The sequence below is a fragment of the Dasypus novemcinctus genome, chromosome 6 (assembly GCF_030445035.2).
Source record: "Dasypus novemcinctus isolate mDasNov1 chromosome 6, mDasNov1.1.hap2, whole genome shotgun sequence".
NCBI lineage: Eukaryota > Metazoa > Chordata > Mammalia > Cingulata > Dasypodidae > Dasypus > Dasypus novemcinctus.
Window position 1 is genome coordinate 54,638,545 of NC_080678.1, and position 72,089 is coordinate 54,710,633.

Sequence of the window (72,089 nt, forward strand, 5' to 3'; positions counted from 1 at the left end):
AGCATACATACACTCATGTATATGGTATATGTGCATAAACATGGTTATTTGTGTTGTTTGTGTGTCTGTGAGCTACAATGCAATGCAATAGGATATTTACAGGGTCTATTAGGAGATGGTAAGAAGGAAATGCATTGTATATATTGCATAGTCCATACAGTGTTATAGATAATTTTGAAGAAAAAGGAGAAGCACCTTGAGGCATGCTTCCATGCTATGGAGAAAGATGACCCATTGAAGGGAGAAGAAACAGCTGGAGAATTAGGAAGGAAAACAGTTTAGAAAATCTTCAATAAAGCCAAGCAAGAAGTATATTCCAAGAAAAGAACAGTCAGCAAAAACAAATATATATAAGAAATAAAGAGAGAGAAAGAAAAGCCAAGGAGTGGAAAACCACAAAAGAAATCATTAGATGTCATTGGTAAGAATATTGTACTGAAGCAAGAAAGAAAAGTTAGAGGAAGAAGTCAGAGCAGATGATTCAGAGTTGAGGAAGTAGAATCAGACAAATACAGAATTCTGTCTCTTTGCAAAACTTTAGCCTTGAAATGCAGACGAGATCTTATGAAAGAAAAAGTATGAAAAAATCTCTTTATTTGGTTCCACGCTTCATTAGTTAGGGTCCTCCAGAGAAACAGAACAAACAGGATATATGCATGTGTTCCTATGTATATGTGTGTATACATATATATTTAAAAGATTTATTGTAAGGACTTGCTTCACACAAACATGAAAGCTGGCAAGTCTGAACTCTGTAGCACAGGCTGCAGGCTGGAAACTCCAATACAGGTGATAGTGAAGTCCTTAGTTTGAATTCCCCAGGGGAACTGGCTGGCTGGAAATTCCAGCAAGAGCTAGTGTTGATGCTGAGGCAGAAATTCTTCTGACCTCTGAAAACCTCAATTCTGACTTTCAAGACTCCAACTAATTGAATTGAATACTCATATTGCTAAAGGCAATCTCCATTGTAGATTTAGATGCAATCGACTGATTGTAGAGGCAAATCCCATCTATAAAACACCTTCACATTAGCAAACAGGCAAGTGCTTGACAAAACAACATTATCTATCCTAGTTGACTCATGAAATCAACCATCACACTAGTTATACGGGAACAGAATTTGAGAGAAGTTCAATGATTTGAGTATAGAGAGGCCAGGACTCAGGAATGATTTTGAGAAGGAAAAATGGTTTATTGACAGCCGGCCGGACTCCGGAACTTTCTGTTTCAATCCTGAGCCCCGAACAAGATTTTTTAGTCCCTTTTATATAGAGAGGAAAGGTCAAATCGTCCTTTTGTTTCAGTTCTCAATAGGCTTGAATTAGCATATATTTCCACATCTTAGATAAGCTTTTAGCATGGACCTCAGGCATTTGATAAGCTTTTAGCATATTTGGTTTACATTTTCCCTGAATACTTAAAGTTTATAGACCTTGCATTGTTAAACTGTCTCCTGCTCACCAAGGGCAGGTCTGCAGCCTTTTATCATCCCACACCCACAAGTCACAGATAGTTTAGGTTATCTCTGAAGAGACAAAGAGCCTCCCACCCATAGCCCACATCAGTTAGAGTTCTGAACTGCAGGCTGGTGCTCACATCATGAAGCAACTATCATAGTGAAGACAAATACAGCCACATCTTCAACCAACCTAGCATTTTACATAAAGTAACTTAAAAACCTGCACAACAACCCTGTCTGAGAGTTCTTTAATTATCCACATTCTATACATGAGGAAATTGGGGCACAAAGGTTAAGTAACTTGCCCAAAGTCACGCAGCTACTAAATTACTACAGCTAAGATTCCCACCTAGGTGATCTAACTTGTGAACACCTCTTCTCTTCATCAGTCTGCAGTGAGGGATGCAGGAAAAAAGTGTCTTAGACCTGCCTCCCTGCTTGGCCAGCTCCTGCCTAGACTGGCCCAGGCCTTGGTTCCCTGGCTTTCTCCACTGCACAGGCAGAGGCTGTGAATCCAGGGACAGCCACATCAGAGCAGTTGGGCCACGGGGTTGCTGTGTTTGAGGTTCAGTGGCTTAGGAGGGAACAAGTGTTGCAGGGCATGCATCTTTCTCACTACTGTGATGATCATTATAGAAGTGTAAAGGACACCATGAGAACTAAATTCAGGAACTGGCTCCAACACCCAATATTTTATAATATGGAAAATCTCACTTAACTTACTCATTATTATTATTTTGTTGTTCTGATTGTTATTGTTAGGTTTCAAATATGTGAAGAACTGTTCATCCTCTTCTCTCTCTCACTCCCACCCTCCCAAAGCATGACAGACTGATAAGAAGTGATTTTGAGAAACAAATACTGTCCATGTGGACAATCTACCCCAAATCCCAAACTCTCTTTTACAGTGAGGCAGCATGACACATTTTTGAAAAAGTCTCTGAAGGTAAGCTGTGAAAACCCTCATTATCGAAGCTTATAAGGGCAGTTCCAAGGTTCCTGGAGCTGCTCTAAATGACTAATAGCTGCACTTTCCGTATATTCCGCACCTCTTGGTCCTGCAGGGGCAGGCTGCTCATATTGACAAACTGCCCCCAATATAGCACCGACCCCTCAGAGCTCACTTCCTGTGTTTGTGGATTTCACTCGCACACCATCAATGCATGAAATCTTTAGCTACCAGCATGGTCCTGTGCTAACAGATGAGGAGGTGACCTCAAGCACAGAAGCCAGGGGAGCACATCCAGGGGGGTGTGAGGAATAAGGGGAGCAGCTGGGCAGCCTGCCTGACTTCCAACAACCACCTGTAGGGCCTAAACATATTTCTAAGGAGACTCAATGGCAGATTGTGGAGACCAGGATTTTACATGGGCTTCTTCACCTTGGAACAAGAGAGTTTGGATCATAAGGAATAAGCTGAGCTACAAACCAGCCTTATTTACACTTTTCTATCTTAACTTCCAACTTTCCACAAAATAAGCTACATTCAAATGTTGAAATGAGAACAATGAGGCAGCAGCCAGATGTACTGTTTGCTGTGTGACGCATGTGTGCTCTGTAATAGAGATATTTACAGTCAAGAGTAATCCATGAAAACATCTTGGAACCATCTTTAACAGAAGAGGAATTAGAGATCTGGGGCCAAATTTCACTACATTATTTGCTCTCCTTTCTTTAAAAGAGAGATATGCATTTTGAATGATGTCTTAATTATGAAAGTTGAAAATACAAAAATCCTTGATGGCAGACCCACTGAATTCAGTGATCGTTTGCATTACCCAAGGATGCTGCCTTCATGAAAAGAGGCTTACCACTCTAATGCACACATTTGACTTATCTGTTTTGCAAAGCAAGGTGCTTTTCTCATTCTCTTAACCTCCCGGGAACATGATCCTTCCACCAGACAAAACAATCAGATGTCTGCCCAGTGTTTGTCTCTTCTTAAAACATTCCAGATCAAGTCTACCAGTTGCCCCTTAGGCAGAAATCAGTTGAAAAGTGTTCAGAGCAATAGGAAAAACAAATACTTACTGTTTTTCCCTCTGTGCAATCTTTAGACCAAAACAGACAACCCAGGCCTACAACCACCCACAAGACGCCAACCCCCATGGACAGTTGCTCTAGGCTCTGAAGGACACCCCACACCATCTCCCTCTTCCTTCTTTACTTTTTATCAGTGAAAATGTTGGCGAAACAAGAGCCAGTGCTTGTTTTCTTCATGTTTTGCTGAAGCACAAATAACATTTATTTCATATAAATATATGACTCTATGAAAAAATAGAAAAAAATTACTATAATCTTGGTCACTGTCCAGCAGGAACATATTTCACAGTTTATAAAGTCAGAGGCCAGATCCTCTGTTAAAATCTATTCTCTCAGTCTGATTCTAGGACACTTTCAAACCTAGGACATTCCTTGTTCTACAAACAAAGCATTTTAGAGATGATTTAAAGATGCCGGTGATGATTATCTAACTCTTATCTAGGAATAAAAGCTATTGAAATGAGCTAGAATTCGACACCTAGAATACAACTGCATTGATATACAAACATGGTATAAATTACTTGCCAGGTAGCAAAAAGAGATCAGATTTTATCTACAACAGTTTCCATCAGTTAAGAAATTCATGTTCTTTTTTGATGCATAAAAAGAGAAACAGCTTAGTGTTCTTCTCCTGATGCAAGAGTGAAAAAATGCACAGCATCCCGGGTCTGAGAGGGCACCACCCCTGCCAGGCACGCAGCTACTTGGCGTAAGCAGACTGCAGCGTCCCCAGCATTTTGTCCCAGTGTGTGAAGGAAGGTGCGAAGTTGCAGTTAAAGCGGGAGGGATGCAGGTCGTGGTGCGCTCCGCCCCCATACCACCCGACAGGCACCAGTCTGTGCGTGGACCAGGGGAAGTCGTAGCCCGAGTGGTCCTCCACGGACAGCCAGATGTTGATCACGTGGAACACCAGGACGGTGAGCGGGTGGCACCCGAGCAGCACCACGTTCACCATGTCGAACAAGCCCAGGGAAAACGGCTCCCACACGCTCATGTCCTGCGTGGCCAGCGCGAAAGAGGACACGTTCTGGTGGTGCACCTTGTGGAAGGTGCGGTACAGCCAGGGCACCTAGTGGCGCAGCAGGTGCCACACGAAGAGCTCAGCGTCTAAGAGCAGCAGGCAGACCAGGACGTGGCGCGTCAGCTCCAGCACCGCGGGGGCGTCGGCGGGCAGGCTGGGGGGCTGCGGGCCCAGTGCAGCAGCGTCGCGGGCAGCACGAACACCGCGTGCTGGTAGAGCGTCTGACCCAGGCAAGGCAGCAGCTGCCGTGCCCACGGCGAGAAGTCGGGGTGGACCTTGTAGCGCCGCAGCGCGGGCACCCAGGGGCACAGGGCGTCCAGCAGCACGAATGGCAGACAGAAGCCCACGTAGGTGATGATGGAGTGGACATCACCATCCCAGGGTCCACAGAATGGAGGAATAAAATATGAATTAGAGTGACCTTACTGACGTTCTACTATAAAACTATTGTGACTAGTAATTAAAGAAATTGTAGCTTTGAGGTGGAGAAATTGGCCACAGTAGAGGCTAATGGCAGGGAGAGGGAAGAAGAGATGCGATGTGGGGGCATTTTTGTGACTTTCAGCTGTCCTAAATGACATTGCAGGGTCTGATGCTGGACTTTATATATCCTGTCATAACCCACTGAATGTATTGGGGGAGAGTGTGAACTACAAGGTAAACTATTATCTATGTGGTGCAGCAGTGCTCCAGGATGTGTTCACCGAGTGCGATGAGTGTGCCACAATGATGGAGGAGGTTGTTGTGTGGGAGGAGTGGGGTGGGGGTGTGGGAACCTCTTACATTTTTATTGTCACATTTTTTGTGATCTATGTATCTTAAAAAATAAAAATAAAAAAATAAATGCCCATTAAAAAATATGACCAGGAAGAAGGGCAACTGCAGGAAGGTGTCTTGGCTTCTCAAGTGCTCCCAGAGGGGCTGCAGGAACAGCTGGCGCAAGCCGCGGACGACATGGACATCGGAGCTGTTCCAGTGGCTCATGGTGGGTCCCGGCCAGGCTGTGCCTGCCCACAGGACCCCCTGGCTTTTCTTGGGACATGCAGCCTGGCCCCGAGTGCTGGCAGCTGCATTTTCACTTCCTGTCCTGGCTGTGCAGAGCTGGGATGAGCAGGTAACTCCCCAAAGAAGCTTGGCTATAAACACGTACACCTGAAGGTGCCTGAATGGGCTTTTACGTATGCACGCTAACTTTCATATGCAGGCAATTTGCATTTTCTGTCCTTTTCAACTGACATACAATTCCATATAATACACAGCCTCTTCAGTGTAGAGTTGCCCTCAGTTTTGTTGTTGTTTCTTTTAAGATTTTTTCCCTGAATCGGTCCCCCACTCTCTGCTCTCTGTGTCCGTTCACTGTGTGTTCTGTGTCCCCTTGCATCTCAGCAGCACCTGGAATCTGTGTCTCATTTTGTTGTGTCATCTTGCTGCATCAGCTCTACGTGTGTTCAGCGCCATTCTTGGGCAGGCAGACATTTTCCGTGCTGGGCGGCTCACCTTGCAGGGTGCACTCCTTGCGCGTGGGGCTCCCTTACGCAGGAGACACCCCTGCATGGCAGGGCACTCCTTGTGTGCATCAGCACTGAGCGTGGGACAGCTCCGCACAGGTCAGGAGCCCTGGGTTTGAACCCTGCACTATCCATGTGGTAGGTGGAAGCTCTATTAGTTGAGCCAAACCACTTCCCTTGCCCTCAGTTTTGAGCGCTCAATTCACCTGTGTCATCACCACCCCAAGCAAGAGAGACTATTTCCACCACCACCAGAAAGTGCCCCTTTGGCAACCAATGAAGAATTACTTGTACTTTTTCTTAAACGAGTGCGTGTAACTGCACGTGTGTTTTCATAAAGACGCAAACATGACTGCGTTTTGGGGGAAAAAAAACAAAAAACTTTTAAAAGCGACGTACCTTCTGTATTTCGGATCTTTTCTGCTCTACGCAGCCTTAACTGTAGCTCCAAGCGAAGACCAGCGGCGAAACTCGCCTTCCGCAGAAGGATCCGGGTCCCCCGGCCGCCCATGGGGCAATCAGCGCAGGAAATGGGACAGGACCAGGGGCCGGCCGGTCTCAGCGTCTCCGAGACGGCCTTTCCCGCCCTGGTCGCCGCAAACTCGAGAACCCCGGCGCTCAGACTCGAAGGGTGGGTCCCGCAGCCCGAGCCGGAGAGTCGACCCTCCGTTGCGCCCCCCGGGCGCACACGAGCAGCTGCGGGAATCCCGGGGCACAGAGACCCTGGAAAGCGGCCCCGGCTGCAGAGCTTCCTTTTAAAGTAAAAAAAGTAGTAATAAATAAAATAAAAATGTTTAATTCGGTTTAACACACAGAGTCGGTGCTGGTCTGGGTAAAAAGCCACTGCATTTCAGGCTGGGGTGTAAGCAATGAAATCAGCAAACCGCCCACTTTGTTCCTCCAGAGAATGATGCGGGCGGTCCTGACGCTTCCCAGGAGGCTGGTGAAGGAGCAGATGATGTCGCGCTACCCTGACCTTCCCGTGGCAGGCTTCGCGGCGCCACCCTGCCCCGTGCCCTCCAGCCCCTTCCTCAAAACCTCGACCCAGAGAACCCGCTGTGGGGCCGCCCTCATCCTCTCTCTTTTACGCCCCCGAACTGGGCGACACTGAGAACACGGAGGTTGATACTGGAGACCCCGGGATCAGCATAAACAAGCCCCGCGTTTGACCGCGTGGCTGACAGGGGACGCACAGGGCGCTTAGAGAATAGAGGCTTGGGACAAAACTTTGGAGCCAGCGACCACTCCCAGTCTCAGCTTTGCCTCTTCTGTCTCTGCGTGTGGCCAGCGCTTCACTCCTTCCAAGCTCTGGTTTTCTTATCCCTCTAAATGGGAGTAGTAGTAGAAGCCATTTCATGAGGCTGTCGTGAGCATTAAATGGGAAAAAATATTATAGCAAAGCCAGCAGGTAATGTCTGCCTATTAGGTGCCAGGCGCTAGCTAAGAGCTGTACCTGAAGCGATTTTATTTACTCCTCTGGAGAGCTGGGTTCCCCACCCTGCCAAGAAGTACGTGTTATTCTTATCACTGAGTTTACAAAAGTGAAATTATAGTGCCTGGCACTTGGTAAACACACAAAATAAGATACATATATAAATTTGTACTCCTCAGTTTTTCAAAAAATAACTGAGGAAGTTTGTAATTAAAATCAATATTATGTAAAAAGAAATATAGAGTCATACTGTATGAGGAAAGAATAATTAAACAATGAACATATAGGCCAATATATAGGCCTGGAAACATATGATAGCATAATTCATAACATAATTTTTAATATGTAGGATACATAAATATATACAAATTCACACACAGACATATAGGCCAAGTTATAAATCAGAACTTCTCAGTTGGTATGCGGGCACCACTGGTAGAGTACACAGATAGTCCTTAGATGCCAATTCCCCACAGTCCTGAGACAGTAGTCTCTGGACCTACAGTAGCCCCCCCCCTTTTTTTTTTTTTGTCAACCCCAGGAACCAGGAATATTATCATATTCTGCTTGTGCCTGATGAGAAAATGCTCAGAAGTAGCTGTGAACTTCTTGACAGTCAATTCAAAAAAGGAATGAGGAAGGATTTTTCTAATGCTGTTATCTAGATGGTAATAAAAAAGACAGGTGCAATTCAGGCCTCTGGCCTCCCTACTCTTTCTTTTCTTCCAGTTAGACAACCTGTCCTTTCTAGGGTCCTCCAAGATACTGTTTCCACTTCACTTGTAAAAGTGGTAACCCAGGAATTTCTTTTTCTTGTAAAGATGGACCTGACCTTGAGCTGTGTGTGGCTCAGTCTTGGAGTGAAGAATGACTATAGGAGCTCATTTTTCAGAATTACAAAGGAATTCAACTCATAAATTATTCTAATTTTCCCACAAAGGAAATTAGGTCAACCCTCAAATTGCATTTCAGCACAGGCTGTCCTTTTTTTATGATTGTAATTATCATGGTTGGATGCTTTTCATTTCTTAGAGTGTTTTTTTTTTAATTCCAAATATATTTTATTTATTTATTTATTTTAATTTCTCTCCCCTTCTCCCCACCCCCTCAACTCCCCTCCCTGGTTGTCTGCTCTCTGTGTCCATTTGCTATGTATTCTTCTGTGTCGGCTTGTATTCTTGTCAGCGGCACCTGGAATCTGTATCTCTTTCTGATGCATCATCTTGCTGCTTTAGGTCTCCATGTGTGCAGTGCCACTCCTGGGGAGGCAGCACTTTTTTCATGCCGGGTGGCTCTCCTTACAGGGCGCACTCCTTGTGCGTGAGGCTCTCCTACGTGGAAGACACCCCTGTGTGGCAGGGCACTCCTTGTACACATCAGCACAGCACAGGCCAGCTCATTACACAGGTCAGGAGGCCCTGGGTTTGAACCATGGACCTCCCATGTGGGAGACAGATGCTGTATCCATTGGGCCAAATCTAGTTCCCATCTTACAGATATTTTATGTTGGTGGCTGGCAGGTTTCCTTAATATGGGCTTAGATATTAGATTTCCTGCCAGGACTGTTTCTGTGAGCCCCACCACCAACCAAACCATTCTTTTCCTTCTTTGGGCTTCCATCCTCTATCACTAAGCCTGTTAGAATAATCTCCAGGGGCTAATTGCATAAAGCCCTCTGTGCAGCAAGACGTAGAAGGCATGGCTTCAACCTGCTTTGTTCAGGTTCCCACCTCCTACCATGCAGGGCACTGAAGAACTGAAACCAGCTTCTCTGCCTTCCCTGCACAAGCAGACCACCAGGAGAGAAGTTTGTGTCCCATATACAAATGCTATCATTGCAGAGAAATGGATTTGTTAAAATCTGTCAATCATCGTCTCTACAACATGGAGGTTGCTGAAAAAGTAGGTAAAATATGTAGGGCAACCAAAATAAAGTCAATTTCTATTTAGTATTGACTCAATTGATGTCAGTTTTTTGAATTGGCAAACATTTTTTATTTGCACAAAATATATTTGATAACTTACTAGATGTTTAGGCCACTGGATGTTTATCTCTTATGACTTTCTGATACTGTACCAAGCATTATGCCTTGCCCATGATTCTTTAATAGATATTTGTAGACTCAATTGTAATTGTGATAAAGATCATGTTAAAAGATGCTGGCAGAAGTGAAAGTGGCTCAAGTGAATGGGCTTCCGTCTACCATATGAAGACGAAGACTTAGCTCAGGAAAGGCAAGATTCACAGTCAAAGAGAGAATAGAACACGGTCAGTTCCATGGTATCTCTACAGAAATTTGGGGTTGGAAACTGCATTTAGCTGGTACTTTACCAAATAAATTTTATCAAACTTTATTCCTATGAAAAACAGTAGGGGATGCTGATGAAGAACACAGGGTGTTAGCTCCCCTAAGGGACTCCTTATTGCCCCTATTGACCCAGATACTATGAACATTCAGTTTGAACACTTTCATATTTTTGACCCATCTATGCTAGGCTTCTGTTGAACTTGTTGCAACCATTATCACCCCCTTTAAAACAATTATAGCATATAGAAATCATTCCCAATTAAAAGGCATACCATTGCCTGTCAAGCAGAGATAAACACACATCTCACCTTCAAAGACAATGTTGCAAAGTTCACCACCTTAGGAAAAGGCTTGAAAAACTCTGAAAGCACACTGTAAAAGTGCAAACATTATTTTAGCACTACTAAAACCATCTGGCAGAGAAAGAGTTTTGCTTGCTTAATTTGGAATGGAACATGGAATCTATATCTTAGCACATTACAATGCATACTCTGAATGAATGTCTGACAAGTTTTTTAAAAAAAATCAGAATTTTATTACCTGATGCTTCCTTTCAGGAGTCACAACAGACCAGGGTTATTTACTTTCATTTTTCTAAATCTCTCCATATATTAAAAAATAAATTTCCAAGAGTTAAAAATACAGTATATTTTAAAAGTTTATATTGAATTAAATTAACACCTTTAATCTCCACAGACACAAAATAATCTTATTTGGAGATCATTTCAACAACCTAAATTTTAGACCTTTTTATTTTGAAGTCTGGGTTAATGCCTTCTTCATTTGCCACCCACCTACCCATGCCTGTGGTTTTGACCATTTGTTCACCTTCTAGGCAAAATTTTGTTTTCATATGTCACATTTGGGAGAGAGCTATCCTTTGGGAATTTCTTCAGGCATTACTCATTAGACAAGAATTAGTCACCATCCTAGACGGACATAACAACTGACCCAGCTGATCTTATCAGTCTCAAACTACCAACTGGCTCCCAAAGCAGCCAAGTTCCTTCCCTGAGGAGAGCTTCCCTAAGAAATGAAGTCACAGGTGCTGGGGAAATTGTGCAAGCCGAGCCAAGCCTGCCCTCTTGTGGCAACAGAAAAAATGACTTTTCCTTCTCAAATGTGACATTTGGTGGCTCTTCTTTTCCCCATGTCTTAGAGAAGAACTCCAAGTTGACAGAATAACTAGTCCTTTCCTTGCTCTGAAGATCTGTGGGGGAACACTGAGTTTTGTTCAACGGAATACACATCAAAGCCAGTTGAAAACAGAGTCAGATCCCTACCAACCTGTCCCAGGTCTTACAGGCAAACTGCAACTGTGTCATGGGTAAGCAGCCTCTAGAAAAGCCAAATGTGCCACATGGCCCTACTAGTAAGAACCCATGTGCAACATCCCCACCTTTAGACTGGTCCACACACTGAAGGAATCCCCAGAGAAAAGTTTGGAAAAGTGGCAAAGAGCAAAACAGTTAAGTGGACAGCAGTCCCTACTCATTCTTCAGCTTATGGTCTGGTGTGTGAGAGCTTTACTGACCACAAAAGGTACCCACTCACTGTCTCTTCCTCCTCAGCCCTAAGAATCCTGCATGTGCCTGGCCAAGCCAGTTTGTCTTCATTCAAGCAGAAAGAAGAGCTCACTGGGGACATATGGCCAGTGGGAGAGGGGGGCACCCTCCCGCAGACGCACACCCTTTGCTTCTAGTACATTTTTACTCCTTCCTCTGAGTCTAACAAAAATCGCTGATACCCCGTCACTCCTTACACTTTCCCAGCTGTTACTTCAGCACCTAATGTTCCTTAGCTACATGAAGAAGTCCACTCATTCTTCATTCATTTGGTCTATCTACATATACCTAGTGAGACTCACTATATTCCAGGCCCTGGGCTAGATTCTGGGTAGGCAGAGACAGGTAAGGTGTAGCCTCTTTCCTCAAACTCACACCCTAGGGGGAGAGATCTTACTGGGGCGCCAAGTCTATGTTCCAGGGGCCCATTCAAGAGATCTACCTCTCCTGACTTTGGTTGCTGTGGCAGTTTAGTATTGTTTATGAATTCCAAAAATAGATATTGGATGGTGTTTGTAAACTCTCTGTTCCTCTGGCCATATTAGATTGTATTAGATTCAGAGGTTTCACTTTTACCTTATTAAATCAAGATTAGGGCTTCTATTTGATCACATCATTAGGGCATGTAGGGTTGAGTCCCCACACCCTTGGTGGGGTCAAAACAGACTCTCACATGGAAGGAAATACATGGAGAAGAACACAGAAGCAGATACGCAGGAAGAGAGAGTGCTCTGTAGACATGGCCCTGGGAAGAGAGATGAGCTTGATAGCCTACAGCTGAGCCTGGAAAGAAATGAGTCCCAGGGAGAGTGATCGGTCTTCTGCCAGCCTACAGCGGAGATTGGAAGAAGCTGGGACCATGGAGCCTTAAGAGAAAAGAGGAAGGCTCCACTCTAGCAGACATTGTCCACCACGTTACATTTACAGATGGCAACAGACTTTGGGGGAGAAAGTACCTCTTAATGGTACCTTGAGTCAGACTCTTTAGGGCCTGGTAACTGTAAGTGTCTATGCCAAATAAATACCCTTCCTAAAAGCCAACAGATTAATGGTATTTTGCATCAGCACCTCTTTAGCTGACTACCACAGTTGCCTCATCTCTACAGAGAAGAAGATGGACAAACACTACTCAAATCCATACTCCTAACTACAGGCCTCAAGCTACCTGCACAGGGTTTGAGGGCTGCCAAGTCTCCACCCACAGCATCACTAATGTGGTGCCCGCAGGATAACTTATGAATCTTGTGTTTCCAAACATCTCTAACCCTCGTTATTCTTGAGACTGTGGTCTCCTCCCCAAAAGAGAGGAACAGATGTTCATGAGCAGTAGCAGCAAGATTTACAATGAGTAAGGATTGGGAAAAGATGAGAAGGAAGATTTAAGTAGAGCCAAAAAAACAAACCACATACACACATTTCTTCAGGCCTGAGGCTCACTGAGTTTTATTGAAACCTTTAAATAAGACTCTTAAATGTTACAAAATAGTAGTATTCTGCTTGCATATAATAATGAATACTAAATTCTGATATGGTAGCTCAGGTAACTCTATTACAAAGACATCTGTCCACCTGAGAGTACTGTAAGGAAACATTGCATGAAAAGTATGTGAATATTGGCTTCCTGGCATAGGGATGCAAATCAGGACAAGAAATATGAACACACAACTACAAAAAGAAAATAAGTCCCTGAATCTTGGTGTGAAAACAGTCATGGTCACATTTCTTTTGTGTAAAATTAAACTTGGACGCTCTTCTCATGGGCAGCCACAGGGTTTCTACACCATGACATCATTACTGAGATAGAGCAGCTGGTTAAAAGAAAACCAGCTGATAATCAGTGATAAAGTCTCTCTATGGGATTCAGTGCAATTAGTTTTTAAAGATTTCAGCAAATTATTTTGCTTGGCCTGTGCCATTTAACCATTTACTAACTCACAGCTATAGCGGGTAAGTTTGATAAATAAAATTCATCATGGGATCTTTGTGACTGGCAGAGCTGGGATTTCACTGGATTTAACTCTGTACCTACTGAATAAGCATGAAAAAAGTATCACTTAGGTGCATAAATATAAATCCTCAGATGGGAAAGGAAGGAGATGAAAGCTAGACACTTTTACACTGAGATTTTCTCAAGTTATTTATTAATGAGCATCAGTTTAAAAAGTCAAACACATGTTAATTTGCTTTGGATGGAAGTAAAAAGCTAATACAATACATTTTAAATTGGAAGGATAAACAGAATGATTATAAGTATCTTTTCACAAAGACTTAAAGAACAACACTATAGTTGCAACATTAATTCCTTAATCAGCTGATGATTTCAATTAAACAAAAACCAAAAATAGCTAGTGAGTTTCTAATCCTCATTGGAGAAAATTAGGCATCTTCAAAGTCTCACAATTACCTTGAATATAAAAACAAAAAGACCTGGGAAAGAACTCTACATCTTTTAATTCTGGCTTTCATATTCCCTCATGAGATGAATAATTTCATTATACAACCTCCAAGGGGCATCCAAGCCCCAGACAAAGTTGAGATGCTCCCTTTCAGGAATAGTCTTGTGGTACACCAAGCGGGTGATCTGGGTCAGTAAGACATTGACATCATTGATGTCTGCAAACACGTCATGTCCCCCATTCCAGACTGCAGTCGGCACCAGCATGTCTTTCACATTTTAAGTGGTAGGGTAACTCTACAACTTAAAAAAAGAAACAGAGAGACTTATTATTTTTTAAAATTTTCAAATCACAAAGCACAGTCTCCATTAAACATGTAGTCAGTTTGATGGAAGAAGAAAAGAGTAACTTTTAAAAATCACTATCAGATTACCTTTTCAATTACCATTACCAGAACAATCAAAAAACCCAAACCCACAGTGAAGGATAAAGACTGCTAGTTATTGAGTTGCTACCATATGCCACATGGGGCACCATGACAGGGGCCAGGTCCCCTGTGAGACGCACAGCTCTCCCCATTTACCAGATGCAGGTAGAGGAACCAAGGGCTTGTGAAGGTGCTTTGGAGTTATAGCCTCCCATGGTCTCCCTCGGGGATGGAAGGCAGGCTGTAAAAATTCTCTAAACATCAGGTTCCTCATCTCTACATCTGAGATCATCACACCGATTGTACAGGAGGCAGGGGAAATGCACCACACATTCAGCACTCAAAAATGGTAATTTTACCTGTGTGTGGAAAAGGAGGCCTAGACAATGTAATGAGGCCAAGGCCCCAGAGCCAGCAGGTCACAACCCTAGGATGGTCTGACTGCTAAGTCCGTGTCTGGAGTATGATGAAATGACACGTCACAGTGGAGATTCGTATTTACTGCCCACGACAGAGCAAGGAGGAAAGGCCCATCCCACAACACCCACCACAGGGCTTGTGTTGTTTTGGAATCGAATGAGGAAACACAAACGCATTCCTGTCTAACTCTCCCAAATACTTCCCATAGTAATGACCCCCACCAGAACCCAGCAACCCAGGCTGGCTTCCTCGATGAGGTTTCAGGGCCCATTTTATTCTGAAGACTTTGAAGAGTTTACCTGGTTGTAGTGGAAATAATTGTTGGCACTGCTTCCCCAGTCAAAGGCTTGAAATTTGTGGGATTTAATAGTCTAAAAGGAAGACAGTTTGGGAAAAAGTTATCTGATGCTGAAGGTTGAGATAACGTCAGAGGTTGCTGGACTTAGTCACAGCCTCGAAAATCAATTTTATACAGATAACCACATTTACTCTTTATTTCCAAACTGTAATTTAAAATTAAATAACTTTTTTTTCCTTTCCTTTAAAATTAAATAACTTTTTTTCCTTTCCTTTACTAAATGACTCAATTTCTCATAGTATAATTGGAGAGTAGCTATAACAGGACACAGAAAGCAGGTGCAAACATGTGCTTTGAATTATACTCGATCAATAGTTGCTTCCATTGGATGAACTTTTGATGATGTTTTTTGCTTAAATTCTAGTCAAACTTTTTCAGAGAATAACAGTTTTATTTGGGAAAAAAAATATTTAGATACAAAACCATCATGTGGTCTATATACCCATCCTACTTGTCTAGTAATGCTATTTTCCTTATTTATCAATAATGTAACACTTTTTCTATTTTGAGTACCCAGAGCCGGTGTAATCACCAAATTGTACTGCAGGTCAGTACAACTTCCACCTTGTTGGGGAGACTAAAGCCATGGGTTGATATCTTATTAAACATATGTATATGGACAAGAGTCCGACATAAAACTTTTAACAAAAAGGCACTTATTTTTAAAATTTGGAATAATGCAAAGCCATAGTTCCCCCAAACTCTCAAGTTAAAAATATGTCAAGAATTAAACCCATGACTGGCATTCCTAATGAATTGGAAACTATGTGTAATCTTCGGCCACATGATGCACCACATTAACTGGAACAAAGAGAGCCAACCATGCTTTTGATGTATGTGAAGTTTCAGTCCTTATCAATTGCATAAAATTCTACTGTTTGATATAATAAAAGGTAGTGCCATTAGATACCACAGAGGATTGCAAAAGGGGAAATTTTAGCATCTGCTTTTCTCATTTCAAATGACAGATATTAAACATATGTGGCACATTTAATGATCAGAACAAAATATGGATTTACAGCACCTCTTAGGACAACTATTCCCTCTGCAATTATCAGTGAAAATATTTCAATGTGAGTTGCTCTGCAGCTGTACTCAGACATGAATTTTTTTACCACTTGGTCAAATCCATATTTCAGCATTTATATAAAGTTGTGTATGAATGTAAAAGAAAAACTTGCCTAAAACTCAGGCTAAATTTCTTAGCTTGAAATTTGTAGTGAGAGTCACTTTCATACGTCAAAACTATCCACTTGAAAAGGCACCTCAGAAGGAGGGAAATATGGAAAAGTTTGTTTATAGGAACAAAAACATGGAAATGAGCTAAAGTTCTTTAACAGATATTTGGTTAATTGCATTATGTTACAACAATATGCCTAAACAGCATGCCATGTCATAATAATAAATATAAATGTAAGACAGAAACAGAAAACTGTTTCTACAGAATGTTTATAAATAATATTAAGAGGGAAATAGTCAGAAATTGAAACACAATAGGTACTATGGTTACACTTATGTAATAACATGTGGCTGAAGGGCAGGAGGAAATAATCGTAATATTAGGTTACACAGTTTTAACGTGACATTTAGAAAGTTATTTTTAAGTCTCAATTGCTAATAAAAATGTAAATAGTATATTTATAGTACAATATATATCAAAGTCTTAAAAATAGTCTTAAAAAAAGTCCAACAGTCTGACCACTAAGTCTCCTTCTTCAAGTGTATCCTAAGAAAAACAATCTGCCTGATGTATAAAGACATATCTATAATACAATATAACACAATATATTCCCAGGATGGTTTGATATTGCAAAGAGACTATAATGAAGAAGAGATGGTGGGGGAGTAAGTAAGAGGAGCAGGAGGAGGTGAGGGAGGAGGGAGGAGGAAGAGGAAGAGTAGAAAAAAATTCATGCAATGGAAAACTTTATCTGCATTAGGAATATTTTAAAAATTTAGTTTAGACCTGGACATACTCACCCCCCAGTGTCCACTCTTGTTTTCCTGCTTTCAGTACTAGAACCACTCAGGTGTTCACTGAACACCTGGCCACCCAGGTAGAAAGCACACCTCACACCCCCCTCACAACCAGGCATGGCCATCTGGCTCACTTCTGAGCTACCTCCTAAATGTCAAGCCCCTTGCCCTTCCTTGCTCCCCACTTACTGTGGGCTGGAACAGACATGGAGATGACCCAGCTTCACCCAGGCAGTGGAGGACAGCACCAGGGGTGGCAGAGCTACAGGGTGGAGTACACTGGTCCCTGCATGACTTTGCAGCACACACCCACACCCCTCCACCACCACCCCATACCACTGATCTCGGTATTACGAGAAAGAAATTGCTTCAGTGGCTGTATTTCTGTGTCTCTGATACAGCAACTCAGCCTGTATCTAACAAATACAATGCTATTTCATTCAAGAAAAAGGAATGTTAGAGAAAGTATGTATCCTCTAATCCTACTTTAGTAATGAAAAGGAATGTTACAGAAAGTGCATGTCCTAGGATCCTACTTTAGTAATGGGAATGATTATACCAATCAATTATAAGATTATACCAAAATACTACTAGTGCCTACCCCTGGGTGGTACACACACAGGTAGTTTTTCTTCATTGAACTCACATTTTTTCTAAAATATTATAATGCCCATACATTATATTAAATGTCCTTTTTATAATGTTTTAAGAAATATTTCTCAGCAAGTCTTTTTTTTAAGCATTAGGTTGCAAACAACGGAGTATATCAGAGTCATCTGGGGGTACTTATTAAAAATGCAGCTCCCAGGGACACACACCCTAGGAAATCTGAGTTTCAACAGATCTTGAGGAGGGCCCAAGGGTCTGCATTTTCACCTGCACCCGGAGTATTTCTGACCAACAATAAAGATGTACTAGAACCAGCCTTCATATAGGAATGAGCACCTGGGCTTCGGGCAGGGCTCCAAGAGGGCCAGAGAGAGAAACGAGAGTCTCAGCTCTGGGGCTCTTTGGAATTTGTCAGACTCTAATGGGAATAATATATGTAAACTAAATTTAACAGCCAAGTAAAGATGTAGGTTCCACAAATGAATAACTGAATGTTAATTAATCAAGCAAAAAGCAAACTTCTAAATATACTGTGAATAAAATGGCCTTTGAAGTCACCTCCCAACTCATACCACAGGAACCTCCAAAATCCACACCTGACTTGGGGCTCTCAGTCGCCAACACCCAGGCCCCGCCCACCTTCAGCAGCCACTCCCAGCAGGCACTGGGGCTGCCTCCTGGAGCAGCCTGACCAAGGGGTCTCAGACAGACAGGGTGGCAGCCTCTGGACAACAGCCCAGAGGAGGCAGGATCAAGGAAAGGGTCCTGTGAAGTCACTCTGCCAAGCAGCTATTTCCCTGACAAAGAGATGACACAGAAGGCACAAGGGGCAAGGGCAAGGCTGCCTTCTGCAGGTGTGGAGAAGAGCCTGTGACCACCCCTATCGAGAGGAAAATTCCACAGCCCTCTAACCACATATATCTCGCTTCTGTAACAAGCTTGCTCAACTGTAAAACCTTATCTCAGAGCCTCCTCCTGTAGAAAATCTTGTCAGCCCCTGCCAAAAGACCAACCTGACCCAGACCCTTGTAAATAACAAGAACTCTCCAACCACTTGTCACCCCTGATAGAATCCCCAGCACTTAATTAACCGCAAATACTTGCTTCTGTACACGCTTGCTTGCTGAGCTATTGCCCCCTTCAAACCTAAAGGCCCGTATAAACAAACTTACCCCACAGCCTGGGGCTGCTCTCTCCTCTGGGTAGGATGAGACAGTCACCGTGTGCCTAATAAAGCTCTCAATTGGAACTTTATTCAGAGTCTGAGTCTGGTCATTATCACTGGTCTATAACACAGGGAGTTCGGGCTTTGGAAATGGATATGAAAGAAATTCCACAGTAAGTAAAGCTTAAAGTCACAAAGTCACAAGAGGGCCAGAGAGTAGTGCTGGGGAACTCAGCCTGCAACCCTGACTCCAGTCAGCTGCCACATAAAAGGGGCCAGAACAAGAGCAGGGCTCCTGAAAGCTAAGGGGTGGTCATGGGTACTTTGCCAAGGACCTGAGAATTGGGCACTTGCAAAAGCCACTGAGCTAGAGCACAGCCCAGCCTGCACCTTCAGTCAGCTGAGTCACCCTCCACACATCCTTAGGAGTGCACTAACTGCTGAGGTGATAGAATTTCACCCTTTCTGGCAAAAAGTCCTTTAGGGAAGAGAGGGGAAAGGTTCAGAAAAGGTAGAGGAAAAAAGATTAAAAAAAAGAGAAATAAAATATCACAACTGCACATACACAAAAAGGTAGGAGAATTTGGGTGGTAGGTCTAGAAGGAAAACAAGTGACTGTAAACAGACATGTGACTAGGAGAAAAGCAGGAGCCTGAATGAATGTGTGAATGTGAGGATTTTTGAAGGGTCCAGGACACCGTAAAAGGTGAAAGTGCTGTGCAGCATGTACTGCACTACTTTCCATTGCAGGTGCCCCTGGGCTAAACCTCAGCAATCTGTCACTGAGTCACTGACATCTGAATTGTGGCCGACCTTCATAACAAGGTGCTGAAGCCTCACACTGCCCTTTCTGGTTCCTGAGTCCCAGGGAGACTCTAAGAACAAGACACCCAGGGGAGGATATTTCTAAGGCCAATGAGTTCCCTAAAGTGCTATCACATGGCAAAGGTTCCCCAATCTGATGAAGCAGAAGAAGCTGTTAGTTCATTTCTTAAAATACAGATTTTCACTGCTAGGCAAACAAAGGGAGTGACAACTGATAGGTTAATAATAATAGGCTTAAGTTGTCTATCTGCTGATCTTCCAGGCATATTATGCTTACAAGATAAATACTGAAATAGAAGCTTCTATCTCCAAAGCTGCTCTAAAATCATGCTTTGTGAAGCAACAAGGAAATTAAATAAATCTGGGACTCAATGAATAGCAGAAGACTGAAGAGAAGGGAAGAGAAAGGAAAAGAAATGAGTAAACACAATTACTGTTTGGTGAACCCATGGCATGGTGTAGTATGCTCCAGAGAGGACAGCAAAAGCCAGACTAACTCAGTGAGGAATCCAGGACTCTGGGGAAGGAAATCAGCTCATACTTGTAAGCAGACTGTCCTTCTACTTGGAAAACATTTGCAGAGAGGTACTGCATGGAATGCGCAGAACTTTCTAGCAATGATGCTACACAAACCCCAACTTTGCTCCTGGAATACCTACCTGACTCCAGTGTAACATGTTTTGCCCAGAAGTTCCAGCAGGACAGTGTGTTGTATATACAACCACTCTAGACTGCAAAATAAATACACTGAAATATGAATGAAAACAGCATTAAGGAGATATCAATAATACATATCTATTATCCTTTAAAACATGAAAAACTATACAGAGTTGTAACCTCAAAGATATGAGAGATTATGGGTGGGAAAAATTTCTCGACTATAAATAAGTCCTATAAAATATGTACAACTCACACACAGAGATTATATAGGAAGGAAATGAAAAGCAACAACATGATAATCACGCAGCCTAATGGGTTGTGATTATAGGGAGTTTTTTTTTTCTTCTTAATGCTTCTTTGAATTTCCAAATTTTATATGCAAATTTCATATTATTTTTATGAACAGAAAAAAGAAAAATAAATAACATTTCTTAAAATCCCTGCAGCCTTCACTCCAGAATTTTAAAACCTGTTTTCAAAAACACAACATTACAAAATACAAAGATATTTAGGAACACCAGTATATTGCTGGCCAAAGGATTACATATTATGAAACAAATACACATGCACATATTCACACATGTGCATACATATGGAAACAGTCCTTCAAATTTAAACACACAGTAATTTTTTAAAAGAAACAAATCGCTAGAATATCAGAAATTGTGGCAAAACTTCTCATTCAATATTTCCATATAGATACAATATAGGAAGGTGATAACTGCCTGCCTTATGACCACAGCAAAGAGCATTCTAGGTACCTACTGAAAAAACTCACCCATCCCTGAGATGAAAAGCCCTTTGGAGCTCTAATGAGGTTGTTCCTACCTCACCTACATCATCTAATCCAAAACCATTCACAGACAAAACAAAGATACTGAAAGCTTAAAGTACTCTTATTATAAACATACATACCATATTTAAATTTTTCTCACTAAATCCACACAGAACTAAAAGGAGATTTCCACAAAGCTACTTCAGAATGAAGGATACAAATATGAGTACTCAACCACTTCAAAAAGGCACTCTGGGGAAGAAATTCTTTGACTCCAAATAAATCATATAACAGACCCAAGAATATATTCAGTATCTCTTTCTGGTACAAAGGTTTCCATGACCCACCTTAGAAGCAGAGACTAGAGGCAAGGATATCCGTGGATGAACTCAGGAGTAAAATGACAACCAGTGGAGATTCAAATAGGATACTGATGCCATAAATTTACTAAGGTAAGATCTGATAATCTACCCCAATGTTATAGACATGTGCCTAATTTCTCAAAATGAAGGAAAGGAGGCAGAAAATCTCATTTTACAGCTGCCTTGTATAGTGAGAAAGCCTCCTAATGCTCACCCATCCTACAGCCATCCCCAGATAGTTTTCACCTGACTGTGATGGACTGATCCTGACTTCTGAGAAAGACTTGAGGCTGTGATTGATTAGCAATTTCTGCTGAGGGTAGAGCCACCTAGTCCAATCAGGGGTCATCAGCCAAATCGGGCACCATACATGTTTTTGAAAATAAAGTTTAATTGGAACACAGACACATATATCTATGTATTGGCCCTCGCTGCTTTCACACTACAACAGTGGAATTGAGTCAGGGCAACAACATACATATGGTCCATGAAGCTGAAAATATTTACTATATTTACTATCTGTCCTGTTACAAAAAAAAAAAAATTGTCAACACCTGGTCTACCTCCTTCCTGACCAATTGTCACTGGACCTGTGCTCAAGTAGATCCAGGGTAATTATTATGCCCACAAGGTAAACCTTCCCACACTTGTACAACAGGAAACAAATCTTCCTTATATTGAACCCAAACCCATTTACAATTTACACTCTCCCTCATTCCTACCCTCTAGAGGGTCAAGCAGGAATGAAAAACTCAAATGCCTAAAAGGCAGCCGCATGTAAATATAAATTAGTAAAACTGTGAAAGGAAAATGCCACCTGCCTCAGTGTTTATGACTAGAGACTGTTCACAACTGCAGAGAACTGGGAAGCTTATGCTCAGTCTACAGGGTACAACTGCAGCAGGCTCTCTCCTGTCTGGGGATAGGACTATGGGCCCAGTGGTGCACAGCTTCTTCCTCTCCTCCCCCCAGATAATCAGCAATCAAGATGTTAATGCTAAATACTCCACTTTTTAAATGGTGCAATTTAAATTTAATAAATGTTCCAACCATATTCAACCCTTCTTCAGGAAAATTTAACCCATGAACATACAAGCTTGTGATTTCTATGAAATCTGTCTTCTACAAGACATCCCATCAATATCTAAAGACCAACACCATGTCTCCTTTCATTTTCCTTTTTTACAGGCTTATGACTCTAGCATTAACTGGGGAGATCGAGGAAGCAAATTTGGCATGCAGAGGTCAAGTGACATGAAAAGGCATTTTTATAAATTCTTGCTTTGAGACTACGTAATGGTCACATGTGACAAAAGCATGTTTGTTAAAACTAATAGAAAGAAAGAAGAACAACAAGCATGAGAAGTGGATTTGACCTAACAGATAGGGTGTCCGCCTACCACATGGGAGGTCCAAGGTTCAACTCAGGGCCTCCTTGACCAGTGTGGAGCTGGCCCATGCAGTGCTGATGCATGCAAGGAGAGCCATGCCATGCAGGGGTGTACCACATGTAGGGGAGCCCCACGTGCAAGGAAGGCACCCCGTAAGGAGAGCTGCCCAGTGTGAAAAAAGTGCAGCCTGCCCAGGAATGGTGCCACACACATGGAGAGCTGATGAAGCCAGATGGCGCAACATAACGAGATACAGATTCTGCATGCTCTTGACAAGAATATAAGCGGACACAGAAGAATACACAGCAAATGGACACAGAGAGCAAACAACTTGGGGGGGCAGGAAGGGGAGAGAAATAAATAATAATAATAATAAAAGAACAATCAAGCAATCAAATTAATAGGATGACCCATCAATGACCTGAATCACAATAACTCATTTTCTTTGACTGACATGGGATGTGAGGTTGACTTTGTACTTCAGAACTGCTACCCAGCACTAATGTGACAAACTCCACAAAATTACCCTGAAGGACAGAATATACAGACAATGCAAAAATCACCTTACATATATACAGATCCACACATACCAACTTTGATTTCTTTATAATTTGTGTTTTGAGAAAGAATCAGAAGGAAAATTTAACATTCACAGAAGCAACATGCACTTGTCAGAACAGATAATTCAAAGGTTTTATGAATATTTGACCACTCACTTTGTCAATTTTCTGCAATACTACAAAACACAATCATCTGAAAGAGATGATTCCAAATCCAGGCTCTTTCACCTAGAGGGTGATTTGTGAAGGACACACATCCCAAGGCCCCACTGCAGATTTAAGAAAACACTTTCTCCAATGCAGAGAGAGAAAGAAGGGGGAGAACAAATTTGTATTTTTACACACTACTTATTCACAATCTCCAGGAACTGAGGTATTCGGGAATTTTTATTGTTATGAAGACCCCCAGAATGGGGAAATGAGTTGCTCATAACCTGCTGATCAGGCATGAAACTAATAGAGCCACTCTGAAAGGTATATGTATTTAAGAAAAACCATTGTATTAGTCAGCCAAAGAGGTGCTAACTCAAAACACCAGAAATCTGCTGGCCTTGAGAAAGAGTATATATTTGGGGTAGGAGCTTACAGATACCAGGCCATAAAGCATAAGTTACTTCCTTCATGAAAGTCTATGTTTACATGTTGGAACAAGATGGTTGCTGAAGACTGCCAGGGTTTAGTCTCCCTGGGTTCCTCTCTTCCCAGGTCTTGCTTCTCTCTGGGTTCAGGGTTCTTCTCTTCCTGGGGCTTGCATCTCTTTTCTGTGTGCTTTCCTCCTGGGGCTCCAGCTTAAGACTTAAGCATCAAACTCCAACATCAAAAAACTTCTAGCAACAAAAAGCTTCAACTCTGCCCTTTGTCATGCCCCTTTCATCTGTGAGTCCCCACCCACAAGGTGCGGGGACTCAACACCCTACTGACTTCACCCAATCAGAGCCACAATCATAATTTAATCATTCCCAGGTACAAAACAGTTTACAAACATAATCCAATTTTTTTTTTGGAATTCAGAACTACTTCAAATGGCAACAACCCTGAAGAGAAAAAACCCTTCTGTTTTATTGACAACAAATTGAAGAGGAGGAAGGCCTACATTTCCCACGATTGGGCAATTCTTCAAATCTGAAAAGAAGGGGTGATCAGTGTACCTTGAGGAGAAGATCTGGAAGTTTTCCTAACATGACTATAGAGCTAGTGCTGAATTGGAGTAAAGTCACAGGAGCCAGGGCAAAGAACATTTTAATCCTTTTGGCCAGCCAAGGGATCTGTGAAAATAGGAGTTCCACATTTAGAATCTGTTGTTAAAGGCAAGGGCTGTCCTTTTGTGTCATGCTCTAGAGAAAGGCTGAGAACCATCCAGCAAGTGCTGCAATCAGGAAGCAAAACACTTGAATGGGGTCCATTTGAATTTCTACATGCAAAAACCATAAGATTAAACACGTAAAACAAAATTTTTCAAGTGCTTCTTCCAAATCTCAACCTAGAAATGCACTGAAAGAAACCCAGATTGCCTGCAGCAGAAGACGTTCCCTGTTCCTTTAACAATTTGAACCTTCCCATGTAAAGATTATCCCTAACAGCTCCACCTGACCATCTTCCTCCCCCACTCCCCCTTTCTTCCATCCCTAAGGACTAGCAGGCTCTCCAGTTACATAACCACTTAAAAAAGAGCTATGCACATTTAGAATCTGTAGCTTTAAAATATTTTTCTTTCCTTTCAGGCTGCTTCCTGCCTTAAACTAGATCCTAGAATGTCACCTGACAAAGAAGTAGGACAAAGGACACAAGTAGATAGGTCAAAGAAGAGAGTCTAGCCCCATTCCTAAGATATGCAAATATATTCAAGTTGCTTTTTTGGTTTTAGCCTCCCAAATTAGCAAAGAGTGTTTGGTGGTGGTGAGAGTGAGGAAATTTAACTGTACATACCAAGACACTGAAAAGCATTAGTACTTGCAGTATAGTAATTCCTCTAGAGCTTATTCTAAGGAGATCATGCAACATGACCACAAAGGTGTTATACACAGTAAACACTCAAATATGCAACAGAATTAAACAAATTATGGGGCAGGTTCTTAACCTCTTAACAAAGTTAAAAATTTTGGATTCTGATGCTTTCATATTAGAATTTGTTGATAGAATCATGGGTAATTTTTATTTTCTTTAAATCAACACATTAATTTATAATCACCACAAATAAAAATGCATGTAAATTTTAAAAAACAGAAGCTGCTGTAGCTCCATCATTTGGGCTCCCATCTACTACATGGGAGGTGTTGGGTTCTCATCCTAGGGCTTCCTTGTAAAGGCAAGCTAGCCCACACCCAGCAGAGAGCTGATGGCCCGTGTGCCATGGACAGCTGGCACAGCAAGAAGACACAACAAAGAGAGACAAGTATATACAGAAAAAACATGCAGCAAATGGACACGGAGGAGAGACAGCAAAAGAAAGGAAAAAGCCATAAGCAGTGGGGAATAAATAAATAAATCTTTAAAAAAAATAAAGTCTAACTACCCTGAGAACATCATGATAAAAAAAAAAATTACTTGGGAAAAAATTTTTTTTAACATTTTTAAATAATGTCAGTGTAACCTAGCAATCTTGCAGCTAGTTTTGTTCCATTTAACTTTAAAAGTCAATGTATTATTTTGTATATATTTTTTAAGTCTCTCAACTTATAAAACTTCTGGTTTTCCATCTTCTAACATTCCTATATATTGCTTAACTAGTAAAATCTATAATAGGCTCATCCAATTTCAACAGAGCAATACACCATATTTATCCATTTTTATGAAAATCTGAATTTCTAGAGAATACCAAATATCACCAAAATTCCTTGCCCTATTTGTTATTTCTGCTTGGCATAAAAAGTAAATAAAAAATAAAAAAACTTGCATGTGAACTAACATTATTTCTTTATAGTTCATTTTTTAAAAATATATATATATTTCACTATTAAGAACAAATGCAGGAAAGCGGACGTGGCTCAAATAATAGACTATCTGCCTACCACATAGGAAGTGCAGGGTTCAAACTCAGGGCCCCCTGGCCTGTGTGGTGAGCTGGCCCACACACAGTATTGCCACACACAAGGTGCACCATGCCACCCATGGATGCCCCCACATAGGGGTGTCCAAGCACAAGTGCGCACCACAAGAAGAGCCATCCCATTTGAAAAAACTGCAGTCTGCCCAGGAGTTTAGCCACACACAGAGATGACACAGCAAGATGACATGACTAAAAGAGAGTCACAGATTCCCAGTGCACCGAGAATGCAATAGGACATAGAACAGAAAGAGAAGGAACACAAGAGAGCAGACAGTGGGGGGAGGGAGGAAAATGGGGAAGGGGAGAGAAATAAATAAAAATAAAACTAAAAAAAAAAAAGCAAACTCTGCAACAACAAAAAAAAGATATTGTAAAAACTTTCCACTTTTATTACATACCTATTGAGGTGCCTTGAGAGTAAGCCATATAATACAATTGTTTTTGGCCAGTTTTATTCAGAATGTAGTTAACTGAAGCTGGTAAGTCATAATTTGACATCTCATCATAACTGTAATCCAAAAAGGAACTGATTCACTGAAATATTACACACAAATAATACTGGCATATACATAAAGAATAATCACAAACTGAACATATCTCAGTAAACCAGCGCTGAGCAGAGGAAGCAGAACATTACCAGAAGCACAGAAGTTCCCTTGAGCCCCCTTCCTGTCATGCTTCCAAAAGGTAACTCCTATCCTAATTTTTCACACCAAATATAGTTTTATCATTCTTGGAAATTTTATATGAAAGGAATTATACAGGATGTATTCTTCTGTATCTGATTTCACCCACGTCATATAGTTATGGGTTGTTAGTTCTCATTCCAGTGTGAGAATACACCACATTTTAATTTTCCAGTCCACTGCTGATGGGCATTTGGGTAGTTTCCAGTTTTTCACTATTGTGAACAGTGCTACAAGAAACATTCCTGTTGTGTCTGTAGGTAAAGGCTCTCATGCTTGTGTTTCAAGTCCTCAGCAAGCACGGTTTGACAGATGGGAAGCAAGCCTGGAGGAGACCATAGAGCTTCCTTCTCTAATGCCTGGTCCTGGGCACAGGACTCTGATGCCCTGCATGTGAGTAGAGCACACATGAGTGAGTGTCACTCACGATGGAAAAGCCAGCTGTTCATGAGCACTTAGAATGGGCCAGACTCTGGGCCAGATCCTTCTCATGTATCTCCTTTAACCTCCCAATTACCTTGTTGAGAAATAAAAAGCTTAATCTTGCAGAAAAGATATCTAATGAGCCACTCCTGCCCCAGCTTCTGTAAATCAGCCCGTGAGAACATGGTCTTGCAGGAGAATATCACAGAATGACTCCTGCCCCCCACTTCTGTAATCTAACAAACACTCCAGCCCCGCTTCTGTAAATCAGCCGATGACCTTGCACCTGCATTCTGCTTCTGTAACCACGCTTGCAAAATATCGCCTGGCAACACATTACCAATGAGCAAGAGTCATGCTGATCCCACATGAAATCCTATATAAACCTATGAAAACTGAAAAACGGGTCTCAGAATTTGGATACTGACTCTCCTCTGAGCCTGCACATAATAAATCTGTTCCTTACATCTCTGAGTATCATTTCGGGTTTCCCTATTGTTCAGAACTCCTGGCTTTGCTCCAAAAACCTTATCAGATAGTGGTGTATTATCCCGATTTTACAGATAAGGAAACTAAAGCACAGAGGACCTAGGTTAAATTGTCCAATGTCATACTGCTATTAATTGCTAGAGCCAGAAGTAAGAGAAAGAAGAGAATTTCAGAGGTGAGAATTTCCAGAAAGAAGAAAAATGAATATTTCAAATACATGTTTATGGAGGAAGGCGAAGGGGAAGGAGAAGGAATAAAATTTGCCCAGCAGCATCCTAACCAGTAAGAATGACAAAATAACTTAAGAATTCCTAATTCCTAATCAAATCTAATGCCTATGATATAATTATTTATCTATAATGCCCTCTAATGCTATTTGTTCAATTAAGGAGGTATAAAATCTTTCACAAGACATCAGTTTCTCCTCTCCTAAGAGTGCAGAGTCACACACTCTATCTGCCATCACTGCTGAAATCCCCACATGTCTGAACTAAGGGCACTAAGGAAAGAGGCCCGTGTCATAATCAACTCAAATATATGTGAAAGCCCAAAATTCATCCTGAGAAACTGAAAGAGTCTGGTGTTTCCGAGACCAGGTGTTTCCCCGGCTGTTCCCCATCCACACATCAAAACCAGCATCCGCCGAGAATGAAGCCCAGGCTGCTGTTGGCGAGGTTAGAGACCCAGATGCTGGAGTCTGCAAGGAGGCTATGCTGCAGAAACACAACTGGCCTGGGATCTGAAGGACACTCACACTTAAGAGTTAGCAGTCCTGAATGATATTGCAGCGACAGATGCTAGACATTAGATAACCTGCCATAACCAATGAATGTACTTGGGGAAAGTGTAAATTACAATGCAAACTATAATCTATGCGGTGCAGTCCTGCTTCAAAATGTATCCACCAAATGCAATGAATCTGCCACAATGATGAAAGAGGCTGTTGATGTGGGGGGATTGGGTGGGTGGAGCATGGGGTATGTGGGAACCTCTTTTATTTTTTAATGTAACATTTTTGAGATCTATGTATCTACAAAAACATGCAATAAAAATAATCACTCAAAATAAAAAAAAAGATTTAGTATCGCCCAACTTCAAAACAAACATTATATATCACTAAACAGAACATTCATAAAAGATTCCACAAATAAAGAAATAGAAACAAATTAAAATGTTGAGATAGTAACGTACTTCTATATAACATTAGTAAGAATGTTTTTAAACAGTGCTGGAAGGGTGGCAGTGAAACTAGACTATTTTTACATGCCTAGAAACAAGACACACTTGTTTGTTAATTTTTTAATATATTTTTAAGAAGTTATAAATGATGTCTATAATTTGATCCAGTCATTGGATTTCTCACAATGTATCCTAGCAGAATAAACCAAAAGAAAGAAAGCACAAGTTCATATATCTTAATTCATTTGAATATTCATATACATATAGGTATATGTGAATTTATTTTCTTCTCCCCTGTCCCTGGGACACTGTGACATAGTGGAAGTAACAGACTTGAGAGCTGAGAAACCCTGTTTCATCTGGAACCAAAGGGCCCTCGGCATGAGGGAGATGCAGTGCATACAAACATATAAGACTCCTGGTTAGGCTTGCCATGCACAGGGGCTGCTAGTTGCTAGGAAGGCTACGAAAATCTCCCAGTCTCTACCCTCAAAAATTGCTGTAGGGAGAAGTTTAGGGGAAGGAGAAGTACACAAACAAGTCAACCCCGAAGCAGAAAAACAGAAGCATCTCAAGAGGCATTCGTTTGATCAGAGGAAGGGGTTTCCTCTTCACTTGAGCAATCAGGGAGAGCTGGAATTCAAGAGGAGCCTGGAAGGATGGAAAGAATTACTATTTTTAAAAAGACAGAGTCTTTCTGCCACCTTTCCAATCCACCACAATGGTGCACATGAACATCCTGGGTGATGTTCAGTGAGAGAACTGCCAGATTATTATCATGCTGTGCTTCCAAATCATCAGTTGGTTTCTAACTCTGATGATGAAGCATGGCTACATTGGCAAATTTGAAATCATTTATGATCAGAAGGCTGGGGAAATTGTTGTGAAACTCACAGGCAGGTTAAACAAGTGCAGAGTGATTAGCCCCAGATTTGATGGGCAACTCAAAGATCTGACAGTTTGGTTTCATTGTACTATGACATCAACTGGTATCTTGGACCAAAAAGGAACCAAGTTGAAAATGTACAGGAAAGAAAATCCTGGGATTTTTTTTTCTAATGGTGTAATACATACACACAAATAAAATGTCTCAGCTGGGGAAAAAAATGATAGGACTGAGGATGGTAGGCATCGTTCCAGTGGTGTGGGACCAGTTGCAGTCCAGGGGGGATTTTAGCAAAAAAGAAATAATTCATTTGGATTTGAGAGTTACAGGGAGTCTTTTTTTTTTCTATTTATTAATATAACAGACCCAACTTCAATTACACTATTTATAATTTTGCTCTGGCACCAATTAGAACCTATACAACTAATAATGTTTCTTAGATAATGAGTAAACATTGTTGACAATCAATGATTCTCAAGCACTCCTCAAAAGCTCTTGAGAGATAGATTCTTACCCCTACAGAGTGGGTCACCATAGACATCACAGCCTGTCACGGTAACCACGGTCATCATGAACATGGTGAGCCTCAAAGTTCCACTACTACATAGAAAGGATGAATGGTACAGCCAACAGCTAGAGGGAAAGAATGTAAGCAAAGGTGGGTATCTTCATTCATTAGGGCCCTGAAGATGGTTGAATGGCCAAATCACATAATTATAGCTGGGCTTTGAGAAGCTTAACAGGCACAAAGAAAACAAACAATCAAACAGGGAGTCTGTCAGAGAGGAGAGCAGAGCTGCTAAGAGGACACAGAGCTGAGCCACGGACCAGCCCTCTGCTCATGAGAATTCTCTAATGATCTCCAAGTGAGTTACAGATAATCAGAGAGGCCCACTGAGGCACGACTGAAAGACCATCACTACAGCTGTCAAATCAAGTTCCATGCTGAATGAGGTACAGGTAAATGAATAATGCTTTAATACAAAATCTAATTCTCTTGTAAATTGTATAGATATACAATATTATATTTGTGCATGTTAAAAGCATTGTTTTTCTAAATTACAAGCAGACTGAATTTCTATATTCCTGTTTGGAAATCTCTTTGTATTTCTTAATGTATGGGGAGCCTCACAAATGGAAATGGTTCAAGTCTCTTGGTTTCTGAACTTCTTTCTGGTGCTCTGTGAACAAAAGCCTAACTTGGGTGCTGGGCAGGGAAAGCAAAGGGTGGGGTGAACTGAAGCATATAACAAGGGCAGCCTGGAGAGGAACTTGACAGCTACTTAAAGATGGGAGTCAAGAAATATTCTGTAGTTTCCAGTCCAGGTCATTAGAGGGACGGCAGTGCTATTAATACCAAGGCAAGTCAGGAGTGGCCTGGATGAGGAGATGAGTCCCAAGAGTCCCACGAGTTCCAGATGCCACTCTAGGACTGAAGGACCTTCAGGATTCTTTTTGTCTCTTTGGTCTTAAAAGAGCCAAAGTAACACCACCACTTCCAAACAGGAGTGGAGGACAATTCAGATGGGAGCTGAGGGACAATTAAAACCCTCAATCTCGTGTGCTCCATGGAGTCAGGGAATTGCAAACCCTCAGAGAAGTACCTATTCAGGTCTAAAGAAAATCACTCATTCCCTTAGATTACTCACCCCTTTCTCACAGATTCCCTTTAAAACTTCTCTCTGAGTTGAGCTCATAGCAGGAGTTATATACATGTCACTGATCACCCAACTAGAGAGGCCTCTTCAGAACAGAGTAGGAAGATGGGGACAAAATGCTATGAACAGATTTAGCTCAGGCTACTCTCAGTTTATGCTCCCCATTCTGGAGACCAATGTATCAACCTCCCTCCCCCCAAAACATGCACACATACACACCCAGAAAGGAAGAGAGAGGGGCATGTGGAGGAAGGAAGGGAAGGGAAGGAAAGGAGGAAGGGAGGAAGGAAGGAGAGGGGAGAAAACCCATGAGACCTGAGAGTGAAGATGACTAAAGGGGAACTTGGAGATTGTCCTGGCCAAGTAACTGTTTTTACAGTTGAAGAATGAGGTTCACAGAGGTGGAAGCATATAAACAGTTGGGTGCAGACCAATATCTAGAACTGAGGTCTCCTAACTTTTCTTTCCGCCATCTGGGAGCAAATCAAGAATTTTCTTTCTTAGTTTTCCATGGCAAGGCACCTGCACATGTGGCAGGAGCTATAAACACATCTGTAGGGCAGGTGGCATCATTTGCTTTAATTACATATGGAGTGAAAAGCCTGGAGGAGGATAGAAAAAGAGGAGCCACATTCCCTTAGCATGTTTTACTGAGGTCCTGGCCTCTCAACTATAACTCACATTACTGATTATAATCATCAATTAATGACTATAATAAAATATAATTAAAATTATCAATATATATTTTTCTATTGTGGGATTGGAAATCAATATACACCATGTACTAGGGTTAAAAATAAAAGGGGAAGGAAGGAAACACAGATAATATGCTCACTCTGGCATAAAATATACGCTTGTGTGTGGGATTAGTTCTATCACCCCACCAAGGGCATGGTTAAATGATTTATTAAAGCACATCTCTTTTTGCTTTAGAGCAAATAGAACTCTGTCCTTGGTTATCTCTGCACAAGCTATCTCTTTGCGCTTGAAGTTTGAAAACGGCCACCTCTTGACCTTTCTGCCACTAGACAGGATGTGAGTCTAGAGACAAGGTTTCTTGTTCCAAGACAAAACATCCTTGGGAAATTTATCTTTAACCACAGCCCTTGGCTAAATCAAAAAATACATGATATACAAGCAAGAGAAATAAACCAGACAGAGACTTCCTGCACATGAGTTTTGGTGTGTGAGTCTTTCATTCCCAAGGCAAGTGGTGCCCAATGTGGGGCAGCTGATTTTCCCCCAGCTGAGAGGCATTTTTCGGGATGGCCCCTGGGAACAGCCCAGTGGAACTACAGTCCCAACATTCATCGCTGCCAGCAATCACAGCCGCCCTTGTTGTAAGCTGCTCCCTGGGTTCAGTCACAAGAACATGTCTGCATAGTGAGATTGGTCCAAACCATGCTTCCTGCAAGGACATCAGCTGCCCTGAGAGAGGTAAGCTGATCTCAGACACTAGTATAACATGGGAAATACATTATCAAAGCAACTAGGAGGTCTATCTCCACACTTCACAAGAACTATTGAAAGCAGGTAATTGTAGAGTGAAAGAACAACAAATTTCTACATTGCTTCAAACAGTACAGACCTTTTGTTCATATTTCCCTGAAAAGGGAGCCTTAGGTTTTGAATTATGGGAACTCTAGACCTAGAATTATGAGTCAAATTGTAAACTTTCTGTTTCTGTTAGTGTGTTATCACTGCTTTTGTATTTGTCTCTTTGTTCAATGTCAGTATATTTTAATACCTCTGTGTGGTAATATAAATAAATAAAATTTCCTAAAAGAGCTCTATTCAAATGGTCTAAAAATAAATAAAAGCTTGTATTAATAGATAAGTATAAATGCTAATAAGAGCTCTACAATTATAAAAATTGTAAGTCCTGATTAATGGAATTACTATAAGTTTCTTCATAAGAAATAGTTCTTACTTCAATTGAAATGAATAGTTTTATTCTTCACAGGATAAAGTGAAGGATGTAAAATTTAAAAGAATATTAAAACAGGTAAAAAGATTGTGGGAATGCTAACTGAAATTGGATGATTGTTCAAAAAGGTGTGTTTTGTCCTAAAATAAAAAGGCTAGTTTTCATACAATAAAAATGGAAATACTCACAACAAAACATGAATGCATACGGCAAGCTGTAAAAAGTATTGTGGTAGCATTCAGTGAAAAAATGTGTTCTGTGAAGTTAAAATTTATCTTAAGATAAAGTAATTATAGTCCATGTGGTTATGAATAATTATAAGAAGTTTGTGGAAGCATTGTTTGAATCAATGTGTTTAAATACCTAATTCCAAAAATCCATTATTAAACAGAAACTGAATTGATAATAACAAAAAGTAAATTCATAACAAGAAAACAACCTCTCCTGCCAACTCACATCTAAAAAACTATATCTAATATTGCATGCTACTAGGTATTTGAAATAAATTTGTATTTGCATGTAACCAAATTGAATCATTTTTTTAACATTTGTTTAGTGTGCATGGTAATTGCATGTTGTAAGAAGTTTGCTTAGAGACAGTTTCCAAAATCATTTTGGTAACTTACATATGTAGGGTGTATAGAACCTTAGTTTTATTATTAAGGAAATAGAAAATAATTTTGTCCTAAGATAAATGACTAGTTATTAAAAAAGAGTAAAATTTAGGACAAAACCTGAATGAACACAGAAAGTACAGAAGGTGTGCAGAAAAGGAATTTTTGTGGATGAAGTTAAGTAAGATTTGATAGGTCTATCTATTAAATTTTAAATGCTTTAGTATCAAATAATCTACTAATACAGAGTTAAAATTTGTTCTTTCTCAAATTTTCTTAAGACATTACCCTGTTTGAGCAAAAGTTTACAAAGACTGTTTCTTCTGATTAATCAGTGTACAAAGAGTCTCTTTTACCAAAATAGCTTCTTGTACTTGGACCATATCATGTCCTTGGCTTTTTAAAAAAAAACAAGTTTTATCATGTTTAAGGGAACATAATGTTCAAACATGCTCTCTCAAAATCAGATCCTGAAAAATGTCTTATATTTTAGGCTTTTGCAGATGATTTGTTCTTTTACCTTAAAAAAAATGAAGTAATAAAATAGTTAAGTTCATTTAATATAAGTTAAATGAGCAATATTTAAAAGTATTATAAAATTAAAAGGATTCTTTAACCCTCTGTTAAAATTGTATGAGTAAAAACTTCATATGAATACTTAAAGTGTATATAAAATTTCTGAAAATTTAATAACGTTACAACATAATATTAAAAATATATAATGCTGTTAATCATAATTTTAATTATTAAAAATTATATATATTATCAAAACAACCTCTCTCCTTAAAAGCAAAACATGTACACTTTAACTCATACTCACCTGATTTACATTAAAAGCTGGCATAAGGCAGATACTTTAACTCATACTTGTCCAATTCACATTAAAAACTGCCACAGGGTGATATATAACAGTAAGCTCTCATAAATTAAAGTAGCACCACTGCTGTGTGCAGCAACTCTAAATATTCTTAATTTATTACAAAAATTAATAGCCAATTATGCCACTACCACTTTATTTTAAAATTTCTTGAAGCTTTCCCTGATATCTCCTTAGGCAAGTCAAACCAGCTGCATTCATATGTGAACAAGCCAACAGTAAATTTTACAGCACTTTCCCAAAGCTGTGTGCATAACCCAATCATCTATCCTAGACTAATAACAAAAACTTAACTGTATAAAAAACCTGTAGTTTTAACACTATTTCTTCATATATATTTTTAAAGATTTTATTTATTTTTCTCCCCTTCTCCCCACCGCCCCAGTTGTCTATTCTCTGTGTCTATTTGCTGTGTGTTCTTTGTCTGCTTCTGTTGCTGTCAGTGACACGGGAATCCGTGCTTCTTTTTGTTGCATCATCTTGTTGTGTCAGCTTTCCATGTGTGTGACGCCATTCCTTGGCAGGCTGAACTTTCTTTCACACTGGGTGGCTCTCCTTATGGGGCACACTCCTTGCGCGTGGGGTTCCCCTGAGTGGGATCACCCTGCATGGCAGAGCACTCCTTGCGCAAATCAGCACTGCACATGGGCCAGCTCCACACAGGTCAAGGAGGCCTGGGGTTTGAACCACAGACCCCCCATGTAGTAGGCGGATGCCCTAACCACTAGGCCAAGGCCGCGTCCCTATTTCTTCATATTAATAATATTATGTTAACAAATAATTTTTCTTAAAAATCATCTCACTCCACCTTAAAATTATGCTTACAAAATAAAAAAGGGGGAATAGGGTGTTAGGTCTAACCAGTCCGAAGGATGTCATACAAATAGCCTTATATACTTTAACTTCTTTTAAATTGCAATGAGGATGGTTATACAGCAGCAGAACAACATTTTCAAATACCAATTGTAAAAATTTATCCTAAAGTGTTATACAAAGCCCTGGATGGACAAGAGGCTAATGGTAATTGGCATGCTCCAGTAAATTTATCCAACATGGGGAGGACAGTACTCATGTGTTCTCTCCCTAGGAGGCCCTCTTTGGCTTCTAGCAAAGCATGTAAAACCATACCATGGCTGATGGAATCTACAGCACACCCCAAGACCAAGCCTGGAAGTGCTCAACCTGCAATCAACCAACATCGCCCTGAGGACTACCCAAGGGGCTGAACTGGTTACATGGGGAGTCTTAAATAATTGGGCAACCAAGCACAAGCTCTAATGGCATGAGTTGGGTGCCCTAAGATGCCTAAAAATTGTTTTGTACCTTATTTCACAGTAGTCACTACTGCTTCTGCTAAGGTGGGAACGTGGAAAATGTACATATTGCTCATGCTTATGTCTGTTAACCCCTGCAGTGCCAATCACAGCTTTTGGGTCCATATAACAGATCCACCGGTATTTGCCCTCACCTCCTGGAAGGATCCTGAGGCCCCATTATCCTCAAAGGATTCAACATGAATAGGAGGATACTGGGTCCTCCAGGAGGGCCACTAATACATGAAATTGACTGGAGGCATTCTAACATTTGTGTCACTCCTTTAAAATGGAATGGCACCCAACATAATTGGAACCAAATAAATAAACACCTTCAGAGTGCCTTCTCCACTCATATATCAGATGAAGTGGTAGCTTTCCATTTCCAATTAAGGGGGCAATGATGAAACTTAAAAAATCAAACTCAACAAATCACACTAAAAATCTTAGCCGAACAGTTACAGTGGCAGAACCATTTAACGTGGTTTTCCAATCTAAATTTTAAATGGTGGGCCACAATAGGAAGATTAATTTGTCTCTGCCTTGTTATAGTTATAGGATACCAATGCTTCTTCCAACTATGGGAACATACCAAACAATGCTATGAATACCTGGCCACCGTAGATATAGCTACTCAAGTAGAACAACCTGCTCAAAAAGAAAGGGGGGAGATGTGGGGATTAGTTCCAACACCGTGGCAAGGGCATGGTTAAAAGATTTATGAAAGCTCATCTGTTCTTGCTTCAGAGAAAAATAGCTCTGTCCTTGCTTATCTCTGCAAAAGCTAAATCTTTGCGCTTGAAGATTGAAAATGACCTCCTCTTGCCCTTTCTGCCGCTAGACAGGATGTGAGTCTAGAGACAAGGTTTCTTGTTCCAAGACAAAACATCCTTGGGCAATTTAATTTTAAACACAGCCCTTGGCTGAATCTAAAAATACATGATACATAAGCAAGAGAAATAAACCAGACAGGGCCCTCCCTGCATATGAATTTTTGTGTGCAAGTATTTCATTCCTGCGGCACTTGTGTGTTTTAGCGAGAAGAAAACCTACAAGTTCGCAGTGCAACTCACCACTCATTTGATAACATGTTTGTAAAAGCAATCTTAGAATATGTACATATAAAAAGTTAGAAATTAAATTTCAAGAGGCCCATTGGTTGTCTTGTGAACCTAAGAATTATAGAAACTCTAATACAGCTAGGATTTATTGGGGGGAGGGAGGAAACAGTTAAAGACGTAGAGAATGATACAAAGCTCACATTTACACAGAGGACTTTTAAACTTGATTTGAGTAGTAATTTGGGAAGGAATTGAGGCAAAAGAAGGCCCTTAGATGGCCTTCTGATAATATAAAAAAAAAAATTTTAATTTTTTTTTAAAGATCTATTTTTGTTTCTCTCCCCTTCCCTTCCCCATCTGTCTACTCCCTGCATCCACCCGCTGTGTGCTCTTCCCCTGTCTGCTGTGGCACTAGAATCTGTGTCTTTTTGTTTTTGTTTTTTTATTTTATTTTTTTATCTTTTAATTTTTTTAATTCATTTTGTAAAATTATTACATTAAAAAAATATGAGGTCCCATTCAACTCCCCACCACCACCACTCCCCCCCCCCCAGCAACACTCTCTCCCATCATCATGACATATCCATTGCATTTGGTAAGCATATCTCTGGGCATCGCTGTACCTCATGGTCAATGGTCCACATCATAGCCCATACTCTCCCACGTTCCATCCAGTGGGCCCTGGGAGGATCTACAATGTCCGATAATTGTCCCTGAAGCACCACCCAGGACAACTCCTGTTGCTGCATCCCTTCCCCCAGCCTTTGTTATCTCCTTCCTCCAGCCGTTGCTGTCCTTCCCGCCAGTCCCGCCCACGTTGCCAATATATAATCTGCCTTCTTCCCTGGCTACTGCCTACCTCATAGCCGCCTGCACAACTCCGCCTATCCACTACCGCCCCGTAGTTAACCCGCCCCAGCTCCTGCCCCTCCCTCTACCCAACCCTATATAACCAAGTGTATTTCCGCAATAAAGCAGACTTGTTCCTGCGCTCAGGCTGTCTCCGTGGTTTTTACCGCGCGTCCCCCACGCCTGGAGAACCTAGGCCTACGCGCTGGCCTAGGGGCTTCCCGCCGAGCCGTGGAAGGCTGCCCGGACCTCGTGGGCCGCTAATCACTGCCAGTGACCCCACACTTGGGGGCTCGTCTGGGATCCTTTCCTTCCACCGCCTTACGGCCCCTGTTGTCTGCTGTTGCTGTTGTCTACTGGCGACCATTTCAGCTCTCCAGGTAGGGACCCCGTCGCCATCTTTTCTTCTCCCACTATGGGCACCTCCCTCTCTTCACACCATACCCCTCAGGTTCGGCTTTTAGCCGCCCTGCTTGATACCAATGGGGTTCGCGTTTCCCTGAAACAGCTCCAAAAATATTGGGACTTACTACTCCCCTTCAATCCGTGGCTCGCCACCTGCCAGCTCTGGAGCCCGGACACGTACTCACGGCTAATAGATCGAGTTACCTCTGCCATAGAGCATGAAAGGCGGTCTTTTCCGCCCGGCCTGCTGCCTACTCTTGTGGCCGTTCGTGCCTGCCTCCTTGGTGCACCATCCGAAGTCATCCGGGACAAATCGATCAAACAACCCAATGATTATGAGCCCGATGATCTTAGAGACACAAATTCTCTGTCTGACCAGCTCGCCGCAGCTCTCGAGCGCGAGCCTCCCCGCTCGCGCTCCCCGCCGCCTACAGAAACCGTTTCTGTGGCTCCTCAGAATAGCGGACCTCCTCCTCCTTCCTCCACCCCTGCCCAAGATGGCGTGCTTCCTGCTTCTTCCTCACCCGGATTAGAGCCCGCCGGCGGGAACAAAGGCACTTCCTCTCGCCTTTACCCGCCCCTTCCTGTCTCGTCATCCCCCGGGCCGGCCCCCGGAAATGATGTAGCTTCGCCGCCATCTTGGCCGGCCCCCGGAAATGATGTCGCTTCGCCGCCATCTTGGCCGGCCCCCGGAAATGATGTCGCTTCGCCGCCATCTTGGCCGGCCCCCGGAAATGATGTAGCTTCGCCGCCATCTTGGCCGGCCCCCGGAAATGATGTAGCTTCGCCGCCATCTTGGCCGGCCCCCGGAAATGATGTAGCTTCGTCGCCATCTTGGCCAGCCCCCGGAAATGATGTAACTCCGCCGCCATCTTGGCCGGCCCCCAGAAGTGACGTAACTTCGCCGCCATCTTGGCCAGCTCCCGGAAATGACGTGGCTTCACCGCCATCTTGTCCGACGCTCAAAAGGGTCCCGCCACCAGCTTGTTGCCGCCTTGACGCTGCTAAGCTGCCACTCCCTCACTTGTTTCCCGCTACCGCTCATCCCTCGCCACCACCATATAACGGCGACTCCGGAAGAGCGCACCCTTCCGCCCCTCAGCTTTACCCGCTCAACCCGCTGCCTACGCCACAGCGCCCTCAGACCTGGCTTCCCTTTACGGCCGAAGAGATCAAGACACTGCGAAAGGCCGTGAAGGAAGATGGTATAGGTAGCCCATATGTCCAACAATTGTTAGAAGAACTGGGAGTTCAACTTGCGCTCCCCTATGACTGGATTTCCTTAGCCCGCGCCATCCTTCAGCCCGGTCAGTTTCTTGAATGGCGTGCCTATTATCAGCATGCTGTTGAGCAGCAAGTAGCAGAGAACGCCCGCATCGGTGTCAGAGATCCACCGGACGCCTACACCGGAATCAACGGCTTTGCTAATCCTCAGTCTTATGTCAATATAGATCCAGGGTTTTGGCAACGAGCAAAGAACCTTGTCCAGCGGTCATTTTCGCTAGTCTCCTCCAAGCAATCTACCAAATTTGCGCAAATGCTTCAAGACCCACAAGAGACCTTTCCTGCGTTTGTCGCACGCGTTCTAGAAGCCTGTCAGCGGAAAATCACCAATGAAGACGCCCAATTTATGTTAGCAAAAGAGCTTATTCTCGACGGATGCCTCGCACCCTTCCGGACTGTCATCCTCCCTCTTCGCGACAAGCAGATACACAAGTGGGTCTTAGCCTGCCGAGATATTGACCCTCAAACTAAAGCGCTTACTACTGCCTTCGCCTCCGCCATGGCTGTGTCCTCTGCCTCTGCTTCTGCCTGCTTTCGATACGGTCAACCTGGTCATTTCATCCGCGAGTGCCCTCAACAAGCGGCTCCCCGCCCTGCCGAGGCACTCCGCCGACCGAGAGGCCCCCCCACACCATGCCCGCGCTGTGGAAAAGGGTACCATTGGGCTCGCGATTGCCGTTCCTCGCAACAGCCTTTAAACTTCCAACGGGGCAGGCCTCAGCCCCTCTCCCAAGAGGCCTTCAAGAGAGCTCCAAAGCCCTAATGTGGACAATGCCTATCACACGTCACCAGAAACCTTCCCTCGAGCTCAAAATCAACGGGCAGTGGCTTGAAGGGCTCTTAGACTCTGGTGCTGAAATCTCTTGTATTCCCTTTGAAATCGCTGCCTTCAACCACTGGCCCCTCGAAACCGGCCCTCAAGTCATTGGCGCCACGGGAGCTGCTACCTCCTGGAAGACATCACAGCCTTTGCATTGGAACGATCGAGAAGGTCACGAAGGCCAAATTCGTCCACTCGTCCTTTCTTCAGTTCAAACCATCCTGTGGGGACGAGATGTCCTCAGCCAGCTAAAAGCTCGAATCACCACAGAAGCCTTCTCAGCCGCGCTGCCCCCCCCTTCTAGGGGCCACTGCTCCTGTCTCAAGACCTGACCCTATCCCTCTGGAATGGGACACAGAGGAGCCCATCTGGGTCGAGCAGTGGCCCTTGCCCGTGCACAAGTTACAGGCTCTCTCTGCCCTCGTCGAGGAACAACTACAAGCGGGGCACATTGAGCCATCCACCAGTCCCTACAACTCACCAATCTTTGTCATTAACAAGAAAAACACTAGCAAATTCCGCCTTCTCCACAACCTTCGAGAAATCAACAAGCACATCAAGCCGATGGGGTCACCCCAGCCAGGCTGCCCCCATCCTACTGCAGTCCCCCAGCATTTTCATGCGGCGACCATCGACATCAAGGACTGTTTTTTCTCCATTCCTCTTCACCCGCGGGACTGCCCACAATTTGCATTTACAGTCCCACGCACCAACAACCAGGGCGCAGCACGCCGATTCCAGTGGAGAGTGCTACCACAAGGTATGCGGAATAGCCCCACCATGTGCCAGCTTTATGTCAACTGTGCCCTCGAGCCGCTGCGCTCTCATTTCCAGCCTGAAGAAACATACATCATCCATTATATGGACGATCTTCTCTTAGCAGCGAGTTCTAGCACCCTTCTCAATGACCTGCTTTCTGCAGTGATGACCAACCTCTCGAGTCTCGGGCTTACCGTACAGTCAGACAAAATAAACCTCAAACCTCCTTTTCAATTCTTGGGCTTTCATTTCCATCACTTCATACAACCGTCAAGCCCTCAGCTGCACATCTCTCCCACTATGACACTGACTGAACTTCAGCAACTTTGTGGGCAAATCAATTGGCTTCGATCAGCTCTTCCCATCACGACAGCACAAATGCAGCCTCTCTTCGAGCTTCTGCAAACCAAAGATAGCCCACCTGCTGCAGTCCGGCAAAAGATCACCATCACCCGCGCTGCGCAAGAAGCCGTCCAACAAGTCAGTGATGTGCTTCAGCAATGCCGCCTCGAGCGATTCTCTCCAGATCTTCCAATCTTTGCCCTGGTTCTACCGACGCCGGTCACCCCGACAGGTCTCCTGTGGCAAGATGGTCCTCTTCTTTTTCTGCACACGTCAAAGAGCAAACTCCCAAAAATCTGCCCTTTCCTAAGGGCCTGGATTGCGTTGGCCACTGACTTAGTCTTCCTTTCCATACAAACGTATGGTATCCCACCGCACACTATTATTTGGCCTCTTGATGCCAAAGAAGTTTCTTCCCTTATTATGAACAATACCCAGATGCAGAGCTTAGTAGAGCTCTTTCGCGGCTCCTTTGATAATCACTACCCTCATCACCGTTTGCTGCAAGGGGTGTCTCAGTTAGCATTCTCTAACCCGTTCCGCCCGTTGCCTGCGCGGAACCCCATTCCATCAGCCATCACTGCCTTCACAGACCCCTCAAAAACAGCGTTTGCAGCCGTTATCTACACTCCTGGAAAACCTGAGCCCCAGCACTTAGTATTCGCCAATGACTTTTCTGTTCAAGTAGGCGAGCTCCTAGCAGTCGCAGCGGTCCTCAATCTCCACCCAAGCCAGCCTCTCAATATCTTTACAGACAGCCTATACACACTACAAGTTTGTCGCAGCCTGCCACTTGCCACCTTTTTGCCAGGCGATTCAAACATTGACTGAGCGCTTGCCTTCATGCAGCGCTTACTTGAAACGAGACAGCAGCCCTGGTTCATCACACATTTGTGAAGTCATTCCAACCTTCCGGGGCCCCTTGCCCACGGCAACAACCTTGCCGATGCGGCAGTGTCACGCTTTAGAATATTTCCTTTAGCCTGCAAAGATTATGTTGTGGATGAAAATCTGCTTGGAGACCCCATCAACCACGCTAAGTTGCTGCACTCGCGGTTTCATTACTCAGCGCGGACAATTCGCAAGCTCTATCCAGAATTACCCGCTGAAACCTGCAAGCACCTAGTGCGCTCATGCCGCGTGTGCGCCCCTCTCCTCCCTCTGGGGCCCCTGCAACCCCGAGGTGTCAACCCTCGCGGCCTCCGACCTAACTCGCGGTGGCAACTAGATGTCACTCATGTCAGCGCCTTCGGCCGCTTCAAGTATCTTCACGTAGCCATTGACACCTTTTCCCATCTGTGCTACGCGGTGCCCCTCACAGAGGAGAGTGCCAAACATTGCATCAAGGCTCTTCGCCAAGCCATTCTGTTCATGGGAGTCCCGTGGGACCTCAAAACAGATAACGGGCCAGCATACCGCAGTGCTTCCTTTGCCAACTTTGTGCAAATGTATCACATCACACATCACTTCGGCATTCCGTATAACCCACAAGGACAAGGAATTGTCGAACGCACTCATCAACAGCTCAAGCTACTCATTCAAAAAGAGAAAGCCTCTTCCCCCCACAAAGCTCCAGCAGATGTTGTAACAGCTTGTCTCATCCATCACAATCTCCTAACTTTTGATAGTCAAGGACTCTCTCCCACACATAAGCATTGGGGACCTATGTGGCCGCCTTCCCAAACTCCTGTGGTCTACTGGAAAGACCCAGCTTCCAATCGCTGGCAAGAAGAACCTGCCCCTCTGCTAGCACAAGGAAGAGGGTTCGCCTGTATTTTCCCAGAAACAGAACGACAGCCTCTTTGGGTCCCAGGAAGGTACATCCGGCCTGCAACACAGCAGCTTGACCTAGATGATATCCCGCGCCCACTAGCGCCAGACCCCGAAGACATCCCACGTCCTTTGATACCAGAACACAATGCTAATGGCAATGATTGAGACATCGGCCAAGCCCCCTCCTAAAAATGTTTCTATTCCAATAAGTGCTCTCTCTAAGTTTCTTTCTGCTGATTGCCCCTCCTCTATGGGGGCTCTTTTTTCCTTTTTGTCATTCCAGATCTTTCCAAAGACCCAACTCTGCACAAGAGAAGCCTCTGCTACCTCCGCAACCCGCCGTTGACAAGTGCCTGACCTTCACCAAAACGTGCCTTATAACCTATCAATAAAGGGAACTCACCGTGCAAATGCTCCTCAAGCTCCCCTCCCACCCACTCTTACTTTGCTTTTTTCTTGCAATTTTCATTTTTCTAACAATCTTTTCAGCTGTCTGTCTCGCAGCCACAGCCCCAACAGACTGGAACCTTCGTCAACGTCTTCTCCTCGCTATTGCCTGGTTGCTTCTAATTGCTATCCTCATCTCTCTTGTAGTCCTTCTCCCATGACCACTATGCGCCCCCAAGTACATTCATCTGAGCCTACTACCCCAACACCGTCGCCCATGGGGACCACACCAGCTCTCTCTCGCCGCGAACGACGTCGACAACGCTTCTTTGCCCGCCACCTAAGCCGACTTTCTCTTGAAGATGATGACCCCATCGAACGCCAAATTCTTCAACTCCTCAGACAAGCCCGCTCTATCCAGACCCCCGCCTCCTGCCCCTCCACCCTCCCCCGTCTCATTCATCTCCTTATCCTCATGCTGTCTCTAGCCTCCTCTGCTACCGCCAACCTGAATCACCAGCCCTTCAATTGGACCCTCAGCCTCTGGCAGTTTGAAAAACTTCTCGCCTTCAACGTGACTGCTGGAGCCCCCTCCTTCACGCTGCACGTTTGCCGGCTAGCTGGATACGATCACACAGATACTAAAATCTCAAGCTCTGTTATAAATACATTTAACATGGGATACATCAGTAATAAGTTGCCACCCCGACCCAAGTGCTCAGGCACCCCTAGCAGTGGCCTTACTGGCCCCTACGGGAAAACTCTTTCCGGTTACTATATATGCCCCCCTTCAGTGAGAGGCTGTCATGATCCGACACATTACTACTGCCCATCCTGGGGCTGTGAAACCATAGCCTATGGCCTGTCTACAACCCCAAAAGACAAAGACCCATATCTCACCCTCAAGTATGGAAATCGATGGGACCGCGTCACACTTTCTGTCAAAGACCCTAATTCAGATCAGTGGTTCACAGGCCGCACTTGGGGGATCCGTCTGTATATGACCGAGTATGACCCTGGTGCCTTTTTTATTATAATGAAAAGACCTGTCTCTGCCCCACTCTCTGCTATTGGTCCCAACCACATCCTTAACCCTCCTCCCCCACCCACTGTTCACCTTCTTCCGTCCTCATCTACTCCCCTCAAAATCTCTTCCACCTCGACCGCCTTCGTTCCTTCTACTAGGCCCACTTCCCCCCCTGCTTCAGATTTACAACCACATCCTCTCATCTCCTCTAGTCCCTACTTCAAACTCCTAAACGCCTCCTATTTCTCTCTCAACGCCTCCCACCCCAACCTCACTCGCTCTTGCTGGTTGTGTCTTTCCCCCAGCCTCCCCCTCTATGATCCACTTGCTATTCCTTCACCACTCTTTACTTCCTCCACCGACGATTCCCCCTCTTCCTGCAATTGGAATCAATCTACTCATGTCCCACTCACTTTTACGCACATCTCTTCCAAAGGTTTATGCATTCACCCCCGTTCTTCTCGCACTCCCAGCCTTACAGCCTGTGCCAACTATACCTCCCCAAATATCTCTACCAAATACTTAATTCCTCTAAACACTACCCTATGGCTTTGCTCTTCCACCGGACTTACTCCATGCTTATCTGTTGCTACACTTAACAAGACCAAAGAAACATGTGCTCTTATCCTCCTCACACCTCGAGTCATTTATCACACTCCTCTACATTTCTTTGAAGCCTTTGATCACACGCAAGAAGCTATTTACCTCCACAAACGCGAACCTATTACTGCTGTACTCACTGTCACTTCCCTCCTAGCTGCAGCTGGAGCTGCCACTGGTGTTGCAGCTCTAGCCACACAAGCATCTGCCCTCCAAAACCTCAGACAAGCAGTAGACTCTGATATCATCTACCTCCGTGATGCAGTCAAATACCTTAAAGACTCTCTTAATTCTCTCTCTGAAGTTGTCCTGCAAAACCGCCAAGGCCTTGACCTCCTCCTCCTTAAAGAAGGTGGCCTATGTGCTGCTCTAGGAGAAGAATGCTGCGTTTATGCTAACTATACCGGCTTAGTAGACTCTAGCTTAAAAGAACTTGAAAAAGGTCTCAACCAACGCCGACTTGAACGAGCCCAAACTGCTGGTTCCTGGGGCTTCCTGCAGCCCCTCCTCCCCTATCTCCTCCCGTTACTAACCCCAGTTCTGCTCATTGTCCTGGGCCTCACCGTCGGTCCCTGGGCCATTCAATGAATCACCCGCCTTGCCAAAGATCATGCTGACAGTGTATTCTCCTCATTTGTCCAAATTCATTACCAACGTCTCGTTGCTTCTGATTCCATTCCTCAATCTCGACCATGTCCTCGCCCCCCTTCCCACCGTACTTCCTGCCTGTAAGCTGCTTACTGTAGAACTCCCTGACCGTAGCCGCCGGCACGGGTTTGTTTCCCTCGGCGTAAAGGGCTTGGGTGCACCCCCCGCCCCCCTTTATTGCTATACGTCAGAGAAATTTTGCAGTTAAGTTAGCCACAGTGCTATCCACCCCAAAAAAGCAACATCAGGTTAGATATTTCATTTAGCACTAGCACGTACCGACTCTAAGGGCTATACATGCATCCTGATCAAATGCTATGTCATTTGCCCTTAGCCAGTCAATTCTGCCCCCTCACCCCTCGTCCTCCCCAGAGATACTCTGTTTTCATCTACTCTCCCTTAAAAAACAGAAGGAGCAATTTTTGCTGCATCCCTTCCCCCAGCCTTTGTTATCTCCTTCCTCCAGCCGTTGCTGTCCTTCCCGCCAGTCCCGCCCACGTTGCCAATATATAATCTGCCTTCTTCCCTGGCTACTGCCTACCTCATAGCCGCCTGCACAACTCCGCCTATCCACTACCGCCCCGTAGTTAACCCACCCCAGCTCCTGCCCCTCCCTCTACCCAACCCTATATAACCAAGTGTATTTCCCCAATAAAGCAGACTTGTTCCTGCGCTCAGGCTGTCTCCGTGGTTTTTACCACGCGTCCCCCATGCCTGGAGAACCTAGGCCTACGCGCTGGCCTAGGGGCTTCCCGCTGAGCCGTGGAAGGCTGCCCGGACCTCGTGGGCCGCTAATCACTGCCAGCGAGCCCACAAACTCCAAGTCCCAAAAACGCCTCCGCATCTCATCTCTTCCTCCCATTCCCCACACCCATCAGCCACCATGGCCACATTTCCCACACCAATGCCACATTTTCTCTGTGGACCTTGGATCGGTTGTGTCCATTCCTCATCTATGTCAAGTGGGGGCTTAGATTCCACATGGATACTGGATGCACTCCTCCTGCTTTCAGTTGTAGGCACTCTAGGTTCCATGGTGTGGTGGTTGACACTCTTCAACTCCATGTTAGCTGAGTGGGGTAAGTCCAATAAATCAGAGTATAGGAGTTGAAGTCTGTTGAGGCTCAGGGCCTGGCTATCATATTGTCAGTCCAGAGATTCAAATCCCCTAGATATATCTTAAACCCCAGCACCAACTACAATTCCAGTAAAGTAGCATGAAAGCCTTGTGAAAAGAGATCCCATCTGAGTCCAACTCCATCACACAGAAACACCAGCTCCAAAGAAGGGCCAACTGACATGGCAGTGAACCCCATCTGCCGTGACCATAGAACCTGTGGGTCTCTTTAGCCCTCAAAAGAACTAATACCTGGGGTTGTATCTACTTTATCTGTCTCTGAGACTCTGCTCAGGTGTGCATAAGGGCAATCCTTCTGACATCCTCCACACTCTTTTTTAGAGACTCATAGCCATATAAACTCATTTGTCCTTTCCATTTCCCCCTTAATTTAGGTCAAACAGCATTTTTAACTCCTGTTATTATATGTAGACAGGGATATTCTGCTGGTCCACGTTGAACCTTGAATTCAAGGTCATTTTCTAGTTGCATCATCAGATGGTACTTGGCAGTGATCCCTCAGTGCCAGGGAGGCTCATCCCCGGGTGTCATGTCCCACGCTCAGGGGAAGGCATTGCATTTACATGCTGAGTTTGGGGCTTTGAGACTGGTCACATTTGAGTAACATGAAGGCTGTCAGGAGGAAACTCCTAGGCACAGTGCTGCTCTAGGCCTTGTTCTTATTTCAGGCATATAGGCTCACAAGCATAGTCATTAGTGTCAGGGGCTCACTGTTGGACCCTCATTCCTTCCTGGTCCTTATCGTTGCACCTGGGGGACTGCCGCTGCTCCCCTAGGGACCACAACAGAACACCCCCAGCCAGGAACCCAGTACCCCCCCAGCTGTTGTTTTTAATTGTTTCCACTATGAGTATAACCAAACATTACCATGCACCCTGGACATATGCCCTGTATAACTCCCTGTCAACCATATATCACCTGTCAATAACATCCTATAACAGTATTCCTCCATGCCATTGTTGAACCACTCTGTGATCCAAAACTTCCTGAAAAGTGAAGCCCAATATAATGTCAGGATCCCTTACTAGTAAAATGGAATATAGCGATGGGTTTAAAAGGTTAGATATAGAATACATAATGATTTGGAAAAATTCTACATCCTATCTTTTTCTTTACTTTTTTCCTAATTATTGAGTTTCTCTTCACAAGAGCCCTAGATCACAGTAATTCATATATACAATATGCAGTACTCCCACACATCCACCATAAAACCTTTTCCCTTCCACAGCAATATTCTTATAACTTATTCATATCATATTTACTTAAACTGATGTACAGACTCTGAGACAATAGCTTTCAAACAAGGTGACATCTGTGCTTACACTGTGGTCCAGACTTTAGGATATACAGTTTTCTAAATTTTTAGTTATCCTATGTTTTACATTATGGTTTACATTATTAGTCTGTCATCCCCTATATGTTTATGCTGTAATATTACATGTTTTATATCCATCCTTGTGTACTCTCGCGAAACTCCTCTCTTACCCCCACATTTACCTTGGTTCCATCCATTCAACATCCATTTTCCCCTCCCCTTGGGGCCCACAGTGACAGTCAACCTCCATTTCCCGAGGAGCCACGTCCAGAGATACTTGCAACAGTGTTCAGGGCCTGACTTGCTCAACTGCCCTAATGCCCTGGGAGCCACCCTTTCTCTCGAGAGATACAGTTCCCTCTATTTGATGGCATTAGTCCTCCCCAGGATGTGGGTCCACCCCCACTCTCACTACTTGGGTCTCTACCCAATGGTACAACCCACCCTGGCAAAACTGTGTCTCTTTGTTGCTTCATCCCACTGGGTCAGCTCCCCGTGCGTGCGGCACCATTCCAGGGCAGGTTGCACTTTCTTTCAAGCTGGGTGGTTCTCCTTACGGGGCGCACCCCCTGCACTTGGGGTCCCCCACGTGGGGGCAACCCTACATGGCCCGGCATGCCCTGCGCGCATCAGCACTGCACGTGGGCCAGCTCCACACAGGTGAAAGAGGCCCAGGGTTTGAACCGCAGACCTCCCATGTGGTAGACGGATGCCCCATCCACTGGGCCAAGTCTGCTTCCCCAAATAAAATTTTAAAGGAAGAGATACTTACCTTACTCTCAACCTTAATTTCTCAGGGAAAGTTTGTAGAAACAGAAAGTATTCAAGAATAAGCTACTTCTTGGTAGATGAATGAAAAGGATAAAAACCCAACAGTTTCAAGTAAACTGACTAGAAATTCCTGAATCTGCATTGGAAATGGCAGTTTTGCTTGAGTTATAAAATGAGAAACACACACACACAGACACACAAAAACTTTCATACATTACTAGCGAGAAGAAATATCAGTACAACTTAATATAGAAACAATTTGAAAATAACTATTGAAACCTCTAATGTTTACATCCTCTATCTACCAAAAATATCTATTTCTGGAAAAGCATCTTATCATCTCGCACACATACAAGGTTATTTACTGCCGCAATATTTGTTAGCAGAAAACTGGAAATAGCCCAAATGTCTATTAAGTGGACACCTGCTAAGTAAAACTTGGTATGGGTGCCCAGCACAATATCATATATCTGTAGGAATGAATGATGAAGCACTCTACATTGTGTACAGAAAGATCTCAACAATATATCAAGGAATAAATCAGTATGTGTTATGTGACATCTGTCATATAAAGGAAGGCAGGGAAAATGAGAATCTATGTTTGTATTCATTTTCACATACAAGAAGAGATTTTGAAAGAATACGCAAGAAATGGGGAAGATGGGGAATGAGATGGGAAGGAGTTCTTTTACTTTATTCTCCTATAGTTTTGAACTCTGCAAATGTACTACCTAAGCTATGTAATGCTCAAAGGATTTCACTCAAGAAGATGTTTCCTGCTTCCCTATAACAAGGAAAGAGATTCTGGGCAAGACTCAAACTAATTTGCTTGGAAGCCTCAAGCAAATTATGAAACCAGATGACTCTTATCCTTACTTCTTTAAAAGACCAAGTATTTTGTATGCCTTGCATGAATGTAACAGAACTATAACACTTTTAGTACATTGGTCTAAAAGTAATCTCATTTCAAGTTGGTTACTGCCATAAAAACCAGCCAAATTCCAGCAGCACAATTATGTTTAAGAGCTTCCTTTCTCTCCGAAAACTCCTTACCTCTGTCAGAGGGGTTCTGCCTCGCATGAGGGATTCGGTGAAGGCAAAGACTATATCCATCATCTGTCTCAACTGGATGTTCCTCACTAGGGAATCCCCAGTAAGAGATCATTTCACTCTGTGGAGAAAAAGAACAATGGCAATGCTACGGACAGAATCGGATAAGGTCTCCCATAATAAAAGCAAAGGAGAAGACAAAAGCCAATGATATTCTTCAGATTTTATTTTTAAAAATCAATTGTTTTTGAATTTTTGCTCTGCTGAAACTGTAGCCAACATCCTATCCCAGTGAGCAACCCCCTTAATGTCCTCCAACTACTTTCCCACTAGCTCCCTCAGCCCTTAAAAACCCTGCTGCCCTTTTGATGACATTAGGTTCTAGGATCCCGTTCCTACAGTCATCTTTGAATAAAGTCATCCTTGTCTGCTCAACAATATCAGGCACAATTTTTTCTTTTCCATTCATCAGGACCTCAGTGGAATAGGGATAACTCAATAATGCAGAAAACTTCATGTAAATGAGTAAGTGACCATAAACAATTGCAAGGTTTTAATTTTATCATTCTTACAAGGAGGAATAATAAAAGGGAGGTAGGGTGGAATGATTTATGAAATATTTGGATGCAAAAAAGACTTAACTTTGAGATCCCGATGTCCGGTCAAACTTTCTTCACTAAATAGGAATTGATCTCAAAGTCGCTAATCATGTTCTTAAGTTGTTTTCTTTAATAACAATATTTTCCCATATTTTACACCAAAATGAGGCATGCCTAGATCTTATTGTTTACTTAAAATTACAAACTTTGAGATGTTTTAAATAATTGTGGCATTCTTTTTGCATATTTGTTCTAATAAATTTTTTTTCAGATACCTAAGATTTTGAAACTGAACTGTGTTCCTGGATATTCTTAATCACAACCTTGTTCAATGTATTCTAAAACTATTATTCAATAGTAACATTCTTGCAAACTTTTGACACTTGTTAGTTTTTTTTAAAAACCAGTATAGTGTAACTAGTAAAGGAAATGAATTAATGAAAATGATTTTTCCTTATGAAGAGATATCTGTGATGTGGGCTATGGGTGGGAAGGTCTTTGTCTCTTCAGAGATGACCTAAGTTGTCTAAATTGTGGGTGTGGAAAGGTAAGAGGCTGCAGTCCTGCCCTTGGTGACCATGGCAATGACTCCAGTCCCAGGAAACAGTTTAACAATGTAAAGTCTATAAACTTTAAGTATTCAGGGGAAATGCATACATTCTAGAAATGCATACATTTCAGGGGAAATGCATACATTTTAGGGGAAATGCATACAAACTTTAAGCTAAAAGCTCAGCTAGAATGTATGAAGTCCATGCTAAAAGCTTACCTAAGATGTGAAAAATATATAAGCTAATTCAAGCCTATTGAAAACTGAAACAAAGGAACCATTTTACCTTTCCTCTCTATATAAAAGAAACTTGAGAGTCTTGTTCGGGGCTTGGGATTGAAACAGAAAGCTCCCAAGGCTGGCTGGCCGTCATAAACCATTTATCCTTCTCAAAATCATTCCTGAGTCCTGGCCTCTATATACACAAATAATTGAACCTCTCTCAAATTCTACAACATCCAGTCTTAACAATAAAAGCTTTGTGAAAACATATTACCCAGCTAAAACAAAAATTTAGCAAACTGAATCTAAGATTCAGAGATAGTAAAAAGCATATGGGATAGCTGGAGATTAGAGTGGGTGGCAAAACTTAGGCCACATAATTGGATTTAAGAAAATAACCCTTGTCACAAATGCATTTTAAAGCAGGTTACTTTGAACACTTACCACATTCATATATGCTTCAGGATCCACAGTTGTCAGCTTCTCTCTGTGCTGTTGGCAATGCACAGTCCTGAGGATCAACGAGACCACCCACCCAAAGAACCACAATTTCATTCTGTATAAAACAGTCCATTATTAATTGCTGAAACTTTACTACATGATATTACATTGGCAGATTTGTGCTCCCATAACAAGTTCTGAAAAGGCACCCACAGGGTACCTGTGCACCCACAGGGTACCTAGGCAAATATGAAACAGATTTCTGTGGCCATATAGTGAAGCCAAAAATACATACACATTGTACTAGGAACAACTCCACCTCTACCTCCACCATCCCCCCCTCTACCTCCTTGCACCCGTTAATATGTGACCATATTATCAAACTCATTCCTGAAAAAATAACAGAAAGGAGGGCTCAGAAGTAGACAGAGTGAGAAAAGGGGAGATCTGCAAAATTCCAGTCTATTAACTTCCCACCTCTTCCCTTCCACTTAAGTTGGGACAATACTACCTCTTGCCTCCCACTATCTTACCGGAGTGATGGGGCAGGATTCAAATGTGTCAACTCCGGAAGAAAGTGAAATGAAAGGAAAGAGAGCCTGCAAGAGAAGCAGAGGGGGAAGGACAGTCCTGAGTCCCTCCGACCACCAACAAAAACATCTAGTCTCTGGCTAAGACTCAAAACCACAGTGTAGCAAAGACCTTGGGGATGTTAAAGGTGAAGTAAAGACTCTCCCAAGCATGCTCAGGTGGTTGGTGGCAAAACTGGGACTACAGTCCAGTCCTCTTTTTTCTTAATAAATTTACTCACTTAAAAAGATGCATGAATGTCCAAGGACTTGTATAAAAATGTTCATAGCAGCCTTTTTATGTTATAGCCAAAAACTGGTAAAATCCAAATGCCAACCAATAGAGAATAGACACACAAATTGTGGTATATTAATACAATTTATTGATAAAAAAAGACATAGATGAATGTCAATATAATTATGGTGAGTGAAATAAGTGAGGCAAAAAAGGAAACATACTGTATAATCTCACTTTGACAGAAAGTATGTCAATGGTCACCTCATGAGAGGAGGGTTAGCAGGGGACGAAAACCAACGAGCCTGAGAAAATATGAGGGGGTGAGGGATAGATGTTCATCATCTTGATTGTACTGCTGATTTCACAAGTTCATGCGTATGTCAAAATTACTAAAATTGTATATTTCCATTATGCATTATGTTCTGCTATTATATATCATTTATGCTTCAGTAGAGCTGTTCAAAATTAATATGGCTCTCATTTAAACTCCCGCTCTACAGAACCAAGACTGCAGGCAGCGCTCCCAACGCATTATATCAAGTATTCCACCAACTCTACGCAGTACCGTTAAACCTATTTTGCAGCAAACTGAGGTTTATCCACTTCAGAGCCAATAGTAAAGTGCCACCTGATGAAACAGCAGTGTCGCCAGGATTGTAACCAGGACTGAGGCTAAAGTCTGCTCTGAATCACGCCTTGGCTAACAAGTGGAGAGGTCAGCAGCGTATCTGCGGGACCTAAAAGCAAGAAGGGAGGAGGAGAACGAAGAGGAGCTGGAAATCAGGGATCCTGGCGCGCCCCATTCTGGGGACTCTGGCTGCACAGGGAAACCAAGACCGCGCGAAGAAGGGCGGGCAACTGCAGAGCCTCGCCTTCTGGGTGCTCGGCACGCCCGGCAGGACGCTCGGGGTCCTACAGCGGAGGGTCCCGCGGCCAGCGGAGGCTCAGGTGCGCGGAGGGTGAGCACCCTGGGACCACGCGCGCCCCCAGCAGGTCCCCCGGCGGCGGGGCGCGGCCTCCCACGCCGCCTCCGCGCCTGCAGGCGAGGCCGGGACGCACTCACCTCGGAGCCGTCCTACCCGGCCGCTGTCCAAAGCTGCAGTGACCGCGGCGGGCCCGAGAGCGGGGGACAAGCCTTGGGGGGGTGACGAGCCTCCACGCCTTTAGGGCAGACGCCTGGACCCGCCCAAGCTACTAGAGCCGCCAGTCAGAGCAGCGGGCGGCAGGGAATTGTCAGGGGACGCCGACCCCGCCGAGCGCGGCAGCTTCTGTGCTTCCAGCGGCCGGGATGGAGCGTGCTCCGTGAGCTCCGCCTCAGGCTCCCTCTTGGACGGGAGCAGAACTTTGGCACCCCCAGGCGGGGCGAGTACAGTCGCGGGAGAGGGGCGAGCCTGGGTGCCCCAGGCCACACCAGCCCGGTCACATAGGGGGCTGCCTCCGCTCTGCCTCAGGTTCTTCTGTACTTCTAGCGCCCTCCGTGCCTAGCACAGAGGGTTCGGGCTCTAGAAATGAATATAAATTGTTTACTCCATCTAAATCGCTTAGAGTTTTGCCTGATACAATTGCCTGATACAATACATAGTATTATTTACCTTATTATTAATGTTTTGTTGCAAATAGAAAGGAAATAGAATAGTTTTAGTATATGCATGTTATTTATTGAACATTTCATTCAACAAAAACTACACTGAGCACTACTAAGTGTTGGTATTTAATACACTGGGGGGTATAATAGCAGCCAACCAAACAAGGCCACTTTTAATCCGGCTATTACATTCTAATGGGAAGAGACACACTATCAACAAATAACTATATAACATAGGAGATGGCTAAGAATTAGGGTGTAAACTCTCTGAGGGGCGAATTGCGGCACATTAGTAAAGGGAAAGAGGGAGAACAGCTGGGACCCAGCAGAGAACAAGTCTGTGAGACGCTGCCTGCAAATCCCCTGCTACTGAAAACAAAGCCAGGAAAATCGGGAAGACACCCTGACCACAAGGTCCCATTTGGAACTCTTTCCAGCCATGAATTCCTCCAAACAGCAGGCCTCCCCATTGGCCCCCTGAGTGCTAAAGGGAGACAGCCAATCAGAACAGCAAGCAGCCAGGGGCCCTCCCCAACATTAGGAAAGGGGAGAAGGAAAGGCTCCATGAAGGCCTAACGTGGGGCTGGTAGCATGTTCATAAGCCATGTTTCAGGTTGTGCACATACTTTCAGTTTTCTTGTTTCTTAATAAACTCTTTACTTCCTTGGCTACACAATGGCATGTCCTTAAAATCTTTTATGCAACACACCCAAGAGCCTAGAAGCCCAGGACACAGAGCATTCCATTACCAGTAAGTGCTATGAAGAACAATAAAACAGAGTAAGAGGATAAGTGAAGGAGACTGCCGTGTTATATATACTGTGCGCAGAGAAGGACTTCTGGTTAAGTGACATCTGTTCACAGACAAGAAAGAGGTGATTGAGAGCCAAGTTGATAATGAGGAGAGAATATTCTAGGGTGAGAGATTAGCAAGTGCTAAGGTCCTGAGGTAGAAATATTCCTGGTAGGTTTTAGCAAGAACAATGACACCGTTGTGGCTGGAACAGAACACATAAGATAGAGATTGGTAGTAGATCAGATCCTGGCAGTAGTTTGTTGATTGGGGGCCAAATGTAGTTCATGATAAACATTTTGCCTTTTACTCCAACCAAGATGAGAAGTCAGTGTTTCAGCAGAAGGGCAATATGATCTGACTTACAGTTTAGAAGGATCACTTGGGTCATTGGGTTCAAATATGGAACCAGGGAGACTAGAGAGAAGGTTACTGCAACTATCCAAGCAAGAATTAATGATGACTTGGATCAGGGTGGTGATGGCAGTGGAAGCAGAGCCAGTAGTAAACTCCCGGTATGTTAAAAAAGTGAAGCTGACAGGACTTGCTGGTGGATTGGAGACATTGTCAAGACACCACCCTGGGCCAAGAGAAGGAAGCTAGAAATACCATGGCCTTCCCTGCCTTCTGCTCTCCAACTTCCCACCAGTCTCTCCCATGAGTCAACCTCAGCCAGAAGCCAGCTGACCCAGGAGCCTATGAAACCCACCCCGCAGGGACCACACCTCCATCTCCAGCCTCTGTAGAACAGAGTAGAATAGGAGAAGGACAGGAAATGGATCTGGAGACAAAAGCATACATCAGCCAACTTTCTTGTGAAGAAGGTGAGTATATAGATACAGATGTAGATACAGATACTGGTACAGATATTTCAAAGTCAAGGTCCAGGCTAGAAATAAAATTTGGAAACAATATGTTTAGTGACAGTATTTAAGTCATGAAACTGGATGAGACTGAAGAATGTTATGTTCCAAAGACTTCTCAGTGAGAAGACAGTGAGCTTAGAGGAGAACTAACAGTTTTGAAATTACACCAAGTGAAGAAATATTTCAAGAAAGAGGAAATGATCAGCCAGGACAAATGCCAGAGATACCTTGAGGGAGGTGAGCACTCACTGAGAAATGAGCATCAGAATTAGCAGAATTTCTGTGTGCTGGACACTGTGATAAGCCTTTACATAGAGTGTTTCATTCAAAACTCACAACTCTTCTTTGTGTTCATACTTACCGCCAGCTCATCATAAATTCCACCCCTGCAGACATTGGCTCACATCCTTCCTCCACCCCCTGATTTCCTGTAAGCCTATCGTTCAGTCTCTAGCTCTCTGAGGCAGCTTGTTTATTTCATATCATTGAGGTCATGTAGTATTTGTCCTTCAATGCCTGGGTTGCTTCACTCAACATAAGGTTCTCAAGATTCATCCATGTTATCACGTGTGTTTGTAGTGTATTTGTTCTTACAGCCGCGTAGTATTCCATTGTGTGTATATACCACATTTTATTGATCCACTCATCTGTTGATGGGCATTTGGGTTGATTCCAACTTTTGGCGATAGTGAACAATGCTGCTATGAACATTGGTGTACATATATCGGTTTGTGTCCTTGTTTTCAGTTCTGCTGGGTATATACCCAGCAGTGGTAATGCTGGATCATATGGCAAATCTATGGTTAGCTTTTTGAGAAACCGCCAAACTGTCCTCCAGAATGGTTGGATCCTTCTGCATTCCCACCAGGAGTGGATGAGTGTTCCCCTTTCTTCACATCCTCTCCAGCATTTGTATTCTCCTGTTTTTTTTTATAGCTGCCAATCTTATGGGAGTAAGATGGTATCTCATTGTAGTTTTGATTTGCATTTTCCCTGATAGCTAGAGATTTGGAGCATTTTTTCATGTGCTTTTTAGCCATTTGTATTTCTTCTTTGGAGAAGTGTCTGTTTAAATCTTTTTCCCATTTTTTAAATGGGTTGTTTATCTTTTTATTTTCAAGATACATGAGTTCTTTATATATGCAAGTTATAAGTCTTTTATCAGATATATGGTTGCCAAATATTTTCTCCCATTGTGTGGGTTCCCTTTTTACTTTCTTGACAAACTCCTTTGAGGTGCAGAAGGCTTTAATTTTGAGGAAGTCCCATTTATCTATTAGTTCTTTTGCTGCTCGTGCTTTTGGTGTGATATTCATGAAGCCATTTCCTCAAAGAAGAGATAAAATGGGGGCAAGGGGTTGCCTTTGGGTGGGGCTTTGCGGGTTTGAGGGGGGCTGGGGATGGGCGGATGGATAATATTGCCCAAAAAGTGGGGGGAGGGAGGGGTAGCATATGAACACAGGAGAGCGTTAGGTGTTGGTTGAGAGTAAAATGCTGAGAAAATCGTATCAAAATATAATTAAGAGGGTTACCTGTTTAGGATGCTCGGAAGGGATGGTCCGATGCGGGACGGGCTCCTGGGGAATGTCTGAATGCTCATTTTGCCAGAGTGGGTGATACCATTGGGTAGAGACCCAAGTAGTGAGAGTGTGGGTGGACCCACATCCTGGGGGGGACTAATGCCATCAAATAGAGGGAACTGTATCTCTCGAGAGAAAGGGTGGCTCCCAGGGCATTGGGGCAGCTGAGCAATTTAGGACCTGAACACTGTTGCAAGTATCTCTGGACGTGGCTCCTCGGGAAACGGAGGTTGGCTGTCACTGTGGGCACCAAGGGGATAGGAAAACGGATGTTAAATGTGTGTAACCAAGATAAAAGTGGGGTAAGAGAGGAGTTTCGTGAGAGTACACAAGGATAGATATAAAATATGTAATATTACATCATAAACATATAGGGGACGACAGAATGATAATGTAAACCATAATGTAAAACATAGGGTAACTAAAAATGTTAGAAAATTGTGTGTCCTAAAGTATGCACCACAATTTAAGCACAGATGTCACCTGGTTTGAAAGCTTATTGTCTCAGACTCTGTGCATCACTTTAAGTAAATATGTTGTGAATAGGCTGTTAGAGTATCGCTGTGGAAGGGAAAAGGTTTTGTGGTGGATGTGTGGGAGTGCTGTATATTGCATACATGAATTGCTGTGGTCTAGGGCTCTTGTGAAGAGAAGATCAATAAGTAGGGGGAAAAAAATAGGAAAAGAAAAAGATAGGATGTAGAATTTTTCCAAGTCAACACGTATTCTATATCTAACCTTTAAACCCATCGCTATATCCCATTTTGCTAGTAAGAGATCCTGACATGATATTGGGGCTTCAATATTCAGGAAGTTCTGGATCCCAGAGTGGTCCAAAAATGGCAGCGGAGGAATACTGGTATAGGATACTATTGACAGGAGATATATGGCTGACAGGGAGCTATACAGGGCATATGTCCAGGGTGCATGGTAATGTTTGGATATACTCATAGTGGCAACAATTAAAAACTAAAGCTGGGGGGGTACTGGGTCCCTGGCTGGGGGTGCTGTTCTGTGGTCCCTAGGGGAGCAGCGGCATTCCCCCTAAGTGCAGCGGCAAGGACCGAGAAGGAATGAGGGTCCAACAGTGAGCCCCTGATACTAATGACTATCCTTGTGAGCCTATATGCCTGAAATAAGAACAAGGCCTAGAGTAGCACTGTGCCTGGGAATTTCCTCCTGACAGCCTTTATGTTACTCAAATGTGGCCAGTCTCGAAGCCTAACTCAGCATCTAAATGCAATGCCTTCCCCCCAGCATGGGACATGACACCCATGGATGAGCCTCCCTGGCACCGAGGGATCACTATCAAGTACCAACTGATGATGCAACTGGAAAATGACCTTGAATTGAAGGTTCAATGCGGATCTAGCAGAATATCCCTATCTACATATAATAACATGACTTTAAATTGCTGTTTGACCTAATGTAAGGGGGAAATGGAAAGGAGAAATGAGTTTATATGGCTACGAGTCTCTAAAAAAGAGTCTGGAGGCTGTCAGAAGGATTGCCCTTATGCACAACTGAGCAGAATCTAAGAGACAGATGAAGTAGATACAATCCCCAGGTATTGGTTCCTTTGAGGGCTAAAGGGACCCACGGGTTCTATGGTCATGGCAGATAGGGTTCATTGCCATGACAGATGGCCCTTCTTTGGAGCTGGTGTTTCTGCATGATGAAACTGGACCCAGAGGGGATCTCTTTTCATAAGACTATCATGCTACTTTACTGGAATTGTAGTTGGTATTGGGGTTTCAGATATATTTACAGGATTGAATCTTTTTACTGACAATATGATAGCCAGGCCCTGAGCCTCAACAGACTCCAGCTCCTACAATCTGAACTATTGGAGTCACCTCACTCAGCTAAGATGGAGTTGAAGAAGGGCAACCACCACACCATGGAGCCTAGAGTGCCTACAACTGAAAGCAGGAGGATTGCATCCAGTAACCATGTTGAATCTGAGCCTCCTCTTGATATAGAGGTGCAACGGACACAACCAATCCAAGGACCACAGAGAAAAGGTGGCATTGGAGTGGGAAAAGTGGACATGGGGGCTGATGGGTATGGGGAATGGCAGGAAGAGATGAGATGTGGAGGCACCTTTGGGACTTGGAGTTGCCCTGGGTGGTGCTTCAGGGGCAATCACCGGACATTGTTAATCCTCCCAGGGTTCAATGGATGGAATGGGGGAGAGTGTGGGCCATGATGTGGACCAATGACCATGAGGTGCAGAGATACCCAGAGATGTACTTACCAGGTGCAATGGATGTGTCATGATGATGGGAGTGAGTGTTGCTGGGGGGGGAGGGGTGCGGTGGGGGTGGTGGGGTTGAATGGGACCTCATATTTTTTTAATGTAATATTTTTACAAAATCAATTTAAAAAAAACAAAAAAAAACCCCACAACTACCTCCATATCACCATTTTACAGGTGAGGAAACTGAGGCTGAAAACATTAATTTCTTGAAGTCATTGTATTAGTCAGCCTAAGGGGTGCTGATGCAAAATACCAGAAATTGGTTGGTGTTTATAAAGGGTATTTATTTGGGGTAGGAGCTTACAGATACCAGGACATAAAGCATAAGTCACTTCCCTCATCAACATCTATTTCCAAATGTTGGAGCAGGATGGATGCCGATGGCTGTGAGGGTTCAGGCTTCCTGAGTTCCTCCCTTCCTCAGACTTCTTTTTCTTGGGCTCACGGTTCCTCTCTTTTCTGGGGCTTGCCTCTGTTTCCTCCGTGAGCTTAATTCCCAGGGCTCCAGCTTAAGGCTTCAGCATCAAACTCCAACATCAAAATTTCAATATTAGAAACCTTGAACTCTGTCCTATGCCATGCCTTTTATCTGTGAGTCCTCACCCACCAAAGGGTGGGGACTCAACACCCTAACGGCACAAGAGGTTTACATAATTACTTAATCAAGTAAACCTATGAATTCAATATATTCTAATATGCCCACAGTAGAAGATCAGTTTACAAACATAATCCAATATTTCTTTTTGGAATTCATCAATAATATCAAACTGCTACAGTCATAAAGCAAAGCAGCCCAAAATGCAACCCAGGGAAATTAGCTCCAGGTTGTCATCTAAGAATGATGGAAGGAAGGGAGGAAGGGAAACAACCAAGAAGTTCCTTCATCCAGGCAAGGGAGGATTTCCACCATCTTTCCTTTTGTTTTTGCCCATTGTAACCCACATGACTGAGTATACTCTTGTAGTAAGAGTATACTCTTACTACAAAAAAGCAAGGTTACAGAAGACCCGAGGTGACAGGTATTGCATGTGTGTGTGTGTGTGTGATGGGCACAAGCCAGCCAAGTGGATCAAAGACTGGAGCAATATCCCCATCTGCATATCGACATGTGGTATGAAAGTATCCTCGTGCTTTGTGGCAAGTGTGGCTTGAGCCTTGGAAGCACCATGCGCTCTGCCTGCCTCCACGGACAGGGTTGAGGCCGTGACCAGAATCAGATCCACCATGATGTGAAGAGCTTCCCCACATGAATCCCCAATAAATGCTCTTTTGCTGACCACCCAAAAAAAGACTGGAGCAATAATACTAACAGTAATTCTGCCTCATGCCAAGATTCTGGAGCAATCATGACTTGATTTACTCTCCTACCTTAAACAAACAGAAAGTAAATGGTGTGAAGCAATGGACTGGGCAACAGAACAACAGCGCAGGACAGTGCTTGCTCCCTGAGAGAAGGAAAACACATGAAGGAGGCTCTGCAATTGCCCAGATTAACACCTGCAGAGAATTCCAGAGCAGGAAGCAGGGAGCCCAGGCCAAGACCAGCAGCCTCTCAATGGAGGAGAGATGAGGATTCAGGGAGGTTGAGGCAGAACGCTGCCATGGAGAGAGCTGTAACATACAGGGCAATAGGCAAAGGATTCATTCGAGTATTGCCTCAGGACTGGGGCAAAATTAGGCCTAGACTAAAGCTGCTTAAAAGTGAGGTTGATTTTACACGTAAATGCCAAGAAAATTCAGTGGGGAAAGAAAAATCTTTTCAACAAATGGTGCTGGTACAACTGGAGCGCTATAGGCAAAACAATGAACCTTAATCCTTACCTCACTGAATCTTACACAAAAATTACTCAAAGTGGATCAGAATTAAAAATTTGAGAGCTATAGTTATATAACTTTCAGGGAAAATATATGCATGCATTTTAGGGAACTTGGATTTGTGAAAGCGTTCTTAAATATACCACAAAAAAAACAGTCTATGAAAAAATCAATACATTGGACTACTTCAAAATTAAAAAAAAAAAAATTGATCCTCTAAAGACCTTTTATAACCACAGTGAGATACTGCCTCATGCTCACTAGAATGGCTACAATAAAAAAGCTATATGTAGCAGTTTGATATTATAGATGAATTCCAAAAAGAATATTGGGTTAAGTTTGTAAACTCATTTTTTCCTCTGGGCATATCAGATTATATTGGATTCATAGGTTTACTTGATTAAGTAATTAGTAAATCTCCTGTAACAGTAGGGTATTGTGTCCCCACCCTTCTTGGGTGGGGACTCACAGATAAAAGGCAAGGTAGAGGACAGAGTTGAGGCTTACTGATTTTGGAGTTTTGATGTTGGAGTTTGATGCTGAAGCCTTAAATTGCAGCCCCAGGAAGTGGGAAAATGAAGCCAGCCCCAGGAAGAAAGGAACTTTTTTTTTGAAAGATTTATTTATTTTTCTCCCCTTCTCCCCCTACCCTCAGTTGACTGCTCTCTGTGTCCATTCACTGTGTGTTCTTATGTGACCACCTCCATCCTTGTCAGCAGCTCCGGGAATCTGTGTTTCTTTTTGTTGCATCATCTTCTTCTGTCAGCTCTCTGTGTGTGTAGTGCCATTCTGGGGCAGGCTAAATTTCTTTCATGCTGCATGGCTCTCCTTATGGGGCATGCTCCTTGTGTGTGAGGCTCCCCTATGCAGGGGAGACCCCTGCGTGGCAGGGCACTCTTGCATGCATCAGTGCTACACATGGGCCAGCTTCACCCGTGTCAAGGCCCAGGGTTTGAACCCTGAACTTCCCATTTGGTAGGCAGATGCCCTATCCATTGGGCCAAGTCTGCTTCTGGGAACCTTGAACCCAGAGAAAAGCAAGTCCCTGGAATATAGGAACCCAGGAAGCCTGAACACTCTCAGACATCAGCAGCCATCTTGCTCCAAATAGACTTTGGTGAGAGAAGTAAGTTATGCTTTATGGCCTGGTATCTGTAAGCTCCTATCCCAAATAAATACCCTTTATAAACATCAACCAATTTCTGGCATTTTGCATCGGCACCCCTTTAGCTGATTAATACAATAGATAATAATAAGTATTGGTGGAATTGGACTTCAACCCTTCATGCACTGCTGGTGGGAATGTGAAATAGTGTAGCCACTTTGTAAAAACTTAAAAACCAGTAATGGCTTGAATTATGTCCCCCAAAATATGTTCAAGTTCTAACCCCAGTATCTGTGAACCTGATCTTATTTGGAAATTGGGTCTTTGCAGATATGATTAAGATGCAATTAAGATGACATCATACTGGATTAGAGTGGGCCCTGAATCTTATCGCTGGGATCCTGTATTAGTCAGGTTCTCTAGGGAAACAAAATCAGCAAGAGATACCTGTCAATAGTATGCAATTCTATAAGAATCCCTCACACAGCCATGGGGATGCACAAGTCCAGGTTGCACAAGCAGGCTGCAACCAGGGGCTGCAATGAAAGACCAGTGAAGGTTCCTGATGAGTTCTGGAATATTTTAGCTATCCAAAGATGAGCTAGGAAATTCTCTCTCAATGCTGGAATCACTTCCCCTTTTAAGGCATTCAACTGATTGGATTAAGCCTCACTCATTGCTGATGGCAATCTCCCTGATTGATGTAATTAGAACCAGCTATGATTTACCATTGCAGGAAGTCAGTGGTGACCAAAGTCCATAAATGCCCTTGTATTACAGTTAGCCCAGTGCTTCCTTGACCAAACCACTGGGCAAAATTACCTGACTGACTTGACACAATAGCCTAACCATCACAGTCCTCCCTTCTCAATTTGGCAGCCAAACACATGATCTTAAACCATACTTAGTCTCTAAATAAAAACAATAACAGACATGCATGCATGCATATATATATATATACTCACTTAGCAATGTTCAACTCTCTTGTGTACAACCGGAAACACATTAATTCCATACAGAATACGGTGCAAGTTCTTTGGTAATATTCACTCTCAAACTTGACATCCTCAAATATTATGACATGAAACAGGTACAACTTGTTATATGATAAGGGAAAAGTCTGGGGAAGAAGACAAAGAAGTTAGTTTTATGTACATTTACAATCATTATCATAATGAAACAACGAACAAAAATTCATGACCATTATAGTCCTCATTTCTGTAACTGGTCACGTGATTGAAGTTCATATTTATCACTACTTTCTTCCTCTACCATTCCATGTTTCCATTACCCTCAGCAAGCACTTCAGCTGGCCGTGGTTCTTTGCATGGTAGGGTGACCCAAACTTTAATTCCTGAAGATTCTGGGCCATCATTAGTCCTGCTTGGATTGGGTTGTTGCAATTTTCCATTGACTTTAATCATAGGACATGACAGTACTAAGAGATACCCTTGAGCATCTCCTGTATTCCAGGAAAACCCTTCTTTACCCCCATTATGTAGATGTAGTCCTACTTCCCTTTGATAGTCAGGATCAATCACCCCAGCCAGTACAGTGATTCCCTTCTTTGTTGACTCAGAGGTAAGAGGAGCCCAAAGTGGCCAGGTGACAGTTTTAACTTCAAGCTAAATGTACTCACTGTTGTGTTCCCTGCTGACAGCACTCCTCCTTTTGGGGCTAAAACCTATAGACAAGCAGAGTTTGAGGTTGCAGGGACAGGAAGCAAAATTTTTCCTGGTGGGTCACTAGGGGTAATAGTGAGTGGTGTCAGTCCCATTTCCACCCCTTGATTCCTGGGCCCATGGATCCTGGTTATGGGAGAAACAGCACCATAGAGTGGACGCTGATTTAGAGCATACACAGCCTCCTGGAGAACACTGCCTCAGCCCAGTAAGGTATTGTCTCCTAGTAGGCACCATAACTGAGTCTTCAAAAGGCCATTCCACCATTTTATCAATCCAGCTGCTTCAGGGTGATGGGGAACATGGTAAGACCAGTGAATTTCATGGGCATGTACCCATTCCTGCACATGATTTGCTGTGAAATGGGTTCCTTGATCGGAAGCAATTCTGTGGGGAATGCCGTGGCGGTAGATAAGACATTCGGTAAGTCCACGGATGGTAGTTATGGAAGAAGCATTGCCTGGAGGAAATGCAAACCCATATCTAGAGTATGTGTCTGTTTCAGATAAAACAAATCATTGCCCCTTCCAGGGTGGAAGTGGTCCAATGTCCACCAGGTAGCAGGCTGATCACCTTGAGGAATGCTGCCATATCGGGAGTTGAATGTGGGTCTCTGCTGATGGCAGATTTGGCATTCAGCAGTGGCTGTAGTCAAGTCAGCCTTGGTAAGGGGAAGTCCATGTTGCTGAGCCCATGCATAATCTCCATTCCTACCTCCATGGCCACTTTGTTGATGAACCCACTGAGCAGTGACAGGAATGGCTGGGGAAAGAGACTGAGCATTAGCCAAAGAGTGGGTCATTTTATCCACTTGATTATTAAAATCTTCCTCTGCTGCAGCTACTCTCTAGTGAGCATTCACATGGAACAGAAAATTTTTCATATTTTCTGCCCACTCAAAACATCAACCCACATACCTCTTCCCCCCACCTCTATCACCAATTTCCAATCATGTTCCTTCCAAGTCCCTGACCATCCAGCCAAACCATTGGCAACAGTTCATGAATCAATGTACTAACACATCTCTGGCCATTTCTTCTGTTAAGCAAAATGAACAATCAGGTGCACCGCTCAGTGTCCTGCCCACTGGGAGGATGTACCCTCACCACCGTCCTTCAGGGATGTCCCAGAAAGGGACTGCAGTGCTGCAGCTGTCCACTTTTGAGTGGTACCTGCATATCATGCAGAACCATCTGTAAATCAGGCCCAAGTTTTCTCTTCCTCAGTCAACTGATTATAAAAGACTTCCCAAGATTTCAAAGCTGTGGGCTGGGAAAGAGAAGGTAACATGGCAGGGGTGGTGACCATGACATTTGGGCTACTTCCTCATGTAACTTACTCATGCCTTCAGGACCCACTTGAGCCCTATCTCATATATACCACTTCCACTTTATTATAGAGTGCTGCTGTGCACGCCCAACTTTATGGTGACATACCACTGGGATGACACCTATCATCCTCAATCCTGTCATTTTTCCCAAAGCTGAGGCATTTTATTTGTATGTCTGTATTACATCCCAGGGAAAAAATATCCCAGGATTTTCCTACCTGTGCGTTTTCAATTTGTTTGCTTTTTGGTCCATGATACCAGTCGATGTCATCAGTACAATAAAACCAAACTGACAGATAGGAGCAGATTATTTGGCCATTTTTCCAGATCTTTGAGTTGCACATCAAACCTGGGGCTAATCACTCTGCACCTGTTTACTTGCCTGTCAGTTTCACAACAATTTTCCCTTCTGATCATAAATGATTTCAAGTTTGCCAGTGTAGCCATGCTTCATCATCATAGTTAGAAACCAGCTGATGATTTGGAAGCAAAGCATGATAATCTGGCAGTTCTCTTACACATCACCCAGGATGTTCATGTGCACAATCTGGTGGATTGGAAAGGTGGCAGAAAGACTCTGTCTTTTTAAAAATAATAATTCTTTCCATCTTTCCAGACTCCACTTGAATTCCAGCTCTCCCTTATTGCTCAAGTGAAGAGAAAACCCCTTCCTCTGATCAAACAAATGCCTCTTGAGATGCTTCTCTTTTTCTGCTTCAGGGTTGACTTCCTTGTGAACTTCTCCTTCCCCTAAGCTTCTCCCTACAGCAATTCTGAAGGCAGAGACTGGGAGATTTTTGTAGCCCTCTACCAACTAGCAGCCCCTGTGCATGGCAAGCCTAACCACAAGTCATATCAGGACACACTCCTGAAACCTAATGAAGGAAATGGATATTAAGTAATGTAATGTTTTTTTCTGTCATCGTTTATTCCTTCCTTCTTTCATGCCATGTGCCATACTCTGAGTTAAATGCTATGGGCACAGCAGGAAAGAAGACAGATCAAATCACTGCCTCCATGGAGCTTAATGATCAGGTTGTCCCTAGGTGGTGGTGGGGAGAAAATCACTCCAAAGAGGGAGGGTTTCCTTCCCTACTCTGTGGTGCAGGTGACATTGTGTTCACTCCTGCAGAGGGTCATCCCTTTGCAGCAGGACGACTGTGTAAGATGAGGCTGCAAGAAGCAGCAGAGGGTGCAGACTCCTGAAAGCTGCTTTTTAAGTGCAAAGTGCTGGACTCTGGGGTCAATGGAGATTGTTAAATGAGTTTTCAGACCACTCGACTTATTTATCTTACTATCCTTATTTCATATATGAGAAAACCCAGCTTTCCAGGGGCTAAATAACTTGTCTAACTTGGTTGGTAGCGAGGATGGGATTCACACGGGTGCTGCACTAAGTTCCCAGCCTCTAGAACTTTTCTTGCTCGTTGCCCTGGTAGAGCCATCCCATAGCCTGGTGGACAGGCTTCTATTAACTTTCTAGCCAGAAGAGATTTAGAGATAAACTTTTCCTTCTCATTTACTCCAGTGGTAAAAAGACCAGTGGTGAAAGCAAGGGCCTTGAAAAGAGGAGGCTCAAGGTTCAACTCTGGCTCACTCCTAGCTCAGGGCTCCAGGGCAGGTTACTTTCTGTCTCCAGGCCTGAGTAGCCTCATCCTCAAAGCCAGTTGCTTATACCATCTTCCTTCTAACGTAAACCACACAGTGCCTGCACATGCTTGTCAAGTTAGGCTAAACACTAGTAATAAGGACAATTCACCAGTTGTCAGAATTTCATCTTGAGTAGGTGGGGCAGGCTGAGGAATCCCCTTAGGTATCAGAGCTCACATCTGAGGCTTCTCACCACACTTATTCATTTATAGTGTTTTTAGCTGGTTTGTGGGGTCACCTCTTCAAAATTAGAATTAGGCTGTAAAAGTGAGTTCACTGGCCTCCTTCTTAGCCTGTCTCAGGAATGGTTGAAACAGCCCTTGAACTTCGGGTTTGCACAGAGCTGAGTGTCTTATTTGATAGATATGAAGCCTTCCTGAATTGTTCAGACTCACAGACCATTGGAGAGAAGTCTGTCCTGGGGCAAATCATTGAGTTTCTCAAAACAAAGTAATAAGAATGTGTGTGAACCATAAGATATGTCCTTGTTGTCATTTTGTGTAGATCCTGCCACTGCAGGTTTTAAGGGGCCCCTTAAACAACTTACAGCATATCTTCCAAGCTCTTTTAGAAGGTTGTGGTTTATAAGGCTCCTCCTAAATTAGCAAGGTGCAGGCCTTTTCCTCTGCTATCTGAGAGCACATGAACCTGTCAGGCTAGGGAGGGAGCTGTGGTTCCAGGTAAGATAATGACCTCAGCTGCATCAGTGTCCTCTGGGGAACTATTTTGAAAATGTAGATTCTTGGACCTCATCTATGAGCCTCTGGACATGGGTTCAGGAAGCTGAGTACTTAACAAGCTGCCCAGGTGGGTCTGGTGATCAGCCAGGATAGGAGCTACTGGGTAGACTCTGCAAAAATGCTTGTACACCCAAGATACACCACACAGTTTCATAAAGGGCTTTGTCCCCTCATGCCCACACAGGGGATGTCAGGATTTAAGAACCCTGAGGGTAGATCAAGGCAAGGAGGCTGAGAGGGACTTGTAGGGATCTGACACCCCCTTGAAGATGCTCCCCAGGCTCTCTCTCTTTGGGGAGGCCATGCAGTGTGTAGTTAAAGCCAGGTCCAAGACTCATGCCACCTGCATCAAAATCTAGGTTCCACTGTTGCTGGCTTCTTGAGCATAGACAGCTTATTTTTCTCCTCTGATCCTCATAGTCCTTATCTGCAAAATAGGGGTAAAAACTGGTCTCCAGTTGTATGAGTTTTCCTAGCACTGCTGGAAAAAAATACCGCAAATGTAGTGGCTTTAAACACAGATTTATCATCTAACATTTGGAGGTCACAAGTTGTAAATTCGGGTGACAGCAGGGCTGTGTTCCTTTTGGAGGCTCTAGAGGAGATTCTGTTCCCTGGTCTTTTCCTGCTTGTAGAGACTGCACATATTCCTTGGATTGTAGACCGTCTTTCCAAGCCCTGGTTCCATTGTCAGAGCTCAGTTTTCTGACTTTGATCCTCTTGCCTCTATCTCATAAGGACCCTTGTGATTACAATGTGTCCTTCTGGACATCCCAGGATGCTCTTTCATCAGGATTCTTAAGTTAACGATATCCACAAAGTCCCTTTTACCATGTATCTAATTGCTGGGATTTGGAATGGACATCTTTGGGTGTCCAGGATTCAGTGTACTGTGCCAACTCAGAAGCTTGTCATATGGCTTATGGAGATAATGCATGAAAGTCCTTACAGGGAGCCTAACACATAGCCAACACTTGGTGTGGTCTTACGTTACTCTGATTTTCTGAACTAAAGAATGTCACTTCATTTTGTCTTTCTTTATAGTGCTAATACTATTTTATTATATATTATATATTTATTATGATCATCAGCAACTTTTTTTGTTTTAAATTTTTGATAGTTATCAGGCACTCTATCATCCCCCCTTTAGGAAATAATACCTGTATTTCAGATAGGTTGAGTAACTCCTACAAAGTTTCACAACTAGTAAAAGCCAAGGCCTGCCTCATGCCTACAGCTGTATTTTTGCCCCTACTCTTGACCTACTGCTCATTTTTCATTTTGGTTCTTCCCTGGAGCACAATGTGGTTTTTGCAAACTTTTCAGAGTGTGGTGGAGGCTTGTTGAGACAAGTGTTGCAGTGAAGAAGGACAGGAGCTTGGGAGGCAGGAGCAACTTCCCCACTCACCCAATTAACTTCCTCCTGAGGCTCCTGGCTAAAGCAGATTCAGTTTTGGAGCCTGAGTAATGGCCTCTTCACATCCACCCACATTTGGGCCGAGCCAGGTGGTCACCATCGTGCTGCTTCTCTTTGCCAGCTCTGTGACAATGACTTACATGACCTGGATAAGGTCCCTTGCCATCTCTGGACCAAGAAGTGATCCTTCTGGGCCTTGCTGTCAGCTCCCAGTCTAACTGGAGCACATCTCAGGGGGACAGCTCTTGTCTTGTTGGTTTGTTGCTCAGACAAATCCAGGCCTTGTGGACCTGGGGTGCATGCAGTAGGCTGGTCCTCAGAAGAACTGCCTGGGTGGGCAGGATCAGGCAGGGAGGGTTGAGGTTGGTGTCCCTGCCTCCATTCTCTATCTCCTCCACCTACAAGCAATTGTTTTCTTCCAAGCACTTGATGTGCGTCCCTCTGAAATAGCTTTCCTCTATTGGCCCATCATTCCCTAGGGTCCTTCTGTATGTTCTAGGATGACTTCTCTCTTGTTAAACCTTCTTTACTATAGCAAAGTGGTTAAAAGCACAGACCCTGGCATAGGATATACGTGGGTTCAAACCCCCAACTCCCCTCTACTAGCTCTAATTCTACCTTAGGCAAGTTGCTCGACATCTCTTAGCAACAATTCCCCATTCCATTAATTGGGAATAGGACCAACTTCACAGCATTTTCAGCCCACTACCTACAGCAAATAAGCACTAAATAGTAACTGATTATCATTTCACGCTTGTCTCAGCAAGGTGAGTAAACATTCAATTAAAACAATTCACCAGAACATGGGTTCTTAACCAGCGTTCCAAGACTTGAATTGAAAAAGTAAATCAGGTGTGGAGGCAAGATGGCGGCTGAGTGAACTTCCCAGTTACTAGCTCCTGGAGGGAATCGGCTGGGAGGCGTCAGAGACTCTTTGGGACTGGGCTGTTTCGGGATTTTTCCTGGTCCCAAGGTGTTTGGACATCGATTTGGAGGGAAGGTAACAGAGAGGATCCGTCTGTGAAATATACACGGAGATCCCAGCTACGTGTGGAGGATTCCCTCCATGGGTAGGCAGAGCCGAGGCAGCTAGCACCGCGCCGAGCCCCGGCGGGCGGCGGCCAGGGTAGCCTAGCTGGGCCAAGGTGGGCAGCGGGCGGGGGATCCGAGCCACGCCGCGGTGGGGGGGTGGGCGGGAGAGCCGAGCCCAGCCAAGCTGCGGCGGGCGGCGGGCGGGAGAGCCGAGCCGCGCTGTGCCCCGGCAGGCGGTGGGCAAGGGAGCCGAGCCCAGCCGAGCCTAGCCGCGCCGCGGCGGGCGGCGGGCAGGGAAGCCGAGCCCAGCCGAGCCCAGCTGAGCCGCGAAGGGCGAGGGGGCCGGGCCCAGCCGAGCTCAGTCAAGCCCAGCCGCGCCGCGGAGGGTGGCGAGCGGGAGAGCCGAGTCGCACTGCGCCGCGGCAGGTGGCAGGCAGGGAAGCCGAGCCCAGCCGGGCCCGGCCGAGCCCAGCCGAGCCCAGCCGAGCCGCGGCAGGCGAGGGAGCCGAGCCCAGACGAGCTTGGCCGAGCCCAGCCGCACCGCGCCGGGCGGGAGAACCGAGCCGCGCTGCACCGCGGCGGGTGGCGGGCGGGAAAGCCGAGCCCAGCCGAGCCCAGCCGAACTGCGACGGGCGGGGGACCCGAGCCCAGCCGAGCCTAGCCAGCCCAGCCGAGCCGTGGAGGGCGGGGGACCGGAGCCCAGCCGAGCCCAGCCGAGCCTGGTGGCGGGGTTTCTGTTCTTTGTTTTTTTTTTTTTTTATTTTATTTTATTTTATTTTATTTTATTTTATTTTTGTTGTTGTTGTTGTTGTTGTTTTTTAATCCTCTCTTTCCTGTCCCCATTATTCTTCTTATACTATTTTATCTTAACAGTACAATAGGTCCTACAGGAAATACCTCACATTTGCTGGGTTTCCTCACCCTCCACTGCCTCATTTCTCTGGGAATAGATTTAACCTATCTACACTATCCCCTTTCCCCTACAACTTGATATCCTCCACCATCTGCTATCTCTCCTATATTCCA

At 43.8% G+C, this 72,089-nt stretch overlaps 2 pseudogenes; both read right to left on the reverse strand.

Annotated features, from left to right (window-relative positions):
* Positions 1 to 4,169: 4,169 nt before the first annotated feature.
* On the reverse strand, positions 4,170 to 6,542 carry LOC101441531 (cholesterol 25-hydroxylase-like; annotated as a pseudogene).
* A 6,949-nt stretch (positions 6,543 to 13,491) lies between these two features.
* LOC101441984 (lysosomal acid lipase/cholesteryl ester hydrolase-like) lies at positions 13,492 to 52,683 on the reverse strand (annotated as a pseudogene).
* Positions 52,684 to 72,089: the final 19,406 nt, after the last annotated feature.